At 39.3% G+C, this 72,089-nt stretch overlaps 1 protein-coding gene across 1 annotated transcript; it reads left to right on the forward strand.

Annotated features, from left to right (window-relative positions):
- The first annotated feature begins 21,250 nt into the window (after nt 1-21,250).
- Nucleotides 21,251-32,547, forward strand: NEFL (neurofilament light chain). Its single transcript, XM_044083156.1, has 5 exons — nt 21,251-22,360; nt 23,086-23,210; nt 27,735-28,012; nt 28,046-28,090; nt 31,895-32,547. Exons 1-5 carry the CDS (start codon nt 21,320-21,322, stop codon nt 32,179-32,181), a joined length of 1,776 nt encoding a protein of 591 aa, XP_043939091.1. The 5' UTR covers nt 21,251-21,319; the 3' UTR covers nt 32,182-32,547.
- The last annotated feature ends 39,542 nt before the right edge of the window (nt 32,548-72,089 follow it).

Consider the following 72,089-nt stretch of genomic DNA (forward strand, 5'->3'; position numbering starts at 1 on the left):
CAACCCGTCACTGGTTAGATCAGACCATAAACTAATCACCCTGGATGTCCACACCCCACCACCACCCCCAACCAAAGAAACCACAGTGAAAAACTTTTCTAAAGCAAACTTCACCTTACTTAAGTCAGAGGTGGTAAGTTTCACAGCCCCCACGCTAAAGAATAACACTGCCCAAGATGAAGAATCCTTTACAATTGCACACTATGAGCACCTACAAGGATGCATGGATCATGCCATCCCTAGCAAAACCAAGACTCACTCTCTTAAGAGAAGGAAACCAGTCTGGTGGACCCCTGCCATAAACAGGTTATACAACAAAAGGAGGAAACTAGTTCAGAAAAAAAGCAAATCCCAAGAAGGAAAGACATCCCTGATCAGTATCAGTAATAAACTAAGGTCCCTCATAAAATCATCCAAGGCTAACTTCAAAAGAAAAATAGCCAAGGACTCGAAAGATAACCACAAAGCCTTCTTTAGCTATGTCAAAAATCTAAGTGGCAACTCACTGATATGCTCTGAGATAGCGCAAAATAGCACAAAATATACTGAACCTACTGATATTGCCAACAAACTGGCAGATAGATTCAGTGCAAACTTCACCTCCCTCTCACCTTCAAAAGGGCCCACAACAATACCGGAAAAGTGTAGTGTCCCGGAAATCACAGAAGCACAGATGAAAACAGCCCTTTCAAAAGCCAAAAACACAGCATCAATGGGGCCAGATGGTGTCCCAGGCTGAGTCTTGCACGAACTACAGAACAAATTAACCCCCCACCTAAACACGCCGTTCAACCTCAGCCTCTCCACAGGCTACGTGCCCATAGAATGGTGCACAGCAATGGTTATTCTGCTCCACAAAGGAGGAGCCACAACTGACCCTGGTAACTATTGCCCCATAAGCCTGACTAGTCTGGTCTGCAAGGCTATGGAACGCATCATTATGGAACTCATTAACAAAGACATTGGGAACCTCCAAACTTGACCGGACCCAGTTCATTTTTTTTTAAGGGCAGATCATGCCTACTAAACCTGGTTGACTTCTTTGAGACAGTTACCAAGGCCATAGATGAGGGAAAGGTGGTTCACACAGCCTACCTTGATCTCGCCAAGGCGTTTGACACCATTCCTCACTCGGATATTATAGAAAAACTCACCAGCCTGAACATAAACCCCTACGTCACAAGATGGGTTGCCAACTGGCTTACAGACAGAACTTGCATGGTAAGAATAGTGGGCTCCAGGTCTGACTCTAAAACAGTCACAAGTGGTGTCTCACAAGGCTCATTTCTGGGACCCCTACTGTTCGGCATATATTTCTCAGAAGTACAGGCAAACACAGGAGGACTATGGCTAACCAAGTTCACCGATGACTGCAAACTGGGAGCCATAACTGACTCTCCGGTTGACACGGACATCCTCCAAAAAGGCCTTACTGAGACAGACACCTGGTGTCAAAGTCATGGCCTCAAGCTAAATGCCAAAAAATGCATAGTCATCCCGTTTGGGAAAAACAAAACACCCATGAATTACCATATAAGCGGCAGCCCCCTTAATACAGAAGAGGTAATAAGAGATCTGGGGACCCAGGTAGATAGTAATCTCTCCTTTGACAATCATATTGCCAAAGTAGTTAGGAAATATTTCTATGTGGCCCATCTAATTACCAAGGGGTTCGCATCTAGAAATAAATAGGTTATAGTGCCCCTCTACTCGTCACTCATCAGACCCATCATAGAGTACAATGCCCCATTTGGGATGTACCTCACAAGACACTTCCAACAGCTTGAAAGACCACAAAAGCACCTTACCAAGAGGATTACTGGCCTCAAACATATGTCCTATACAGCCTGACTGAAAAAACTCCAGCTGTACTCAGTGGCATATCGCTTACTCAGAGGTGATCTCTGCCTGACTTACAAAGCCATGTCCAACTCAGAATTGATGGACATGCTCCACCTAAAGAAATCCAAGTCACTGCGAGCCACGCGCTCTAGTGAGCTAAACCTCGCCACAACAATAAATAGAACATGCTGGAGGGATAGATTCCTGTCACAGAGACTCCCCATGCTTTGGAACAAAATTCCTAACTACATTAGGCAGAGCCCCTCACTAACACTCTTCAAGAGAAGCCTTTATGAGTGGATGGGTAACAGAAAATACACCCCTGGGATCACTTCATTGGCTCTGCTTGACAGAGGCTCAGTTAATTAATCAATGGGGTGGCAAAAGCCGACACATTCTGGCTAGGCTTATAAATGCCCTCGGGCAGATAGCCTAGTACCTACCTATGAACCCATGAACCTAATTACAGAGCTCTTATTATTATGGGAGTTGGTTTTCCTGATTTTAGCCATGCTATTTTTTCCTTTTGTTATATAACCTATTAAGGTTAGGATTCAAAGTTTCAGGCTATGCATGCTTCCAAGTCTATAAAGTGGTATTGGATAGGTTATTTAGTTTTATGATGAGTGGTTCTAGTAAGCCTAGGTATGAGTTATGGGATTCTTGGGACATAGAAGCTAACCTATAGCTTGCTAGGATATGTTATGAGGCTTTGCCTATAGTAATTTGCATGTGAATAAACTTCAGTGTACTGACCTGTTTTGCCAACCTAGAGGTATACTTATTGCTATTGTAGATCAAGACCCCTCCACCTTTTGTCCCTGTCTGTGGAGCTGATTGTCTAAATGTGTAGAAAGCCCTGAAGCCTTGCACTGCTAAAATGATTTCTAAGAATTTAAACTATGTCTCAATAATGGCATAGATGTCTATATTCTCCAGAGTAAGGAGAGCTTGTAGGGTGTGGAGTTTCTTGTTTAGGTACTTAGCATTGAGCAGTAGCAGCTTTAGGTTTCTTTGAGTTTTATTTGCATTTTCAGTAGGTTTGTCAATTTGGCATTGCCTAAAAAGTCTCTAAATGGGTGCATATAGTTTTAGCCAATATTTAAAACCCTAAGGGGATGGGTGTAGACCATCCTTTGCAAAACAACCTGGTTTGTTAACCATAAACTAAGCCAATTATTGAAGTTAATCATCTTTTGCTCGTGCTGTGGTACTATTCTTGTTGAAGGTAGAATGATATTCAGTGCAAGTCACATACATGTCTGAGACACTTATTCAGAGAGATCAATAATGTGCCTCTTCATATTGTCCAGCGAAGTAAGTCTCAGGTCATTAACATCCACACAGACTGTGGTAGAGTCATAGTGGTACCTGTGGTGTTGTGACGTGAGTGCATGCATAATTTGGTGGATCCTGGCTCCAGATAAGCAACTAACCATTATCTTCTCTGTCTTCAGTCTGGTGAGTGGAGCATCTATGTGTTGTACAATGGATCAGTCTATGACAAGGGTCCTGGGTAACGTGTTTGCTTGCCTTATGGGCTTTGCTCTTGGATCTCCATTGCTGAGGATAAGTGTCGCCATTCAAAGTCATAGGAGTTCTTTGAGGTTTGGGAAGATTGCTCTTTAGTGCCTCAGCATAAGTTGGTCTATGTGTGTGTGGTGGATGTAGTGTGTACATTCTTGACAACCTTGTTTGTATGCAAGATTTTTGCCTCCAGTGAAATTGTGTATGTGCATCTTTTGCATACTATGTTTGTTTCTTCAAAGATTAAAGGTTATCTGTGAACATGAGGCAATTGCTACATTATCTTGGGATGCCCATATCAACTAAGCTGACTATGGAGACATTTAAAAATTGCATACCCATTTGTCTGGACCTGTATTTGGGTGGGCTACTGTAAGTTATGGACCGGGTTATTCACAGGTTTCCTTTGTTGGTTTCTGGGGTTTGGCACTAGGCCAGGTTAGATTGTGCTAAAATTTAATAGTAGTGCTGTTTAACACACAGAGTAGCTGCTTTAAGCTCGTCTCTGCACAATGGCTTTGTTTTAGCCACATTAAGTTACAGTTTTCAGTTCTAAGAGTAGTTTTAAAGATAAAAATTACTTTCTCGGTGTTTGTGACGCTACAGGGCACTACTAACCTCCTAATGTAAAAACAAAATATTGCTTGAGAGTGTAATGTCACAATAAAACAACTTAAACAAACTATCCATACAAGGCAATTTCAAGTAATAAGGACCTTTAAAATGATTTAGAGGCAAAATCAAAAATTAAGCAAAAATAAAGCAGTAGCACAATAAAATAAAGTGCAAAGCAATGAGATAAATCTCTTATATGCCAAGGAAGGAGCAAGATGACTGAAATGCAAAACAATAAAATAAATATCTTATCTACCAAAGATGGAGCAGGATTAACTCAGGTCCCTCTCAGAGTGTGAGGAGCAGATGGGAACAGTAACAAAATGAGCAGGAGACCATTTTTAGTAAAGGAACAATACTGGTTTGCTGGATAGATACTTAGTATTATGAATATGTGGAAAACAATGGGTGGGAAAAGTGCTCAATTAGTTTACACAACAGACAACAGCAAGCAAACTTTAGCAGCAAAACTGGAATATAAACAGATATAAACGTACCGAAGCACAAGTCCTAGGGTGGAATTCACAATACTGCCACTACGGCAATCCTACCACAGACTGAGGCACCAGCCTATGCAGAAATTTAACAGTAATACTGTGTATGGAAAATTATATAATAATTTATTAAATGATGCTCAAATCTTGCAGTTATTCACAGTTCTGCCACAACTATGAATGAAACTACAAAACAACAGCTAACCTTTCCAAGTAGTTCTACTTATGGATGTAGACATGCAGTATAATGTATAAAAGATGCTAAAATCTTGCAGTAATACAGACTATTCCTACAACTGGAAATGAGGCTACATAACTAAGTTCCCAGAACAAACTAAAAAAAGGCAAACTGATTACTATTTTGATAAAACATGGAAAAAGCAGAAAAGTACAAAGAAGTATCACCACACAGATAACTATAAGTGCAACTTAAAATATTTAAGTAGAATTTAAATACAAGTGTTTTCTTCCCTTTTGATGAAAAGCTTGTTTCTTACTCTTTGGGGCTTTCCATACCTTTCAGAGTCTTGAATAAAAGATTGCACAATAATTACTTCCAAATTATGAGCAAATTGAAGATAAAAACATATTGAGTTTATAACAGTACAATTCAGTATACAATAGAGGCCAATGTGACACCCATCATCACATAGCATCATTTCTTTCAGTTACATTGCATCTTATTGCATACTCTGATCAACACAAATGCAGAAAACCAACGTTGATCCAGTCATGAGCTCTTTTCAAGTTAATTTACGTAGAATACATGACTTACAAAGGGTGCAAATAATGCCTGATCTTATACATGTTAATTCCCTGTGGGAAAAAAAATATGGTCCTGCATAGTTTTATGTAACAACTAAGATCTAGGGATGTAGCCATGGTGCAGTGAAATTATGTAAAAGAATGAAGGAATGTTGCTTTGCCAGGGAAGCATGGAGTGGTTGGTAGAATCAATATTCTTCTAGAATTACTCTAAATATTTGGAAATCCACATACTAATGAACAATTTTGGACTGCTTTGAATAAGCAGTTTCCAACACTTGGGAGTAGGAGTAATCTATATGACTCACTGGTGATCAAAAGACCTTTTTACGCAGAAAGTTGTAAATGCACAAGCCTGTCTAACAGAAATGAGGGTGGATTAAAATCTGAGGAATTCAAGTTGACATGGATGAGACATAAGACTGATGAAAAGATAAGAAATGGAAAATATAATAACATTTAACTTGCAATGGAAGTTTGTGCAATGAGTGAGTCCAAACTCTAGTTCTTTCTCAACTAAATTAAAGAGGCATCCACTTGGAAATGTCTTTGTGCTGTACACTGAAACAATGTTTCTCAAACTTCTACTAATACTACTATAATTAGGTATTCATATATTAAGTAAGATATTACACTCCTCTGACTAACCTCTTACAAGCTCTCACATCACCTCACAATTCATAATCTACTACTAAACAAGCCTGACCTTACTAACTCACTTCCTTAGCCCAGTGCAGTTCCCTAAACTATATTACATCTAGCTGTCTTGTTTAATATGTGTAGACATGCTCCTGTTTAGCTTATATCCACACTGAGTACAATATGTGCATATTTTTCCTATATTTTATTAAATTAAGTTGCATTTTCATCTTATATACATTTCCTAAATTTCCTTTTACTTCATTGACATGTATTATACTTCTTATGTTTATAGTTATGGAAGCTAAAAATGTTTCTGCAAATAATTGTTGAGCTCCCCACTCTCCCTGGTTCTCTGCTGAAAAGGAGTTCCCTGAACTTAGTTGGGCTACCATAGTCAGTAAATGGAAATAATTAATAAATAAGTAAAAAGTACATTATATGTGACAGAAACCACGTATTTGGGATATCTTATAGGAAGAGATGTGGTGAGACCATAAGTCAGAAAAAAAGGTAAGAAAAAAATTGCAGAGACAGATAAAGGGTTTTCTTTAGACTAACCTGGTATTACAAAAAAAATTTCTCCTAATTTTGCAACTATTGCCTTTCCTTTGCCAGATCTTGCAAGAGGGAAAAACTCCCTTTAAAGTACAATGACAGATCAAAGTAGATAGAGCATTTAATGAACTAAAAAGGATTCCATGTTCTGAACCTGTGTTGGTGACCCCTGTTTTACTAATGTCCAGGTATGCCTCAAAGGTAGGTTTGGGGCAGTGCTGTTCCAAGACATTCAAGATAAGGATCATCCTGGGTGCTATATTTGAGCAGAAAGCTGACAACGCAGAAAGGAGATTATTCAGCTGTTGAAAGAGAGTGTATGTAAACAAAGTGGGTCTTCTATGCTCTGAAATGCAGGTACTTCAGTCTGGTAATAGTAAGAGATCATGGTCCTTAGCAATGATTAAGTAGGCTAGCTGATAGTGGTGCAAATGCTGTGGGCACTATCCCATTAACATTTACAGTATATGGTAACACACAGGCCTGATCTAGCCAATCAAAACTCTAATGGGTTGTCAAGGGACTACAATCATTCTTATACCCCAAAGCCAATGGGTTTGTGCTGGGAGGGAGAGGAGTTTGCACATTGGAAAAAGTGTGCTATGTCTTTCAAAGTGCATGTTGAATTTGGAATGCATGCCTTTAGGTGTACTGTAGTATGGAACATGGAAATATCCTCTGAGTAACTGTGCAGACTAATGAGCCATAGGTCTCTCACTGTTATTAGGAATGAATTAGCTGGCTGTTACCCCAAGAGGAATACATAAGAAATTTAGGGTCTGAGGATGATCAATGGTGGTGGTGTAAACAATGCAACTAATATAATATTTAAAAGATACAAAAATTGGTAGTCTCTCCCATTCACTACAATGAAAAAAATCAGTAAATTAATAAAGGATACAATAACCTAAAGATACACTAGTAACAAACAAACATAACATCGACCACATAAATTAAATGTAAAAAAAAACAGTCATAAATATGTCAATAAATAACATAAAGCAATCAAAAATAAGAAATATAAATATTAAAAAATAAACAAATCAGAACACAGGAAAAACAAGTGTAAAAAAGCATGATAAAATGAATAAATATATTGACATTACAAAATATAAACAGAATACACCATTATAACAAGAAAAATACCAATACAATTAGCTTTGTGATAAGGCTGGAAGTCTACAGGCCAATCCACTCTCCAGAAGGTGGGAGTCAAGAATTCGGAATGAACCCACGTTCATTTTAGGTTATCTCAGAGTACCCCAAGCCTCATAACCATAATGCTGCTTTTTGGAAGTGTGCATGCACCATACTGCTCATGCCTACTGCTACTGGCTTTGGTGCAATACAGAATAGCTTCAATCCTCATGCTACTGATCACCTCTATCTTCTTGTGCAGGTGATAGCAGCATGTCAGGCTACCTCCCTCCTCCCAGGATAGACAGTTCATCATGGCTACTCCTTCCCAATCCCTCAGTCTACATGTTTCAGCTACCTGTACAGCTGCTCAAACAAAGATGTTCTGGGTTATAATTAGGGCAGTAGTCCCCTACACCATAGAGTCATGCAGTATGCATTTTTGTTTTGTGGTTAGAGTTTGACTTTTGGGTTGTTGTATGATAATTTTTTTTTATGAGGTTGTTATAGATTACATCTCAAATGTCTAGATTTTCTCAAAATGTCCAGATTTTTGCCTCATATTTTTGGTCTGTTCGTCATAAATGTTTGTTTTTCTGGCAAATTATTGACAAATCACTGAGGATAGAAGTCAGAAAATAATGACGGGTATATGAGGTTTAGACTTCATGCTAATGTAAAACATTTTCTAAGTTTATAAGAGCGATATTTAAACATTTTTCTTATTGTTGGGCCTTTGTGCCTCATTGTTTATAGGTTTGTCCAGTGTTTTTGCTCTAAGAGGTTGCAAGGTATGAGCTTGATGGTTTTTATTGTGTTTTTCCTCCAATAAAATCTATGGTGAAGTAAATCTGGTTTGGTCTGTTTATTTTTTTAGGCTGATGCAATCAACCCAATGAAAATTTTTGGATAGTGTAATCAACCTATGTAGCACTAGGGATATTATTCTAGTTACTCCCTTTGGAGGGTACAATGTGTGAATAAATATGGACTATATGTGGACAAGGGACTATATCTGGTACCTTGTAGTTTGGGAATTAGTTTTTATGACTAGTAGTAGCCTAGACACTTACCATGGATTGAGTTGCCATACACTACAGTACCAGATGTTTCATTTATTGCATCCCAGACCTCATTATATCATTATCCATTGTTTTTAGTTTTGTTTCATAATCATCTTTCCATTTTATTTCAGTGGTTAAATTTTTGAATTTTTCAGTGAAGATAAACAGTTGCAGATGTAGTCTTTTTTTATCTGAAAGGATGAGGATGAGTGATATTAGGTTACCTTACCTCCCATTATTTTTATTTCCGTCTGTTTCAGGATAGTTGCATGGGGGTCCAAATGGAGAGATGATAAAATCAGCAAGCAAAGGAGTGTAGTATTGTTGGAAATGAATTCATCCTCAAGTCTTGGTGAGTACCTTCACAAGGTGGACCCTGTTTTTCACAAAATCTCATCAAGATGACACTGATATATATACTGTATTTTATGTAGGATATATCATGGACAGAAGTAGGTTAAAAAAAGACAGCTGGGTGCACAAGTCCCAGGATAAAAAAGTGCCCAGTCCTGGTAGGTGCACTGGATTGGAAAAAATGGCAGTGTATAATCCTCAAGCTATGGAAACATTCCTACAATGGGGTTAGCCCAGGGTTAGGGGGAGGATGGCCCCCCTGTTGTAGAAGGAGATAGTCCACGAAAATCACAAAACTGACAGTCCAAAAAAGAGCCATAGAGATGTCAGAGTGGACTACTGAGGATAAGAAAGAAATATTACATTGTTACTTTTATGCAAGAAGCACAGAATTTCCAGACAGAAAATATAAAAAAAGATCAAGACAGAAATTGGAGGAAAGAAAAATACTTGCATAAGAAAAACAGTTGAAAGCTTCAAATGCAAATTTGTGTTCATTAATACAACAGATTCATGAAAAACATTATATAGACAAAGAAACCTTGGGGTGTTTGGAAAAAGAAGTGACTGAGGAAGTGTGAAAATATAAAGAATAAAATCTAGAGATTTTTGAAAGTTATAAAAAAGAAATATAGACATGGGAAAGAAAGAGACATCTGATGTGAAATATTTATGGAAAGGAGAAAGCCAAATTAAATAATACAAAAAAGCAGCTTCAAAGATATTCAAAGAGAAATACAAGTAATGGCAGCCAGATATGAAAAATTTCACAATACAAAAAATAAGGTCACAAAGGGGGAGCACAGAACAGAAAATTAGTAAAGCTGAAGTTAAACAAATAGAAGCTAAAGTTATGGAATACCTGCGAAGTGAAGGATTTAGTATAGAAAGTCTAACACAGGTCATGTCACAGCATGATAGAACTATGAGTCCTCCAAGTAAGGAGAAACAGAAGGAACAAGAGACATCTGAAGATGAAATACAGATATGGGAAAGAAAAACAGCTTTAATACATATGGTGCAATACTTATGCAAAGGAGAAACCAAAACTAATCAATATGAAAAAAAACTCAGCACCAAAGATATTTGTAGAGAAATGCAGGAAAAGGTATCCAGATATGGAAAATTTATAATACAAAAAATAAGAAAACAAAGGGAGAAAGTAGAAAAGAAGATTAGTAATTGAGAAGTTAAGGAAACAGAAATTGTGAAGTAAAGGATTTAGTGTAAAAAAATCTGACTCTGATAACATCACAGCATGACAAAATAATGGCTCCCCAAATTAAGGAGAACCCAGCTGAGTAGGAAGCATTTGATCAGTTGCCATATGAAGATACTTTGGTGCCTTCAGTAGAAAACCAGTACAAAAGTTCAATTAGACTTGCTCAGCAAAGGAAGGAACACGAAACAGTGGTAACTCTGACACAGTCAATGTTGTGGAGTGATAGGCCAGTGGGTTCCCATATGAAACAGCAAAGGATGACATAAGTTTTATCTGATGAGAACATTTTCTGGAACTTTCTATAGAATGCATATAGGAAACACAGAACAAAGGATGTGCCTTTACTTTAGAAGAAAATAATTTAAGAGAAGAACTGTTTGATTTAATACAGATTGATAGACATATTAAGATCAATTAAATGAATAGACTACAGAAAGCCAATAAGGCCCAAAATGTTAGAAGTTTGATAAAACAAATAAACACAGTAATAAAGACTGTTCATAGAAATTCATGCAATATAACAGATGTAAACAGGATATATTACTGTACAGCTATATTAAAAACAGATAAAGTCTTACCACAAAAACACAGGGCAATAAGGGAAAGGAAGGGCCGAAATCAAATGCCATCATGGAAGTATCAAAAAGAGAAAACTATAATGCAATTAAGACAAGAAGTGTCACTGTTAGAAGAGTATAGAAAAGGGAACAGATCAACAGAAATGCTCAGAAAGACAGATGTGATAAAAGGAACACACAGTATCAGAAAAGACCAGGCTCTATTGTACACTAATGCAAATAATGAACTATAGATATCAGCATAGGCAGAAAAATGTAGAAGATATGCAGATAAATATAAAAGAAAAGTACAAAATAAACAATTTATTCATGACCTGAAAAAAGTTTTATAGAGAACTGGTAAACAAGGCAAAAGGAATAGAAACACCACCAAAAAAAAAAGAAGAAATAGATGCATTTTAGAGAGATATCTATGGAGTTCCTGTGGAACATAAAAAAGATGTTGAATGGATAGAAGAAGTAAAAGAAAGAATAAAAAGTTCAAATGTACAGGATAGGAAACTGAATGAAGTAATAGCCAGAGAAACTGAAACAAAATTAAGAAAAGCTCCTAGCTGGAAAACCCCAGGCCCAGATGCAGTACCTAATTTCTGGCTAAAAGTATTAACATCTTCACATGAAGATTTAGCTGTGAGTAAGAACTATTTATATGCGCACCCCAAACAGATAACAATCTGGTTAACAACAGGAAAAATGATACTCCTCCTCCTTAATAACTTGCCTTCCAACGATGTATAAACTATACACTGGAATTGATGCCAGCAGAGTTTATAGTCATTTAAAAGAAAATTCAATCAAGACAATAGAAGAAAAGGGTAACAAAATAAAGTCATATGGAAGAAAGGATAATTTGTTGCTAAATAAAGTCATAATGGAGAATTGTAGAAAGGGGAAGAATCTAAGTATGGCATGAACAGACTACAAAAAAAGCATTTGACAGCATTACACATTCATGGATGGAAGAGTGCTTTCAAATGTATAAGGTACATCCTACTTTGGTTAATTACATTACACTGTAATGATTACAGTGACCATGAAACAGTGGCAAACCACTTTGCAGCTAAGCCATGACAAAGGACAAGTTATTATCCCATGGATAAAAATTCAGTGGGGGATATTCCAGGGTGACTCTTTGTCACCACTGCTCTTTTGTCTTGCCCTTAACCCATTAAACTGTCTACTTAATAGATTAGGTCATTTCTACAATTTGTCTCCCAGAAAACAGCAAAGTGTAAAGACTTCTCATTTTCTTTTTGTAGATGGTTTAAAGCTATACAGTTTATCAGATGAGGAATTGAAAGCAAAATTGCAAGTGGTCATATCTTTCTCTGATGGTATAAGAATGTCATTTGGTCTTGATAAATGTGCAGAAGCAACCTTTAATGCAGGAAACATGCAGCACCAAGAAACTATCAGTCTGGGACAGGAATGTGATATTAAAGAACCTGAGCAAGAGAGAGAGTGTATAAATATTTGGGGATTGATGAAGGATCAGCAATAAAAAATGGACAAATGTGAATAAAATTTTGTAAGAAATATTTCAGAAGATTAAAATTAATACTGAAAACAGCTCTGACATCTAGGAACAAATTCCAAGCTACAAACCAATTTGCTTTTCCTGTTCTAACTTACAGTTTTTGGGATGATTGACTGGCCTCAAAGGGTATTGGATCAGTTGGAACGGAAAACAAGAAAAATGTTTCATGCTTATCAAATGATTTATAAAAATCAGTGTTTAACAAGATTATATATCCCCTGTTCTGAAGGAGGTATGGGCCTCCTTGAAATTAATTACATGTATAGATCAGAAATTGTAGGACTGCATATATACCTGATGACGTCACAAGATCCAGAGAATGTTTTACAACATGAAGAAAATAAATCTAAGATAACATCCCTGCCTAATTTAACAAAAGCACATCAGTGTCAAGTGAGAATGGAAATAAAACCAGAAGTAGATAAAAATCAGGCAGCAAATGAATGTATCAAAAAACAAAAGAAGGAATATAAGGTGAAGGATCAGAAGAGAAGGCAAGAAATGTGGAAAATCCATAAATATAGTTGCAAGGACAGAAAACTCCTGGAACAACCTTATGTTGATCAGAATCTAATGCAGGAATGGTTAACGAGAGGTGAATTTAAATCAAAAGAAAAAGGTTATTAGTGGCCCAGGATAGTGGACTATGTACACATTGGTTTACAAAGTCCATTAAACATGTCAGAGAAACAGATAACTGCAGGTTTTGTAAAACAGAATTGGAAACAGTTGCACATCTTGTTGCTGGATGTAATAGACTAATGACACAAGGCCTATGTATTGAAAGGCATAATAATATGGCAACACTGTTACACTGGAGATTGTGCAAACGTTATAATAGTGAAGTAGCTGAGAAGCATTGGAAGCATGTGCGTTATACTAATATATTTCCACTCATTGTATTAGGCAACTTTCAATACCTTTTCCCTGCAGCTCTAAGGCCTGTCATCCTTTCCCATTGTTTTTTGCACAATTGTCAGACCTGTTCAATTCTCCTTGAATTAGACCAAACCTTAACTCATACATAACATACCTCTGAGCTTGTCAGAACCTTGAGTGCTTAAGAGTGCCTATATCACTGATTGTTTTTGTTGGTCTCTTCTGCTCCTTTCTCCTTCTCAGCATTGTCTCCTTTTGGATATTTGCCCCGCCTCCACTCATTTCATTCAGTCCCCTCCCCCTCTCCTCAGCACTGTCTCCCTTTGGATATTTTCCCCGCCTCCACTCATTTCACTCAGTCCCCTACCCTCTCCTTCCCCTTCCTCTCCTGAAGTCTATATCTAGTGGTGTTACCTGGAGTGCCTTCTCAGCTCAATGTACCCATCCTCTGGAAGAAAGTATTCATCATTCCCCTCCACAAAGGAGGCAACAATACTGAAATCTCCAACTTCTGTCCTATAGCCATCCTGTCCCCTATCTCAAAAAGTCCTTGAAAAATGCATACATTTGCAACTCCTTCCCTACCTCCTAGACAATCAACTTCTTTCTTCAACTCAACATGGATTTAGACCTGGACATAGTACTACCACTGCCCTTCTCTCCTTCCTTGACATCATTAACCATGCCTGAGACTCTGGCAGCATTGTATCTACCCTTCACCTAGACTTATCAAAGGCCTTCGATACTGTTTCCCACAGACTTCTCTTGTCCAAACTCTTTTCTTCTCAATCTCTCCCCCTCCTCTATTAAATGGTTTTCCAGTTACCTTTCAAATAGACAACAAGCTGTCAAGTGGAACGATAGTACCTCTTCCTTCCTTCACACTCCAACAGGAGTTCCACAAGGTTCTGTATTGGGTCCCTTACTTTTTAACATCTTCATTAATAATTTTGATCAGTCCATTCCTAATACCAAACTTGTCCAATACACGGACAATTCCACCATAATTTGATATGCTCAATCCTTCCCCAAACTCAAGCAAGTAACACAAGATGCCTTCTCTTCTACTGAGTCTTAGATGCTGAATAATCACCTTACTCTCAATGCATCCAAAACCAAAATCATGATCTTTACCCCATCTAAAAACACCTCTATCAATAAAAATTCCTTCTTCATAGTCAGTCAGAATAAGATTCCCATTGACATTGTCTCCCATACAAAACGTCTGGGTGTTATCATTGATGAACATTTAAAATTTGACATTCATATACAAACTAGTATTAAGAAAACACACCAAAAGCTCACAATTCTGTATCGTCACAGCCGTTATCTCACTTCATCATCCAAACATATACTTTCTATGTCCTACCTCATCTCCTCTCTCTTGTATGGAGCCCCTCTTCTCACCAACCTTCAGTCCTCCATAAAGTCAAAACTGCCATCCTGCTACCATAAAATTAAGTTCGCTACTGGGACCAAATCCTCCTCCCACCACTGTGATGCACTCCAATCCTTGAACTGGCTGGAACTCCCCCACTACCTCTCTTACATTCAACTGCTAACTGCTCACAAACTCATTTTCAAACCTTCTAACAGCCCTTCCCTCTCCTCCATACTCACCTTGCATCATCCTGACAGACTACTCAGGTCCAGTAACCAGAACCTCCTCGAAGTGTACAAACCCTTACGCTCACCTGGACAATTTTTCCTGTCTTTCTCCCTTGCTCGTCTACGGAATTCACTTCCCCCCACATTTGAATCACCCAAAACCACTCTGCCTTCAAGACCATGTTCCATTCCCATCTCACTTCTCACTGGGAATGCTCATGCTCTTACCCCATCTGCCCCCTCTATATCATTTTTGCTCCCCTTCCTTTTTTTTCTCCTTTCTTAAAACTCACCCTAGTGACTCCCTTCATTTCATTTCCACTCCCTCTCCCTTTTTCCTTTTCATAACTCAACCTATTGCACCTTTCACTGTTCTACTCTCCTCATGAAACTTTGAGTGCATAAATGCCTGCACTCCAAATTATACTTATGTACTTCAAAATACTTATGTTTTAATGTCATTCAATACTATGTCACAACACCTTGCTCAAATATTATTATTCTGTCTTATATATTACTGTGTTGCTCAAATGTTATTATTCTGTCTTCTATATTACTGTGTTGCTCAAATGTTATTATTCTGTCTTCTGTAGTACTGTGTTGCTCAAATGTTATCATTCTGTATTCTATATTACTGTGTTTTAGTAGTTTTTGAAAATTATATTGCACATGTTAACTTTGTTGATATTAGCTTTGTAATAATTGTATATGGAGCTTTTCACCCCGGCCCTCCATTGAAAATGGTCTCATTCTGGCCCAGTGGACTTTCCTGGTTAACAAACTGCAAATAAATAAAACGACGAAGTTTATATCACATGGGATCACCCTTTACAAACAGTTCAAAAAATAGATGCAAGAAAACCAGATATAGTAGTCCAGGAAAAGAAGACAGAAGTAGCATTGATCGTTGAAATTTCTACACCCAGTGATTACAGTGTCTTACACAGAGAGAGACACACAAAGTCATAAAATGCCAGGATTTGCAGGCAGAAACAAAGACAATGTGAAAGAAGGATACCCAGACCATTCTAATAGTAGTAGAAGCCAATGGTCTCATAAAAACGAATTTACAGTCATATTTAGATATGTTACCATTTCATGTAACTCCATATAAATTGCAGAAGGAATCAGTTCTGGGCACATTGCGGGTGCTGCGAAGAGCACTTTTGGCTAACATCAAAGAATGAAACAATGCTAATTTCATGAACTTTAATCATACTTTAACTTTGGAATAGGGTCTATTCCCATCATGGTATTAGAAACCCAAAAGTCTTAGAGAAATTAAAAAGAGAGAAAGATTCTGTGAAGTAAGTTTTCTGTATGTCTAGTGTCATTTTTATATTTATTGGTACTTTGTTTTGATTGGTTGATTTTTTTCATAAAGTTTTAGATTTTTATCAGCATACTTATGGGTTTTGAGTTTGATTTAGGTGTGGATGCTACCTTAGATGGTTGGTTGTCTGTGTGGGTCTATATTAGAACACCGAACTTTCAAAATTTCGAGTGTTCTAATATCGACCCATTTTCAGCGAACGCTGAAAATATCGAAGAAACAGAAAAACTAATTTTTTCTAGGGAAAGAATTTGGTTGTCCGTTTCTGTTGCTTCAGTATTTTCTGCACTGTGGTGGAATGTTACGGGTCGGGTTCAGGTAACTGTGCGATTTTGTGGACGTGAGGGTTAGGATGGGGTAGGTGAGTTAGGGTTAGGGCGCGGGTCAGGTAAGTGTGCGATTGTGTGGGCGTGAGAGTTAGGGCGGCGTAGGTGAATTAGGGTTAGAGCGCGGGTGAGGTGACTGTGCAATAGTGACGGACCTTAGGGATAGGGTTTGGGTTAAGGTAAGTGGATAGTTAGTGGTGTATGTATAGTTTAGTGTAGGGTTAGGTGTAAGAGTTTAGGTGTATGTGTGTGGATTGCTGTTTGTTTGGTGTGCTTGTGTTGTGTGTATGTGTTTTGGAACACGTTTGCTGTTTTAAATTTTCGATTAATAGGGTTCGATATTAGAACACTCGAAATTTTGAAAGTTCGGTGTTCTAATATAGATCAGTCTGTGTGTATTTTGGGAGGGATTGACTTTTTTATTTGTATTATTATATTAGTTTGTATATTTGTTTAGTTGCTTGATTCCATGTTTTATGCTGCTATGTGAGTTACTTATATTTTTGTAGGGAAAGGGGCAGAATGTGTTTAGTATGATATTGTGTAATATATTTCCCATTGTAGATTACCTTCAAATAGATACCTAGAAATAGATCTGGCAGCTGGTTAGGTTTGTTTACTTTTGGTTGCTGTTAGAATTATGACATTTTTTTAATATTTACATTTTCTACTAGTAGATAAGTTTTTCATAAGGTGAGTGTGTACACACACACACACACACACACACACACACACACACACACACACGTATGCGTGTGTGCGTGCACACGTCACACACACACACACACACACACACACACACACACACACACACACACATGGCTTCCCTACAGGTTGCCCAGTTTCTATTCAACAAGTGTCATCTGACTGAAGTACAAGATAACTGAAAAACAGAATGCTGATGACAGTTTTCCATATGAAATCCCCATCTGTGTGGTTTCGTACTGTGTTCCTGGGATATTGGGATATTTCTCCTTTTTCCTGTTTATGTGACCTCAGAGTTGGTGTGTGCATGTGTGTGTGTGTGTGTGTGTGTGTGTGTGTGTGTGTGTGTGTATATATATATATATATAAAATGGGTCTATATTATGTGATCAAAAGGTGTGTTCATCGAACACGTCTTCATTGACACATAAACAGCGAACACACTAATCTCCAAATGGCCACTTCAGTGAATTTTTTTCCCAGGGGAAAAAACTGCTTGTCTTTCATCTGGGATTTGCCCTTTTACCCACTGTAGTGTGATCTCGGAGTTGGTATATTTAGTTAGGGGGTGAATCTCCCCTCTTTTAGGGTTTGAAAGTTTGTTTTGTTTTTCTTTGGCTAAGCAATTTTTTCCTCTGGGAAAAAATTTGATGAAGTGGCCATTTGGAGATTAGTGTGTTCGCTGTTTATGTGTCAGTGAAGACGTTTGATGAACTCATCTTTCGATCACATAATACAGACCCTATATATAAAATATATAATAGACGGGTGTCCAGGGCTTGCCCATCCCCCTATGGGTAGGGGCAGGGTGTTGAAGCACATACACAAAAAACACAGGTTGTGGCCTTTAAATTAGTAATGTAGTATTACTACCTCATAAGAGGTACGATGGGTTGAAGTTTGCATAGATATTCACAGACTCCTGCTGTTTATTTCGAGCCTGTATTCTTTTTATGAAACTGGTGGATTATAGATGGGATTTTTGGAACTGTAAGCCATTTTCCAGAATGCGGTGCCCCTTCCCCAATAAATATAGACCCTGAAAACAATGCATGTTTCTAGGTAGTATAACTTTGTAATACTGAAAGAAAATCCTGAAATTACTGGCTTATGGAAAAACTCACATAGCCAAATAAGCATTCTGAGAAGAACAGACCACACCTGTGCCACTTTTAAAAACAAACACACCTAAATACACAAAATAAACAAATTACAGTCAAAGCATACAACCTAACATAAATGGTGTGCTTCACACCACCTGGACAACTCATACTTCTCAACTGTCCATATTTTCACAGACTGTCCAGATTTTTGCCTCAGAATTTTGTTCGGTTCCTTAGAAAATTTGTGGTTTTCTGGAAAATCATTGGAATGATCTCAGGAATTCATGCATTTCAGTTTTTCACATCCTTTAGAAAATGCATTTCAACACAAACCCTGTTATTCTAGCTAGTTTTTAAGTTTGTAAGAGCAATATTTATTTCTGTCCATATTTTGGGGGCTTTGCCCCACCCCCATTATGTCGGGCTTTGTTCAGATTTCTTGGGCTAAGAAGTTGAGAGGTATGAGACTACTATTCCTCCAGTTAACTCGATAACGGGCAGGAATACCTGCATTTTGCATTAATGCATAAAGATATAAACTATGCCAGTTCTAGTTAAAAAATATTGACGCATTCGACTGAAATTATTTTGAAATCAGCAGGTGAACTAACACGTGCATTTCTTCATTATACCTGACTCAGATGTATACCAAATCTGTAACAACTGTTTTTAATTTTATTTTTTGTAACCTGTAATTGAAATCTTAAAATTTGTAATGTGTGTGTAATTAGCTTGTGTACATACGGAGCCTTTCTCTCAGGGCCTCCGCTGAAAATGAGCCACTTAGTCCAGTCGGACTTCCCCGGTAAACAAAAGTAAAATAAATTAAAATAAAAAAAACTCGCAGTTTTGCGCGCCCTGTTCCACTGGTACAGATTAATTCAGTGTTCCCTTTAGAACCCAACTACCATCTATTCTCCCAAAATAAATATCTAGTTATAGTCAATAAAGCAGTAAAATTACTCCGTATTGTTTTGATGTGCAGAGACCTACGAATAATGTTTTACAGATATAGCCGGTATTACCGGCCCGGTAACTAATTTGGAATTTTAGGTGCGAGGCGATGAGCAAATTCAATAGTCAAGGAAGGAGTTAAAAGTTAAAGAGGACCATTCTTCTGTAACACTAAAAATGCCCCATCTGTCGGTCCTTGTGTGTGTGTGTGTGTGTGTGTGTGTGTGTGTGTGTGTGTGTGTGAGGCGGGGATATATATACACATATAGATTAGATAGAGATAAGCACATGCTCACTCGTGCGCGTTATTTTACATGGAAAGATACACATACATATCAATACACACACTGACACACACACACACCTCTCAGATATGTATGTATATCTTTCTGTCTATCTTTGTTAATACAGCTAGGGCATATTTCTCAAACTGTAAGAGCAAGAAATCTGGACAAAAAACAAAGTGTGTATGTGTGTGTGTGTGTGGGGGGGGGGGGGGGTTGCGCAAAGGCTCATAATCAGGGACAGGTTTTAAATACTGATCTTACAGACTTAGAAACATGTTAGAATAACTGATTTTTTTTGGATAGCAAACTTTTTATGAACATATGAAGTCTGAAACTCGAATGTATGTCATTATTTAATGACTTTAATCATTAACGATATGCTAGAAAACTACAGAATTTATGAGAAACGCACCAAAAATATGAGGCAAAGTATGTGAAAATCTGGAAAGTTGAGAAATATGCTGGAGGGGTGTATTTCGGATTAAGCTGACCGATCCTTTTGCGTGACCTGCGCAATGTAACAAATTCAGATGCAGTCATACATTGCAAAGATTTCTGGTGTACATTTTATTTTCCTTTTTTTTATTTTTTTTTTTAATTCAGCGAAAAACATAACTTACGGTTTTTCAAGTAAATCTGACAGACACTAAGGCCTACTATTTACAGGGACCTGAAGTACATGCTAAGTGCAAAAATGGCAGCACATACAGCTAGTAACTTGTGGAATTCAATCAACCTTAACACTTCTCTGCTGCCTGATTCATGTCAACATTATCAAGATTTTCGCACATCGTTTTCCACCTCTCTTGATTCTGTCTTTTGCAAGATGAAAATGACAATACTTTAATAACTACACAGTTCTGTATCTGGTTTGTGGTTATACATAGGCCATCACATATGCCTTTAAAGCAACCAGATGCATTTCCTCTCTCCAGCTAAATATAAGAGGGCATTGCTAGTTTTATTTTTCATTTTCGCAGTCCTTTTTACGTGTAAAATGAAGTTTAGTTTAAACATTATGAAGGAAATTAAACCATCTCCAATTTTCAGAACATTTTCCGGCTTGAAGCAGAGAAGTAGAGCAAATAGGGAAGATATGATATTAGCTCGAAATCAGCTTTAATTGTCGAATGTAGAAACTACTTTCCAGTTATTTGTCCTGTCTTTCTTTCAGTTGTATGGGTTTACAACTAAATTTTCCAGCGTTTACAGTTCACCCTGTTAAATTAAAATGTCAAAATTATGAGCATGGTGCTTATATTAAATACAGAGCCATCAAGATGTCCGTCTATCCGTTTCCCTCTCACCCCTAAAATATGATTAATTTTACTTGAAACATTGTTCCAATATAAGCAAATGTCCTTCACATTTCCCCTCCTAATTGTTACTAAGTAGAATAACAGAATGAGATAAGGGCTGGAAAGGACATTATCAACAAACATATATGAGAAAAGCATTTATTAAATGCTGCAAATTTATTTTAACTAAAGGTGTGCATATATACAGAGAGAGAGAGAGATTTAGCTTCACCATATAGCACAGTATCTATCTATGTATCTGTCTGTCTATCTATCTATCCATGTAAACTTCCCTACAGAGCCTAGTAACTGAGTAGAGCAGCAGATGGGACAAAGGGGACTGAGTTCATTGCGGGCGGGGGACATCGATTGCGGCTGTCAGCAAAGCGCTGCGTCAGGACTGCCTCCATCCTCTTATAAATAGGCGAACTGGGACAGAAGACACCGAGCAGCCCTCCGATCAGCATTTGCCAGCCAGTCGGCAGCCAGTCAGCATGAGTTCCCTTGGCTTTGAGCCTTACTATGCATCCTCCTACAAACGGAGGTATGTAGAAAGCAGCCCCAGAGTACACATCTCTCACAGGACAAGTTATGGAGCAGCCCGGCCAGCATACTCCAGCTATTCAGCCCCGGTGTCTTCCGTTTCGGCCAGGCGAACTTATGCAGCCGGGTCCCCCGCTTACATATCTGCAGCCGAGTCCCTCGACCTTAGCCAGGTAGCTGCACTGAGCAGTGACCTGAAAACAGTGCGCACCCAGGAAAAGATGCAACTTCAGGAACTGAATGACCGGTTTGCTAACTTCATTGACAGGGTCCATGAGCTAGAGCAGCAGAACAAAGTCCTAGAGGCTGAGCTGCTGGTGCTCAGGCAGAAGAACACGGAGCCTTCTAGGCTGCGGAACATCTATGAGCAGGAAATCAGAGACCTCCGGTTGGCCGTGGATGATGCTCGTAATGAGAAGCAAGCTATGCAGGGTGAGCGGGACAACCTAGAAGATACCCTGAGAAACCTGCAAAGTCGCTATGAAGAGGAAGTCTTAAACCGGGAGGAGACGGAGACAAGGCTAATGGAAACCCGCAAAAGTGCGGACGATGCTGCCCTGGCTCGGGCTGAGTTGGAAAAACGCATTGACAATCTGATGGACGAAATCGCCTTTCTGAAGAAAATCCACCAAGAGGAGATCGCAGAGCTGCAAGCGCAGATCCAATATGCCCAAATCTCTATTGAGATGGACGTGGCCAAGCCCGACCTGTCCGCTGCCCTGCGGGACATCCGTGCACAATATGAAAAGTTGGCTGCCAAAAACATGCAGGCAGCTGAGGACTGGTTCAAAAGCCGCTTCAACGTGCTCACCGAGAGCGCAGCTAAAAACACAGATGCTGTACGGGCTGCCCGGGAAGAAGTGTCGGAGTCCCGAAGACAGCTCAAAGCCAGGAACTTGGAGATCGAAGCCTGTCGAGGAATGAATGAAGCTCTGGAGAGGCAACTGCAAGAGCTGGAGGAAAAGCAAAGCGAGGAGATTGCAGTTTTACAGGTACAACTTTTTATGTTGTCAAATATAGCTTAACCATCACCCCACCCACGAATGAAGAAACATGCATTTAAGTTTATAGAAAAGTGTGTGTGTATGTGTGAAAACAGCTTGACATTCCTAGTTCAGTAAATGTAGCAACCTCTAAAATAATTACATTGCGTGCTTATGTGTGTGTGGCTGAGAATAAAGCGCAGTGTTATGGGTACTGCAAAGTGCGTTCTTAGAGATTTGTGTGTTTGTGCATGTGTCTGTGTGTATGTATATAGACACATAACTTGATCAGGGAATCTGAATTTAGCAATAATCTGTGAAATTATTACAACGTGTGTGCGTATATGTATAGGGGAACAAAGATAATATGTTATACTCAGCATCACCCAAACTGTACTGTTGTGGTATACAACATACAATGTTAATACTATGTCAGCCCACTCTAATGCAATAAAATGTTGGTGTAAAGTTGGGGGGCACTCTTTTTGAAAAATAAAAATGGATGAAAATAGTAGAAAACAATGGAGTTTCTCCGCAATATATACTCATGTCGAAGCAAAATGTGTGGTCGAATTACTTTTCTAGCAAAATCAAATGTACCGCAGCTGTGGTTGCGTTAAGTAGTGTTTATGAAAATGTCCTATAAATGCAATGGAAACGGGATGCCAGCTACGAATTCATATTACATTTCTATGCAAAACAATTTTATATAGGCTTCTCGTTCTTCTTAATAGGACACCGTCAACAAATTGGAAAACGAATTAAGGGCTACGAAGAATGAAATGGCTCGGTATTTGAAAGAATATCAAGACCTACTAAACGTCAAAATGGCTCTAGATATCGAAATTGCCGCATACAGGTAAGGCGTCTGTGTCACCTCTTATCCTTGAAAATACAGCTTCAACCCCCTTTTTAAAAATCATATCACATTTAGTAACGTGGCTTCCGTATAGTACAGAGAACCTCCAAGGGTGTATACTTCGTGGTGAGATTTCACCTCTGCCCAAAAATGTCTTAATATTCTTGAAGTTTTCAGTGATCCTATTGTATTTTCTTTCTTCTTTGTATAAACTTGATCCAAATTGTTTGTTGGAAAGAGTCTTCTTCCTAATGGACGAAACTTTGAGACAGGAGAGACGTTACTTACTACTCTGAATAACGTTAAATATTATTCTACAGAGAAACACATAATTTCATTGGCTGAATTGCAGTTGTGACAAGGGATTAAACCACACCCAAAGATGCAGACAGGTAACCCTCCCTAAAACAGGAAAACAGAAACACGTGAAAAAGTTGGGGATCCTGTTAAAAGCCACCACACCAGGCGATGTGTTTTAGTATATTTGAGAAGTGGTTGGTGTGTGCCTGTTTGAGAGCCAACTTCACTGGGACTACTTGTCATTGTAGGTACACATTATAACAGACAGGTGTGTCATATGTGTGCTTAATTTTCACAACACACTCCTCAGTTTTAAAGCAGAAATCCAAGTTTCCTTTTTCTATGTATACCATTTTATTATGTTACTTGGGTAGGAACACCATCAAGACTTATCATTTTTAAATATATAGAAAATAATATAATGCACACTGTAAATGTATTTTTAAAGCTAAGACCAAGCAGTTTGCAAACATCTATTACACTGTCTGTGTATATTTTGTTGAAAAGTCACATATAGAAGAATGTCTCCACTAACAGACTAAGGAACTATGACTGAAATAGACTGTGACATTTGAAAGTGGAAGAAACTATTTGAAAATTAAGGAAGAACACCAGTATGCATAGTGCAATGGGTTTATCACATACTGGAAAGAATATCAAAAGTTGATTTGTTAGCTGTATTCTTTTGCTGTCTTACAACAGAGCAGTCCAAGCAAGACCCTTACCTTCTTTACCAATACCATGGCATTAGTGCAAAATCACATCACAGTACACACCAAGGTATACTTTATTAGATGACACTGGAAATTCTTAGATGGTTCTAGCATTTTTCAATGCGATCCATCTCACAGTGCAACTGAAATATGCTGATTTCCCAACATCAAACAGAAATACATAGACATCTGCTACTAAGTTTTTGTACAGCTGAAAACTCTCTCACAGTCAGTGGCTACATATACATTCTGTGTACTCAGAAAGCTGAAACAGACATAGGTAACATGATTGAATTACTCTAAGAGCTCTTGCCTTAACACAATCTTACATGTGTGCATTGTATATCTTTAATACTTACTGAAAAGTGTATCCATTTCTCAATTAACAGTAAGACTACTGCAAGTGATTCTGAGCTCCTAACTGTAAGCAGCAAATGCCATAGCGCAGATGTTATTATTTCCTTCTATGTCAGATGTACTAGGTAGTACAGAACAAAATGCTACTCATTTGGGTGTTTTTGTCTAAAAAACACAAAGTGCCATCTTATAGCACATTCCACAGTTAATACAAATCTCAGTCTGAAGTCTAAAATGTGTTTTGCATACCAAGTGCTGATGAAGCTCACAAAATTATAAACTAGTGTAAGGATAATGATTTTTTCTCCTTCTTGGATATATACTTCTGTTACAAAGGTTTAGGTTTTAAGCACTAAGCAAAATACAGAAAATGGGTTTACATATATGTAGAATTAATTACTGTTAACCATTATGATTTAATGACAGTTTGCTCTTTAAAACTACAAAAATGGCAAATGTATGCTGAATATATTTCAGTTCTCCGATTACATTTATAGACTAACAACATTTTTACTGTATGTTTTTTTCTTGGTAGTGTCATCAAAGTAAGCAATTCTACTTAAGTACAAAACTCTGAAAGCCACTACACCACATTTTGGTGTTAGCACATATTATTTAACGTATATTGATTAGCATCAGCTAAAAGAACTACAACTGCAGTTATCAGCCACTCTGCTGACTAGTGGAATTTTTTTCCTTTGCTCAACTGATTTTCCCTTTGACAGTATGGAGATTGATAAGGGTGAACCTGTTCTGCTGATGAAACCAAACCTGGCTGATTTGTCTTGTATTCTGACTGTCCATTAATATTCAACTTATGGTATGTTTTCGGGAATCACAGTTACTTGAAACAGAAATGTAAATAAATAATTGAAATTCTTCCCTGAAAGGAGAATAGTAAAAAAAAATTCTGCCATTATAAAATAACACTAAGGTATTTATTTGACATAAAAAGCTAAGAAAGATATCAAACTTTAAAAGAAGCATTTGCAAGGTGGTAAGACCACTGCATTTTCCATGTGAAGGACTACACCTCCACACTTAAATATTTTCACACTGATATAGCTATAGCTTGGAGAAAGAGTTACACAAACACACACACACACACACACACACACACACACACACACACACACACACACACACACACACACACAACATGCAATTTGTAGTGTCTCTAAAATGAGTGACATTAAGTTTGGGGGCACAGGAGTGAATCCCAATCTATACACCCCTTGAAAAAGTGCAGCTATAATTCAGCAATTTGAGGTAACTACTTTATAACAAAAGGTGCTTCATCAAACTGCTTAAATGAATGCACTCACATCTCCAAATTAATATGTTTTACTCTATAATTAATCAAACGAATATACGATCAAGCAGTTTAGTGAACAGATATGCTTCAGGAAGGTACATTTGAAAGTCTGAGGACCTCAGTTGTGATCTTCAGAATAGTGACGGGTAAAGTGCAAATACTGTGTATATATACTGTCTACAGTTGTGGTATTGCAGAGTACTGCACTTATTTCAAGGTAGAAGAAACACAGAGTAAAAAATACACACACACACACACACACACACACACACACACACACACACACACACACACACACACACACACATACTCACACATGCACACTTTTATATATACTCATATATACATATAAATATATTTTATATATATATATATATATATATATATATATATATATATATAGAGAGAGAGAGAGAGAGAGGGGGGTATTGGGGTACATTCTCATACACTAATGCAGGTGTTGAAGCCCTCTTGCAAAAGGGTTTTATTGACACTAGAACAAGTTTTGAAATTTGCTGTATGTAGTTGACAATCACAGTTTATTGTGGGACTAAGGGTCTTACAATTCTAATAATGAGCCTCTTTGGGGCTATTGGGATTTCTGCAGAAATAATGTTACTAGGTGGGTGGGACAAATACCCACTGAGTACTGCCAAAGTGTGGCATAATAAGAAGCACAATCCCTTGCATTTTATTCTGCACAATTGGTGTTCCACCACAGCTTCACCTGTTGACTAGTTGTTGTTGTTTGTCTTTCGGCTTTTCCCGGTAAGGGGTCGCCACAGCGGAACTCCAGTCCGCTAATGATTATCAGTAGATTTTTACGAAACGCCGAGGTGCCAGCTCAACGCCCAACCTTCAACGAAGGCACGGCCAGTTACGCACGCATGTCTTTTGAACACTACCCAACCGTGGGGAGGACATGCAGACTCCACACAGAAGGCACTCCCAAGCCTGTTGACTAGTGATAGTTGTAAATACAGACTGATGCTTGCCAGTCACACAAAGTCAGCTTGAGTGAATTATGCTTCATATGAAGAAAACTGAAAGAACATTAAAACACTTAAAAATAGAAATTCATTTGGTGAGGAAACATTTCCCACTTCTTATTGGTGGTCTGTGTCTCATGCTTCTTTCCTACTTATTATAAACAACTATGAGGTTACTGCATCTTGGGTGAGAAGGACACCCCCTCCTCCAGCTGAGGCCTCCATCAACAACTGTGGCTTGGACACTTGACCATTGAATTATCACACATTAAGGCATAAGGCATTTGTCATACTCCCATCAGATAACTCATTAGCAACATGTATAGTAATGTTATGAAGGCCACTTTTAGAAATAAAAAAATGTTTAAAATTGCATTTGACAACTAAAAGAAAAAAAATAGTATTGCTTACAGAACTCACTTCCAACAAAGAGGACTGTGTCCCGTGTTTCCCTCTGCTTATTATAAGCAACTCTGAGGTCACTGTGCCATGGTCAAAGACAGAGAAAGAGAGAGTGAGAGATAGACAGAGAGACTGTCCCATTCAGTAACCTTAGTGATGCAGCCTTCATATACTTGTGCAGTATGACACACAATCTAATCTAATTTAATTTAATATAATTTGACATAATCCTTTTTACTTAACTATGTGGATGGTTTGATAAGAAACAGTTTACATTGAATAGGAAGAGGAAACAACAGATGAGGCAGACCTGTGGTTAATATGACCCTACAATAAAAACTTGTAGTGAATTTGCAAGCTTGTTCAAATTGTTAAAACTCACATTATGAAATATTATACTTGGCTGTGATACAAGTAAAACTTAGTCTCTTTATTTTTTTATTTCCAGGAAACTACTGGAAGGTGAAGAGACCCGCCTTAGCTACACTGGTGTTGGAGCAATGCTTGGTGGCTATACACAGGCTGCCCCAATCCTTTCTAGACCTTCATATTCACTCCACAGTGCCCCCTATCTCATGTCCAGTCGAGTTACCTCAACCTACACAACCTATACTCAGGAAGAACCACTCGATCTGGAAGAAGCCATAGAAGCAACCAAAGTTGAACAAGCAAAGGAAGAGCCTCCCAGAGAAGAAGAGGAGGAAGAAGCAGCAGAAGCTGAGGAAGGTGCTGAAGGGGAAACAGAAGAGGGAGCTGAAGGAGAAGAAGCTGCAGAAGAAGAAGGAGGCGAAGAAGAAGGAGAAGGTATTGTTTAAAACCAAATAATTATTTAGATGTAAGCACAAAGCTATGTGTTTTTGCTTTTCCTTGTGCTAAACTAGCTGTCAAAAGGTAACTTATAGTTAATTAGTAGATATAAACTCTCTACTACAGAGATACGCACATGCATGTTTTAACCATTTAACCAATATGCCTAATAACATGGCTTGCAAATTAAGGTTAAAAATATCAGACTGGTTGTAATTAGAAGATTTAGCATTGATTTCCATAGCCTTTAAATGAACAACTGGTATTGTGAGTTAGGGATTTTAATGATACACATCAAATTGAGTGAACAACAATGGTTTGCAAAAAAATGTTCTTGCACAACTGTTCTTGCTATTTGCTTTACTGGTGCCAAGTAAGTGTGTCACTGTACTATATCCATGTAACTCAGCCCACTATGTGCCATACAGTTTGGAGCATCATTGTCCCAAGATGGCACCATCATGATGCCATCAGACTTGACCATGACATATACATACATGCATATACAACCCATTTGACTACTATTAAGCAAGAGAAATGTTTACTGGTCTTCCATCACATACTGAGAGGCTCTGCTCATTTTCCCACTTACCCCCTTTTTTCTGTGATCTTAACATTATCTTAACATGATCTTAACATGGCCAGACCTGGTAGCCCACCATTCTCCACTCTCTGTTGCTGATGTAACCAGTGTCTAGTTAGTGGCAGACAACAGTAAACAGTGGTGGCCTGGTGGACTCCTCCCCACCTTTAAACTGCACCAATGCCACAGGCCTGCCTCCACCATGATAATCAACCTCATGGAGTACCCTCCTCACATTTGCATAGCTTGGTGATAAGCAATATCTAAATTAAGGTGTGAACAAATTATGAATAAAGTCATTCTGATGCCAGCTTGAGGCCAACAATGATGGCATAATGTGCATTGTGCCAGCCATTGTTACGTTGTTCTAGCACAATCAAGTTGGAAGGAAGTGGTAGTGGTGTGATATAGTGGTACATCTGAAGGAAAGAGAAGGACTAACTGAATACACAGGAACTGGGGACAGATGGAGAATAAGGGAGGGGTTTAGACCTTTATTTATGGAGTGATGCACATTATATTTACTGAAAGATCACTGATACTTTAAGGTGGGTATGGCAATGCTAGTTTGTCTTCAATTATTTGGTGAGTAAAATGGTAAGGGAGAGGGAAGGATGCTTCAGTAGTAATTAGACAATGCCCACCTACACAGCCAGCCTGAGGTGATCAGGAGTAGGTAGGGCTACTAAACAACTGCAAATGAACTTTTAGTACCTGGTACATTGGAGAGCAGCAGGCAGTGGTGAGGCTATGAATGGCATAAGATTTGGAGCTGATGTAAGGTATGTGGAAAGAAGTGTAGTCCATAGGCAATATATTTGGTGCAGTTTGCAACCTATGTTCCTCAGAAGCCTATTAATATATGTCTTTTGATGCCAGCCTACAGACAAGTCCAGCTTAACTTTATCTGCTGTATTGAAGTTCTGTATATTGGGCTTCATGGAGGCACGTAGTGACACTGTATGCTTTGCAAAGTACATCTTTTTTTTTTGTTTTCTCTAGCCTGTTGCAGGCTTTTTGTGCATACTGATCCTGATAGGGAGTATTGTGAAAGTTTTGTTTAATTACAGAAAAAGTGCTCACTTTTGAAAATCTGATTCATACTGAACTTACCAGATTGAAATTTCTGGGATAACCATGAAAACAAGCACCTGTGATAAAAAAAGTCTTGTTGTATAACTAGGAAGTATGACTGACTAAACAAATGAATAACTGACACAAAGAATACACAAATAAATAAACACATATGCTGAAAACCAATGTTGTCCTACATAAAGTATCTTTCATTCATTATTCATTCACATATTAATCTGAAGATGTAAAAGAATCATTTCCAGTAATACAGTAAAGCATTTAATTGTGTTTTGTTTTACATTAATATGGTTAGCAAGAGCGGGAGATATGTTACCCATTTAGGATAAAGATCTACAAATATTACCAACTATCATTTCAACTACACTGCTGATAACTCGGATAAAACACAGAGATAAATAATAGTTTATTTATTTATTTATTTATATTTGTTGACCAGGAGTGTCCGACTGGACGTAGGTCCATTTTCAGCGGAGGCCCGGGGAGAAAAGCTCCACAGTTAAAATAAACAGACAGTAGTTACATTGGATTACATAACGATTAACAATTTACATAGCAATTACTTCCAACATATTTACAGATGAAATGATGATGAAATAGTTGAGCAATAGTTTTCAATTCTGCTGTGTGTTGTGACTTGGAAGTATTAAAATGGGTTGCATTATAAGGAATTCAGTCTTGATAATGAGTCTGTGTGTACAGTACACAATGGCTTAAGACTGATGATGTTTATGAAAGTGGGTTTAAAGTAACTGAAGGAGAACACATTGAATTCAAATTCACTCAACAGCTCTAGAAAGTGTAGTTAATTAATTAATTTTTGTGGGGAAAATACCTTCAGAGCCCTGATACAGTGGCAGTCATTGTACCTCTTGTTCTGTTATAACCAGTTCTGGGGATGCTCCAACATAAAGGGAAGGAACAATGCCGTTGTTATCAACCTTTTTGGAGGAACATGCATTTTCAGTGAAGTGGCACAACATGCCAGTTCATACAATAGACTGCTGAAGAATAACTGATTTCCCCTTAAAGCTAGACAGATTAGCTTAAAAGAGGAGGTAGTATTGCTTTCTGCATGAAATGTCATCAATAGTAAAAACTAAGAAAGGCCTCTTAATTTCTATATCCCTGTCCCTATTTCTATTTTTATTATAAACTGTAGAGTGAAAGCAGACCATCACATTACACAAGATGAGCAGAAAATAAAGTAATATACACCCCACCAGACATTTTCAGATAGCTCTGATCCTCGTTTTTCACCCTATGACCACCAGAATCCCCTCCACCTTACAGCCCAATTCAGTCTCCCTTCATACCTGCCATCCATAAGATACTAGTTGGCAAGGGAAGTTGACGGCTTCATAGCCATTATTTGGTGGGATTATATCCTTTTTTATGCAATTGTCTTCTATCTCTCCCTTGTTGCTGCTGGCAGTCACAGTGCTGAGGCTTATATGGATGCATTCTTCCAAACATCTATATTTCCCAGGAAAAGTGCATTAGCACTCCTTTGCAAGCATGTACCCCAACTGCTCCCCATGCTTTCTGGAGCTGGAAAACACCCATCTATCCATCAGGTGGCACTTGTCACAGGACAGCACCAACTCACTTTCCTTGAGGTGGGTGAGAAGGTATTGTGTGTTTTACTGCTACCACTCTGGACCCAGCTTCCTTCAGCACCCAGGACCATCTGGGCAAAGTCAGGTGAAAAAGCCTCTACACTCTGGAACTAGCTTGCTTCTTATATTATTGGTATAAGTGCCATAAGGCAAAAATGCATTAGAAAAAACGGGGTGGAGGGAGACCTTAGAAGAATACATATTTTTAGTTAACAATAACAGATGCAAATACTGCAATAAAAATTTGGAAAGCACATACCACTTGAAGACTGCAGCTTCTTAATATTATTTTGGCATAACCACCTGTTATATTGTCTGTGCTGAGTAACTGATAATAAACAGGTATCACACTAATGTAAGGAAAATGCTATTTAAGCAAGTTATATTTTTCTAGACCATTTAATAAACATATTATAAAATATTTGTATCTTACTTTAGGTACCAAAGAGGAAGGTGAAGAAGCAGAGGAAGCTGAGGAGGGTGAAAAGGAAGAGGAAGAAGCAACAGAAGAAGCAGAAAAGGAAGAAGAAACAGAGAAAGGAGAAGAAGGTGAAGGTGAAGAAGAAACAGCAGAGAAAGGAGAAGGTGAAGAAGAAGAAGCAGCAGATAAGGAAGAAGAAGGAGAAGCTGCAGAAGAAGAAGGAGGAGAAACTGAGAAAGGAGAAGAAGGAGAAGCGGAGGGAAAAGAAGTCGAAGGCAAGGAGGAGGAGGGAGAAAGTGAAGAACAGCCTGAAGCTACCAAAGAAGAATCTTCCGAAAAGGAGAAACCAGCTGAAAAGAAAAAGGGAAAGTAAAAGTTCTTAGAACAACTAGCTTGATTAACAAACCACAAGAATGTCAGTGATAAGACTGCAGCTGCTAGGAAAAAAGACACATTGCAAACGTACACAATGTTTTGTGTTTATAAAAATAATCCGGTATTACTGTCTGCCACTGCACAACATATTGACATGCTTAGGGACATTCTGTTGGCTTGCTACAAGAATTAGCATGGTGCCTTTTGTGGGCTCAAGTTATGTGTAAGTCTGGATAATGCAAAGTTTAAACCCCCCTAAAGTTCAGAATGAAGAATAATGATGCATATGGAAATTAAGTTCTAACAAATACTAAGGCTACTGTGAGGTCGTACAATAAGCATTCAATAAAGCTTGAGAAATGAGCATGTTGTGTTTCTTGTCATTTTCTCCTATCTTAAAGCAGCAATATTAAATATCCCTGGAGCACATTTCATGGATTTTTGCTCAGCACAATCGTTCAGAATCTTAGATTCAGCATTTAGTGTTAACTGCTGCACTCTGGCAAATGGGCTCCTTGGTATTTTAGTCATTTTAGTTTTATATAATGCTACAGAAAATATGGTAGACCCAACATGTTTTCATCTTCACACACTTCTTTATCATTTTGTCCTATAAATACACATTAAGCAAAAGAGGAACTCTGTACTTTAGTTAGTTCAGGCAGGAGAACAAGTGTCAGAATCATTGAATTCCTTGCCTTGGGCCTAGTAGGGTAAGCCTCTGTGTTAAACTAGCAGAAAAAGCAACAATTATAGAAGTAAATTAAAATCAAGCAAATAATGTTTTGTCACTTACGGTACTCATTTAGCATGTCTATTATAAAATGGAACCCCTTTATTATATACTACTGCTGCTATGACAAAATGGAACCCCCTTATTATATACTACTGCTGGTATTATAAAATGGAAACCCCTTATTATATATTACTGCAGCTTTGGGGAATAGTTTGGTTAATATTTTTAATGCAGCACAGTAGACACACTTAATGGGTTAGGGACAAATCCTTCAAAATGTTTTACTAACTCATATAAATCATAAATTCTTTGATGCTAGTTTCCTAGAATCACAGGACATTCCTTAGAAATGAGTACAGTCATATTTTTTGTCATTAATATTGATACATAAATAGTGCACTGTAAGCAACACTGTTAAAAACACAGCTAGATGGCTTTGCTGTGGCCTTTTAAAATAAAGCTTATTTAGTCATAGAAAGAAAACCAAACAGGCCATTCACTGATATTTTTTGTGCTGCTCTACTCCCCACCCTTTCACTGGAGCTACATCTATAAGCCCTTATGTAATATACAACTAATTCTGAGGGTACCAACCTTGAGGGTTAGTTATTTCGGCTGGAGGTGATTTGCCAGTTAATCCCCCAGTCTTGCCTGAATGGACTTCATGCAGAAGGGAGAAGGGCTGTGGTGATGCAACCAGACATACTAAAACAAAAGGTGACTTGGAGTTCCTGAGATAAGTAACCGTTGTAATGTAGTTTGTCTATTGCATATCATTTACCATAGCAAAAAGCAAGAGACATTGAAGTCTTCCAGCTCCCAGTGTGACATCAATAAAACATTTTGATCATTCGGTAACTGACAACAGTTGAGAACTGTATGTAACAAAAACCATTAATGATTTGTACAAGATGTAAACATTCAACCATCACATCATAAATACTGCAATAAAAGGAAATGCCGCATACTGTGGTTAAAAAAACTACAGTGTAATTTTGACAAACCAGCAATATTTTGAAAAAATCATGGAAGGCCCTTATTTAGCACAGAGGTTTGTGTAATTTTAAATACATTAAAATTAGAAAATGTAGTGGCTAAGACTGTGGCCTCCCAGGTTAAGGACTAGGGTTTGGTTCCATTTCAGCCTCACTTACGTGTACAAATGTGAGCAAGTCACAAACTTATTTATGCTCCTACAGCCCTTCCAAAACTGGGACCTATTCTTTTCTACTTGACAAAGATGGAAAAATGCCCTAACAAGGCTTTTAACAAAGAAACCACTGTCTCACTTGTAGTAAGTAAAACATTTATAGCCATTATCTGAATAAGAACCCTATTTTCAATGTTGTTTAAAAAATGCAGTGTGTTTTGCATTAATATACATACATAAAACTGCTAAAATTTTAAATAAAGTTGCCATTCTGCATGCAGCTAAAGCAGTTAGTTGCAAAAGACTGCAGCATGACATCACAGCTTTTGAAAACAAGTAACAGAATTATGAAAACAAACTAAGTTAATTTCAGAAATGCTATTGACTACAGGATCAGAAAAAATGTGCTGTTCATATAGTACTGCTCTATTAGAATGCAGAAATGCCAGGACAGTGTAGTTAACTGGTAACTGAGCTCTGTGCTCAATGCAGTCTGTTTTGATGCATCATTTACTGAGAGCTGCTATATGCATCATGGTGGTTAATGCAACTGTAACTTCACTTATCTATAAATAATAGCACATGTAGAGACATGTGTTCAACAGATATTAACACACACCAAAACAGTTATGAGGCACAGGTCTAAATGGTAAATGGAGTGAAATAGCCAAGTAATGGATCATTGGAATGGCTGCAGGGGGAGGCTCCATTCGACCATGATTTTGTGAGGGGGAAGGGTGGCTGAACTATGCCTCCCAACTGTCCAGATTTTCAAAGAATTAATAGAGTTTTGCTTCTTAATTTTGGTTTGTTCCTCATAAAATTTGTGGTTTTCTGGCAAATCATTTAGGAATTAAGTCACTAAATAATGACACACTGAGTTTCAGACTTCATAACCTTCAGAAAAATGCATGCTAAAGTAAGACCTGTTCTATCAACTGTCTCAGTTTATACAAGAGCAATTTTTAGTACTGTTTATATATCCCCCCAATATATTTGGCCTTGTCCAGATTTATTGCATTAACAGGTTGAGAGGTACATGCAAATAAATTGCTTTATAGAATTAGGCATAGCCAAACCTCTCAACTGTCCCTGATTTTGGCTCAAAATGTTGCTCTTCCCCTAATAATCCCTCCGCAAAATAGCAATTTTGGAAGAAAACATGGAGGGTTTACAATTAAGAAATAACTGTAATAATCAGAGTTATAGATTACTTTTATTTCAGAAATACATGTAGATTCTTTTATTTTGCCAGCTGCTCAAGTTAGCAGTACTAATATTAAAGTGTCCCTTCTTTGACAGGTTCCCAGCTGTATTGTGTGGCTATTTTATATTTTTTACATCACATTTTTGGTCCATTTTTCGCAAAATTGTGGTTTTTTTGGCAAATTAGTGACAAATCATTAAAGGGCAGCCACAGTGGTGCAGCGGTTAGTGTTGCTGCTTCACAGCAAGAGGTTCTCTGGCTCGATCCTTGGCTGGGGTGCCTTCTGTGCGGAGTCTGCATGTTCGCCCTGTGGTTGCGTGGGTTTCCTCCGGGTGCTCCGGTTTCCTCCCACATCCCAAAGACATGCTGTAGGTGGATTGGACACTCTAAATTGGCCCTAGGTGTGAGTGTGTGCATGTGTGTGCCTTCTGTGGAAGGTTGGGCACCGGGCTGGCAACTTGACACTGTAAAACTCCACTGCCAATCATGAGCAGACAGGTGATCCGCTGTGGCGAGCCCTAACCGGGAAAAGCCAAAAGAAGAAGAAGAAGTGACAAATCATTAAAGACTGAAGTTGGAAAATAATGACAGACATTTGAGTTTCAGATTTCATACCATTCAGAAAATTCATACTAATGCAAGACCTATTCTATTATTTTTCTAAGTTTATAAGAGCAATATTTAAAAATTGTCCTTATTTTTGGGCCTTTGTCCCACTTCTTTGTATGGCTTTGTCCAGATTTCTTGCTCTGAGGTTGAGAGGTATGACAAATGTGTCAGGGCCATCACAGTTAGCCAGAGACATTTAAAATTGTGACATACTTCTTGCATCCCACTCTCCAATGTAGTGACTCTGGATGTGTCGAAGCAGGCAAGGAGTAGTTATGCAGTGTAAATGTGCAGAGTATCCCCCCCATCCAAGGTAGACACAAGTACTAGAGTGGCTTTTCATCTGTCTTTGATTTTTGCAGAATGGTCTGGTTTCTGTCATATTTTTATACTGTTGATTTATGCTTATTACTCAAAGTGCCTGTTGCTCTATGTTTAAGTAGCAATACTTTAATGACCATCAGGTAAGCTTGGCTGAGATCGTAAGATGCAAGTAAGCTTTAATAAGCATACTGTTAAAGAATTGCCAACATTGAAAGCCTTTCTGTTGTTGCCATGTAGAGAATACTTAACTAGATAATGTATAAGCCTTGGGTATTGAAATGCATATGACAGTATTTGTAATAAAGGACAGATTACATTATTTTAAGAAGCTTATTACACTTGGAGACTTCCAGTCATCTCTGCAGGCTTTACCCGTAAACTAAACAGAATGCCAATCGTGTGGTCCATAACCTGTACAGTAATCCTTTTAAGCAATGTATCTTGAGCTTATTTCTTGTTTGCTTTTCATTTTTTACTTTGATCATGTTTTCCCATGAAACAAGTAGATAGTTGTCAGGCAGCAGGTCTTTTTGGATAAGAAACATTTTTACAAGTGGGGGCATCAGACATTTCTACTTTCAGCATGTTACTTGGTACTTTAATAAAGCTGAATATAAATTATAATTAGAACTGCAGTGCAAGAAGTGGTTTGAGTTGAGTGCTACTTGATTTTGACTGGCATTCCATTAATGTATTTAAAAACAAATTTATTTTTTCATGCCTCACAACCTTTTTGTTTCCATCTAGATATTAAGTAAGCTGTCATGCAGCCAATGCATTGAAACATTTTTATTCTTTTACACTTCATTGTGTCTTGATTGGACTCTCATAATGATGGTTTGGCACCCAGGGCAGTGTATTTAGTTAGTTGTTGTGGTTTTGAGCATAGCTCCTCCCCTATCTAGTTGGCCACACCCCTTCCCATTGACCCCACCCATTCAGCTGTCTCCTGCAGCCCCCCTTTGATTTGAAGTCACCAGCCGCCACTGAGTCTAATGGGTGAGGACCTTACACATCTATATGTATGGCTATCATAGTTCTCAACCTCTTAGTGCAAGAAATCTGGACAAGGACTGACAAAATGGGGGGGGGGGTCCAAAAATAGGGACAGATTTTAAATATTGCTCTTATAAAATTAGGAAGTTGGTACAATAACAAGGATTGTGTTAACATACATTTTCTGAGCGATTTGAAGTCTAAAACTCAAATGTATAACATTATTTAGTGACTTCATTCCTCAGATCATCCCACTGATTTGCCAGAAAACCACAAATTTTATGAGGAATAGAGCAAAAATATGAGGCAAAAATCTGGACATTCTGCAAAAATCTGGACAGTTGAGAGGTATGAGGCTATATCTACTCAGTGTATTTATTGACGACTAACTATGTGTTATTGCACTGATGAAATGGAATGATATTTTCTTATGTTAACTACACTGCTCTGGCATTTCTGCATTGAGGAACCTTCTTTTCAGGTCTACATTGAAAATATGTTATGCACCCCCAAATGGAAAAGCAAAAATCTACTGCACCCTTCACAATGGAAGACTTAAGTTTTTAGGTGTAGGACCAAATAAATCTCCTATTTATGGACAAGCATGGTTTATGACACAGACATTTCCACATATTTTAAGATACCAGTGGTGTGTGTGTGTATGTGTGTGTGTGTGTGTGTGTGTGTGTGTGTGTGTGTATCTGCACGTTTACACAGAATGCTAATAATGAAGCACTGTCCTGTTTGAAACACTCTCCAAGCTCCATCCACAAAAGGTGACAGAACAGCTATGTATTACTGGCATAATGAAGAGAAATGTGACATGATCTTGTTCATCCTAAAAAGTTTATGTCATGATTTGTTTCATGTCAGTAGTACCATTAACTACTGATAATTTATGGGAAGCAATTGTGTTTCCATGGAGATCATTGTCAAAGATAATTGGAATTATTTCCTATCAATGAAAAACATATCTGATGTGCTGTGTATAAGACATCACTGGTTAGATTCAATGCCATTCTGAGATGTAAGTGAATCAGACATGAAAGCATGAAGACTGATTTATGAAGCTTTTGCCACAAAGTTATACAGACCTGCTGCAAATCATAGAAATTGCTGCAGTTATGGCACAGAGTGTAACATAGGGTGCAGTCATGGAGAAAAATAAAAGCTCAGAGCACCTTCAAGATGTATGCATAGTTTCTACAAGTCCTGGGATATGTGTTTTATAGCATGAAATAAGTACTGACTGTGTAAATGTTCTTCATCTTGTGGAATTTAGTGGTGAAGTAAAGAAATGAAATTTCTAGGCTATGATCACAAGGCATTCTATATAGGAAGTAGCTTTCTAGAGGAAATGACACACACACACACACGCGCGCGCGTGCACGCACACGCGCACACACACACACACACTACATATGCAGATACATGCACAACTTACCTCTAAATATACATTTTATTAAGAGCTGGCAGATGATGGAATAGACTGATAGTTAAGACACTGGGCAGTTATGTATTGCACACAAGACTAACAGGGATCCCTCCAATAGGTGTTGAACCAATGACATTCGCTACCTTTGGGGACCATAGACAAACTGGGACTGGAATTACTTATATTTCTGGGAGTAAACTGTGCCAAAGACTTGCTTGCATTAAATTAACATAGATACAAAAAGAGAGAGAATGATAGACAGGCAGACAGACCAAGACAGATAGGGAATGAGATAGGTGCATGCGTGGGCGAGCTCACACACACACACACACACACACACACACACACACACACACACACACACACACACACACACACACACACACACACACACACTACATTAGAAGGTGAAATAACAGATGTTGAGAGCTGGAATCTTTTTCTTCTGAACTACTAGCATGGCGGACATCAGACAAAACTCTTATGCAGAGCTGTAAATAGATAGCCAATCCCTCCAGGGATCACTCAGCAAGTTTCAAGTGTCACTTTTATTTAAATTACTTGGTAATTATTAGGCAAAATCAATCCTGTTTTCATAACAACGTGATTATATAACATAACATAAAAACACATTTTTAAAAGTATTACAACAATCATTTTACAGACATATATGTATTTCAGATAAGTTAAAAAAATGAAAGACCAGGTGGAATGCTTTCACACTGGTGCACTTTGCACTGGTTTGCCTGTGCACTTAAAACTGAATGCTACATTTGTCTACTAGAAAAAGCTAACTATGCACAAGTTCACTTGAAGCTGCTCCTTTAACTGCTTGTCAGGTTGATATGTTTTCTACTTTCCTGCCATCTCCTGGGAAAACTATATATGTTTTTCACAAGATCATTTTTCCTTATCAACTTTTGTACACAGGAACAGAAAATTATATTTATATATTCTGTTCACTTTCCTTCTGAATGATGACTGTCCCATAACTGGTCAAGAATGTTGACAATTAATTACATAAGAATTAAGATTAAGTCAGTCTTTCTTTTTACTTAAATCACCTTCTCACTAGCTGATATATCAGTTCCTTGTGCCTGACTCTGCTGAGAGCTGCTGTCCCACCCAATATATTGTATACCTTTTAACAGTGCCTGATTATAGGGCCACTCCTCACAACACTAACTTATATCCTCCCCCTCCCTTTAACACTAAGGTTTGCTGGCCATGTCTCACCTTATACTGACTTTTATAGCTATTAGTGTGATTTTAAGCTTGTTTTACTGTTATAGGCCATCACTACCTTGATAGGGTACCCTTGTTTTTGTCACAAATTTTTTTAGGTAAGTCTCCACAGGAGATATTAGTTTGTCCATTACACGTTTTTAGATGAACAAACCTGGATATTGCCTGTTTATTAAATACCTATATCAATGGTTACATAACTTCATGACTTGTCCAAGTCTTTTGTTGACTTAGGTAGGCCCAGTTAGTACAAATCTGTTCCAAGGTTTCTTTTAAATATGCCTTGTTCTGTTGAGTCAAGTTCCATCTCTTATTGCCTGTATCTGTGTACACACCTTAACATATCTACTTTATATTGCAGCCTAAACAGCTATATTACTGTTGAGGTGCCTTCAGCATCACAGAGGAATGTAGTGAACAATGATAATAACAATGTTCACCCCTGCTGGACACCACTGGCTTCTCTGGGTCCTGACTTTCAAGTATATTCTTTGTAGTGTGCATTTTGCCACTCATCACTAGTTTGCCTATTCCAAGTTACTAAATTCCACTGACATAGTAAATAGAACAACAATAATAAATGCTACAGTCACAGAAACTTTATCTACTAAGAGATGCTGTTGACTCATTTTGGAACTTAAACCACAGTAGAAGAACACAGATATGCAAAAGTTAAAGGGATCGTTTATGCAAGGGTGTCACCAAAAATGTGCGGTTTGTACACAGACCTCATGCTGTTGGTCTCAACACCCACATATTAGTTAAAAATATACTAAGCCCTCAAAATGCTATCCTCATATACTTCGGTAAGGTACATTCATATGTGTCAACCTCTTAGAGCAAGACATCTGTACAAAGCTATGAATAATGGGGGGGGGGGGGACAAAGGCCCAAAACATAGGGACAAATTTAAAACATTGCTCTTACAAACTTAGAAAGTTGATAAGCTAACAGGTTTTGCACTAGCATGAATTTTCTGAAGGATATGAAGTCTGAAACTCAAATGTCTACCATTATTTTCAGACTCCAGTCCTCAATGATTTGCCAGAAAACCACAATTTTATGAGAAACAGGTAAGAAATATGAGGCAAAAATCTGGACAGTCTACAAAAATCTGGACAGTTGAGAGGTATGGTTCACAGGTTCATAGGTGGTTACTGGTCTATTGACCAGAAGGTCTTTATAAGCATAGCCGTGTGTACCCAATATAATACAAGAGAAACCCAATATAAAGGATCTTGCCTAAACTCGAGATCTTAGTTAGCAATGACTGTCCGTATCTAGGAGGGTCATAGGTGAAATCCCCAGCAGGAATTTATGGTTTCCTATCTGGTCATCCAGGCTTTGTTTAAACCGAGTCATAGAGGGGCTTTCTTTGACATGAATTGGTAGCCTATTCCAGAGGAGTGGCAACCTCTGAGAGACGTATCTGTCTTTCCAGCAGGTCCTATTTATGTTGCAAGCCAGGTTAAGGTCCCTGGAGCGGGTGATTCTTGTCCCATTTGACTTGCGGATGTGCAGCATTTCCATTAGGTTTGGATCCGAGATCGCTCTGTAGACCAGGCACAAGTCTCCTCTAAGTAGTCTGTATGCTGTTGAGTACAGTGACTTCAGTCTGTCACTGTATGACATGTGCTGGAGACCCTGAATTTTCTTTGTTAGAAAACCCTGAGGTCTCTCAAGTTGCTGCAGTTGCCTGGTAAGGTACATAACAAAGGGAGCAACAATTATTGGCCTGATTGAGGTTCGAGTACAGGGCTCTTATGATCTCTTTTGCTCTTGAGGCAATGCTTTTGCTAATGAGGTGTGAGATGTATAATCCCTTCCTTACCACAGTAGTCACATCGTGGTCAAAGTTTTTTCTACAATCAACTTGCGTTCCCAAGTCTTTCACTACTGAGGTGTTAGGGTATTATATATATATATAGGATAGTCTGCAGGGATATCATTTTTACCAAAGGGGATGATAATGCCTTTTTTTTTGCACTGAGTTTGAGTCCTTGGTTCTGGCACCAATCATTGGTTTGTTTAAGTTCCACTTGACATATATTGACATTGTTTGGGGATTCGCTGACTGCACCTAACTTGCAGCCCTCAGCAAACTTGGTCAGCCACAGCCTCTCTGTTTTGTGTTGAACTTCTGACTGAGAATTATATTTCAAACAAGAAGAGGTGTATCTAATGTCAAACGTTGCCATTTATAAGCATAAAACATTTTTACAGGTGCATTCCAGTCAAATGAGAATGTTTTGCTGTATGGAGGAACGTATTAATTATTATTAGTAACGCGGTTTACATTAGACAATTTCTTTGCTGTCTGAGCTATCAAATTTCAGAGGGAGGTTGAGGTTCAGAGAAAATGTACTTAGTGAGCGCATTGTCTACCTATCCCCCTGCGTTCAAGCTGAATATTTTACAAAGTCCGAAGCGTGACACGGTTCACATGGCCAAGGGGTCTCGATCCACAAGAATCCTCGAAAGCATTATTTTTATTCTTAATAGTCTCAAGTGAAACGCAAACACATAATAACGAAATTGTAAAAGAAACGGAACTAGGTTTCTTGGACATCTTGAATACCTAATTTTCACAAAGGGATCTTATTTTGTTTAGTAAGTTAAGTGCCTCATAAGTATAGTGCAGTGTGCTGATGTTATGACCGCATTGTTAATTTAATTCATTTCTGAATAGTAATGGGCAGTAACGACTTCGGACATTGTTTGAAACATCCTATATTGCTTCAAGTACGAATGCGCACTATCTGTAACTTTTACGACCTCTGAAATGCGGAGGTATGGCTAAGGATGTATTAATCAAGAGTAGGGAGCAAATAAAAAGTCTTGCTTTTTCTTCCCGATACTTTTATCGGTATGCCAGTCTTGCTGTTTTAAAAATCAGATACTTTACATTTTTGAACTGCCTTGGGAGACAAAAGGGTATACTCCTACTGCAAAACGAATTGTGGCTCAGCGGCTTGTAAGGTTCCCGTACTGAAGCACTGCAGATTTCATGCAGCACGTTGACGTCGCACTCTGCTGAGGCAATAGCGTCAAAGTTACTGCAGTGTTCTGCTGCATCTCTGCATTCTTTAAATCTTAATGACATTTCTCCCAACAGAATCATAAAAACTGCTCCATTAACTCAGAACAGTCTGCACACTGGCTTTTCTGCACAACTTCTTCACGATCTCAAAAAGCTTATAACTTTTAACAAGTTATTTACCATTTGGGTTTTAGCCATCAACTTTTTTGTGTATACGTACACATGTAACCAGAGACGTTTTCTTTTTCCTACTTTCTTTTTTTAAATAAGGTTGCCAAATACATAACATAATTATTGTCATGGAGCTGAAAGGTGCTAAATGCTTTGGGTGGGTCTGAATTTAAATTAATTATCCTATAAGTTATGGAAACAACATTCTGAACACCTTATAGAGAATCTCCATGTTTATGGAATCATATTCCTAACTACTGTGCGGACACCTCTGATCGGCTTAATTATAGGGGAAACGATCACCACATTACATCTATAAGGAAATGGACATTTTATTAACCGCTATGTTTCACGCAATGAAGTGTTATGATGCCTTTAGGGGCAGTATAGATCGATGGCGGGTCTGTTCAGGTAAAAGGTGTCTCAGACTGGCTATAATTAAATGATACCATCCTGTTTTATTTGCAATTTGCATATTCCATTTTGTCAGGGCTAAACATACTTGTATGTACAAAAAGCAGAAAAGCCAGCACACTAACTACAACAGTTGTATATTAGTTTAGAATAAAAACTGTATAATACAGAAAACGGCATCGTACAACCAAGTGTTAATTTTTTTTTCTTGAAGACCGTTAACTAACACGCTCATTTGCTCCCTAATATAAACTACAGGCATCTGGGACAGAAGGCATACAATTACTATAAGACGCCAGTTTTGTTAAAATAATAGTTCTCCTTTCTGTTATAGATATCTATCTCATTTGTTTTTTGGATCATTAGTATGGCTGTTGTTTGGCAGCATACCTTTAAACTGTCTAGAGTTTCACAGAATGTCACAATTATTGCCTCATATTTCTGATGTATTCCTTATAAAATTTGTGTTTTTCAGGCAAATCACTGAGGATTGAAGCCCCTTAATAATGACATACATTTAAGTTTCAAAGTTGATATACTTCAGAAAATGCATGTTAACATGAATCCTATTATTCTAGCAACTTTCTAAGTTTGTAAGGGCAATATTTAAAATGTATCCCTATTTTTGGGCCTTTGTCCACCCATTATTTTTAGGCTTTGTCCAGATTTCTTGCACTAAGTGGTTGAGAGGTATGTTTGGAAGGATGAAATATGGATAGGGGGTGGGGGTGGCAATATACATCCAGTCCAAGAAATGGGAGCTAACTGGCAAGGATACTTTTAGCTAGGCACAGAACAGGGTTGTTGCTAGATCAGTTCATTTATTAGCCTGCAGTTTATGTTGCAGCTTAACATTTTACTGCTTACTTCAAGATTTTTAGGATTTTCAAAATTTCAGGGGTATGTTTATATTTTCTAAATTATTTTACAAGATGCATGGAAGCTAAGATTATACATGCAGTATGTTTGTAAAGACTTTTTCAGGTTGTCTGGATAAAAGGCCCAAGGTAAAGCGCTCAAAACTACAATGTGACCTCTCTTTTTGTTAGCTTAGGCCCTTCCCCAGAATTTTGTGGTCAGGAAGAGGGCAGAGAATTCTCAACATCTATACCTTTATCAGTAACCAAGTAATCTAAATTTAAATTTACTGTATACAAAAAATGCAAAATTAAAATTTGGACCCATTTGATATTAAGCTGATAAATGTTGATTGTGCTGATTGATTATAATGTTGTTACTTTGATGACAATCATGTATATGAGTACCTCCCCCAGTGCCCAGTAGCAAGTTCCGCCTAATCCATGAATATTGACGTTGATGTCTTCCCCGACCATATTCGTTGTGTATTGGCACTAAGCTGGAGGAGGCAGTATAATTATATAATGTATTTTGTTTTTTATGCTTTTGCAGGGGGACACAGCCCGCACACCCCCTGCAAATTAAACATACCAACTCAGAGATCGCACTACATTGAGGAAAAGAGAAAATGGTATGCATGATGTCACTGTCAAATCTGCACAAGCATAATTTGAATACACCCATGCCCTGGCCCAGCAATCAAGGAGCCTCAATCCTCACCACTAACACAAGTGAGGGGCATCTCATATAGGAGGAATGGATAACAAATACACACAGTAAAATGCAATTTCCTTTAAGAGCACACAGAGATCACAGTCAGTCCGGGGCTTTTCGCTCCCTTGCTCTCCAGATCCCCAATAAGACTCCCCACTGGCACAGCTGTAGGGTCCAGATCTCAGCCTAGTGGGCAAGCTAAAACCTCTAGCACCCTCTCTGTCCAACCAGTGCTTCATGTCCCTGCCCAAGTAGCTGACACACACACACACACACACACACACACACACACACACACACACACACACACACACACACACACACACACACACACACAAATATACACTTTGAGAAGAATTTATACAACCACACAGACACTCCTGGGGAAGGCTGGCACAGGTTCTCCAGCTGTGCCCCTTTTTCCCAGACTATACAGTAGTACCAGCTGCCACCACCCACTAATATTTATCAGCTACTCAAAGGCCCTTAAAAGGGTGTCCAGTTATTACTGTGCAATATTATTATCCAATTGGTAGTGTAGCCCAGGGTTAAAGCTATTGAAGTGGCTTTGTACAATTTTACCAAAGGCATGCAAGTATTCTAAAGAGCTTAAATTATCTCTACAAAAACAGCCACATTTGAAAGGGTTTAAAAATATTTAATAACATATAGTCAAAACACAAGACAATACTTTTTACTACACAGTGCTAGTCAAGCATTCAGAGATCACAGAGAAATACTTAAAATAATTCAGTAGTACAGTTCTGACATCACAGAAAAACACTTAGTCTAATCTTTCTAGTTTCTAGTTATTTGTAAGAGAAAACACAAGTCTAAGACCTGGTATGACCCTGACCTTGAGTAGCATACTACCTTCACCTAGAATGATACCACAATACAAAGACAAAATGATCAATTTCAACAATTGGCTAAGCTTCTGGTGTCATTCTAAGGGGATCCAGTGTCTGTCTGCCTGGGATGATATGATAGACAAGCCTCGCTGTTTTGCCAGAGATGGGTTGCACCTGTCACACCTAGGTTTTCGAATACTGGCCAAGGCTCTTGCCGTCCCCATAGTGCCTTTTTTATGCAAAGCTCAAAGGACAAACCAACCACCGTAACCAGCACAGGTAACCAAAAACTAAGGGTAATGCTACTCAACGTCAGAAGTCTCAACCTCAAAATGCACACACTCGAGGCTCTCCACAGCATGGAGAAAATCAATGTTTGTGCAGTGACAGAAACCTGGTTCAAGGCTCAAGAGAGCACCCCAGCACTGCGAGGTTACAATTCATATCATACCTTCCGGCCTCAGTTACCGGATCGCAGTACAAAGGGTGGAGGTGTATCCATATTCATCAAGGATACCCATATCTCCAGGTTAGTAGCACAGCATGATGCCCCAGAGATCATCCATGCGCAACTATCAGCAGGCAAAACCACATTTCAAGTTGTAGCTGGTTATAGATCGCCCACCATGTCCCAAGATGCTCACTATGCATTCCTTGAGACATTGGAAAACATAAAGGTCCTACCCAACACTATAATCTTGGGTGATTTTAACTACCCTGGTATAGACTGGGCGAACTACCAGTGTTCCAACTCCTATGCTCAGCGATTCATAGAATTTATAAATTCAAATGCCCTTGAACAACTAGAATGTTCCCCCACTAGAGGGGACAACATATTGGATTTAATCATCACAAATATGGGCGCCCACTGTACCACACCCGTTATCACTCTCTCCTTGGCCAGATCCGACCACAAACTGATAACCCTGGACATCCTCACCCCTCTACCTCCCCCAGTCAAAAAAAAAATAGTCAAAAACCTTTCCAAAGCAAACTTCAAACTACTTGCATCCGAAGTGGAAAGCTTCACTATTCCCTTGCAGAAGGATAATGATATCCAGGATGCAGAATCCTACACCAGAGCACTCTATATGCATCTTCAGGATTGCATGGACTGTGCTATCCCAAATAAAACCAAGACTCCTTCCTCAAGCAAGAAGAAACCAGTCTGGTGGACCCCGGCCATAAGCAAACTTTACAATAAAAGGAGGAGACTTATACAAAAAAAGGCAAAATCTCAAGTAGAAAAATTATCCCTGATCAGCATTAGTAAGAAATTGAGGGCCCTCATCAAGCCAACTAAAGCTAATTTTGAAAAGAAAGTTGCCAAGGATGCCAAGGATAACCATAAGGCCTTCTATGGCTATGTCAAAAACCTAAATGGCAACGCTCAGGTCTGTTCTGAGCTAGTACAAAATGGAACAAAATACACTGACCCTTCTGACATTGCCAACATCTTGGCTGACAGGTTCAGTGCAAATTTCTCCCCCCCTCACCACCTACAGGGCCTATTACCATTCCAAGGGATTGTGTAAGTCCAATTATTACTGATACGTTGGTTAACAAGGCTCTATCTAAAGCTAAAAACACTGCCTCCGTGGGACCAGATGGTGTCTCAGGCTGTGTCATATGCGAGCTCCAAAAGGAATTAACCCCGCATCTTAATACCCTGTTCAGTCTCAGCCTTTCCACAGGATATGTGCCCAGAGAATGGCGCACGGCAACGGTGGTCCCGCTACACAAGGGTGGGGCCACAACTGACCCTGGGAACTACTGACCAATAAGCCTGACCAGTCTGTTCTGTAAGGCTATGGAGTGAATCATTATGGAACTCATAAACAGAGAGATTGGGAACCTCCAGTCGCTGGACCCCACACAGTTCGGCTTCATCAAGGGCAGATCATGCCTCCTGAACCTGGTGGATTTCTTTGAGACAGTTACTCAGGCTATAGATAAGGGAAATGAGGTACACACGGCTTACCTTGACCTTGCTAAAGCATTTGACACCATTCCCCATTTGGGTATTATTGATAAGCTCACCAGCCTGGGCATAAACCCTTACGTCACAAGATGGATCGCAAACTGGCTCTCAGACAGATCCCATAAAGTAAGAGTAGTGGGATCTATGTCCGAATCCAGACCAGTAACGAGTGGTGTGCCTCAGGGCTCTGTCCTGGGGCCCCTCCTGTTTGGCATATACTTCTCAGAAGTACAGGCAAGCACGGAAGGGCTGTGGCTGACTAAGTTTGCGGATGACTGCAAACTGTGTGCTATAATAGAGTCTCCAGCCGACATGGAGATCCTTCAGAAGGGCCTAAATGAGACTGATGCATGGTGTCAAAGCCATGGTCTGAAGCTAAATGCAAAAAAAATGCGTAGTAATCCCCTTTGGAAAAAACAGAGTACCCACAAACTACAACATAGGCGGTAATCCCCTAAAATCTGAAGAAGAAATAAGGGATCTAGGGACCCAAGTAGATAGCCAGCTTTCCTTTGATAACCATGTTGCCAAAGTGGTTAGAAAATCCTTCTATGTGACCCATCTGATCATGAAAGGGTTCGCATCAAGATCTAAGGATGTAATGGTGCCCTTCTGCTCTTCCCTCATCAGACCCATTATTGAGTACAATGCACCAATTGGAATGTACCTGGCTAGACATCTCCAGCAGCTGGAGGGACCACAGAGGTACCTAACCAAGAGAATTACTGGCCTCAAACAGTTGCCCTATGCAGCACGATTGAAAAAGCTAAGACTGTTCTCTGTTGCATACTGCTTTCTCAGAGGCGATCTCTGTCTAACGTACAGAGCCATGTCCAACCCAGAATTGTTGAACATGCCCCATCTTAGCAAAACCAAATCTACTCGAGCTACATGCTCTAGGGATATAAACCTCAACACAACAATGAATAGAACATGCTGGAGGGATAGATTCCCTTCACAGAGACTTCCCTTACTATGGAACAGGGTCCCGATCTACATAAGACAGAGCCCCTCACTATAACTCTTCAAGAGGAACCTTGATGAGTGGATGGGTAACAGAAAGTTCACACCAGGGATCACACCAACAGCACTACTAGATAGGGGCCAAGGGTACTAGCTGCTAGTACAAGGGTCTAGGAAACTACTAAAGGGGTGGTGAATACCACACAATGTGGCTGGGCTAACAAATGCCTTCAGGCAGATAGCTCAGTACCAACCTATGAACCTATAAGATAAACATACATATAGAGCAAGACAGTGCTGATGCATTGGATGGTCAAGACAAAAATGCTTAATGCTCTCTGATTCTCTCTGTTTTTAAAATTACATTCCTGGTTCACATTACATAATTTTTCACACTTCCCTGGGTTCCCATTACATCATTCTTCACACTTCCCTGGGTGCCCAGGCTAACAGAAACTACATTTACATTCTTCACCTCTGGGCAGAAACCAGAGCAATAAAGGACATTTATGCATGCAAATTCTTTAAAGTGCACTGTTACATTTTTTCCAGTTCCACGTGTAACTATTTTTACCATTTAAGACAACAAGCTTGTGGTTTACATTAATATTTACAGATGACAGAATTATCTCCAAAATTCTATCTGGCTAGGCTAGCAGCCTTCATCTGTCTTCACCCAATCTTCATAAATACTATATCACAGCTATTTGGCATGTCAGTCATGCAAGTGATGCCCAGCATACAACCACATCTAAAAAATCCACCCGGGGAGGTACGCATGCACATGATCGCCACTTTGACGCCATTTAATTCTAGACTTGTTTTACTTACATAAGGATATATTTTATGGTATCAAAATATTCACATTTCACAATGAAAACAGACTGGAAGGCAATGTGACAGCATTTTTTATTTAGTGAGCAGTAAGTACTTGGAAAAATCATTCTACTTATTGCAGCAATCTAGAGTCAGAAATCACTGGATATCAAAAACAGAATGAGAGACTGAAATAAAACCTGTTTAAATACACCAATTGATAAGTTTTTCACTTGAACATAAAGGCATTCTTTAATAGGAGGGGTGGCTTTAGTGAGCTGTATTACATCACACTAATACAAATTTATCTCCTTTTTTGTAGAAGCTGGAACCCTCACTGGTGTACATGTGACTTGGGGTTGAGAAGTATTATATGATAACTTATGTGCTAACTAAGTGAGACAGAATTGCATAGTAAGAAGTCAGTTCTACTCTCTTGGAGAGGAAGAAATGTTTATTGCTGCAGGAGTGTCCTCTGAAGGTGTGGGGAAGGCTAACCAGAAGACATGTGAAATGTGTGGCTGGGGCTGTTTAGGATGGCATGCCTAAATGGCAGAATTAGTAATGTGGAGGTGCCATGATGTGGGTGGTGTTTTGAGTCAGTTATATATGGCAGTGTGAGGCAGAATAGGGAGGAGACAAGGTTAGTCAGATAGGTTTACAGTATGGTGAGAAGTGCTGGATAACCAAGACTGGTAAGGAGCATAGACAAAGAAAGAAAGAGAGAAAGAGAGAAAGAAAGAAAGAAAGAAAGAAAGAAAGAAAGAAAGAAAGAAAGAAACATATGAATGACTGAATGAAGTTAGGATGTTTCCATTAACATAATTTTCACAAAACTGGGGATGCAGAGTACAGAGTCAGTGGAAGTATATAAGCAAACCTGCTATTTACCATTGCATATTTAGGTTCATAGGTTTATACTAGGCTATCTGCCTTAAGGCATTTATAAGCCTAGCCCAAAGTTTTGTGGCTTACGCCACCCCTTATATGAAAAAATACTGTGCCCATTAGTTTGTTGTGCCTCTGTCCAGCAGTGACACAGAGATGATTCCCAGGGTAAACCTACGATCTCCCATCCACAGGTCAAGATTTCTCTTGAACAGAGCCAGCGAGGTGCCCTGCCTCACATGGATCGGGATTTTATTCCACAGCATAGGGAGTCTCTGAGTGATAAATCTATCCCTCCAGCACGTCCTATTTATATCCGTGCTAAGGTTTAAGTCGCTTGCTCTAGTGGTTTTGGTGGATTTGGATGTTTTGAGGTGGAGCATGTCCATTAATTCCGGGTTGGACATGGCCTTGTATGTCAGGCACATGTCACCTCTGAGCAGACGGTATGCGACTGAATAGAGCTGGAGTTTCTTCAATCTGGCAGCATATGACAGATTTTGGAGTCCCTTTATCCTTTTGGTGAGGAACTTTTGGGGTCTCTCCAATTGCTGCAGATGTCGGGTGAGATACATCCCGAATGGGGCATTGTACTCGATCATTGGTCTGATAAGTGAAGAGTACAGGGGAACAATGACCTCACTAGATCTGGATGTGAATCCCTTTATGATCAGGTGGGCAGTGTAGAAGGTCTTTCTAACCACTTTAGCAACGCGAGTGTCAAAAGAAAGGCCACTGTCAACCTGGGTCCCCAGGTCCCTGATAACCTCTTCTGTGCTTAGTGGATTGCCACCTATATGGTAGCTTGGGGTTACCTTGTTTTTCCCGAAGGGTATGACTATACATTTTTTGGCATTTAACTTCAGGCCATGGCTCTGGCACCAGCTATCTGTTTCCGTGAGTCCCTTCTGAAGGATATCCGTGTCCGATGCACTTTCCACTATGGCGCCCAGTTTGCAGTCGTCTGCAAACTTTGTCAGCCAAAGTCCTCCCATGTTGGCCTGTACTTCTGAGAAGTAGATGCCGAACAATAGGGGCCAAGGACTGAGCCCTGTGGGACACCACTTGTGACTGGCTTGGAGTCTGACATAGCGCCAGCAACTCTAACCCTGTGGGTTCTGTCCTTAAGCCAGTTTGCAACCCATCTTGTGACATATGGGTTTACATTTAAGCTGGTAAGTTTTTCTACAATACCCGAGTGGGGTATTGTGTCGAAAGCCTTTGCAAGGTCAAGGTAGGCTGTATGGACTGCCTTTCCCTCATCAATGGCCTTGGTGACTGTTTCGAAGAAGTCGACCAAGTTCAAAAGGCATGATCTGCCCTTGACGAAGCCAAACTGGGTTGGGTCCAATGTCTGCAAGTCCCCTATATCTTTGTTTATGAGCTCCATTATGATCCTCTCCATAGCTTTGCAGACTAGACTTGTTAAGCTTATGGGGCGGTAATTACCAGGGTCCGTAGAGGCACCGCCTTTGTGGAGTGGGACCACAGTTGCCGTACGCCACTCCTTGGGCACGTATCCTGTAGTAAGGCTGAGATTAAACAGCTGCCTTATGTGTGGGTTTAATTCCTCATTTAGCTCGTGTAGCACACAGCTGGGGACACCATCCGGTCCCATTGATGCTGTGTTTTTAGCTTTAGAGAGAGCAGCTTTCACCTGCGCATTAGCAAACCTTTGCTTCAGGAGGTGCCCAAGCCATCATAGTGGCTGTAGAAAAAGCATAGTCATTTCCATTTATCTCTGACTTATTCCCATATGACATTGTGCAGTTTCTGCTTAAGATGATCAAGAGTTTACCTATTTACATTTGAACATGTTCAGTGATTGTTCTTATGCTGTTTATATATTTGTTATTGTTCATTCTCATCTAAAGGACATATGAATGAAAGGATTTAGAGATTGCAAGTTGTAGATATATCTCCAGGCTGAATGGCTTTACATGGAAGTTTGTGCCAGACAAATGCTGAAGAATAATTTCACTGGTTAACTAAAGTAATGCATCACAGAGGGGAGGTGGCCATAACCTACAAAGAATATATAAATACATTTAATATATTATCACTGAATGTTTTTGGAAAGGAAAATAAGAAACCTTGGAGTATATATTTCACTTTAGCAGCCTGGATTAATATTAGGCAGACCTCTAGCCACAAAGGGTATTATTAAATAGAGCCTACTCTGAATATATAAGGGCTAATACTGGGGTAATATATGTGTGGTAATGAGTGCAATCATTTACAATGCCTTTATAAGCAGTACCAAGGCTTTGCAAGGAAAGTATACATTTTTTTCCATATTACTGAACAATGACATTGAGTTGACTTAAAGGATGTGGTAGAGATAAAAAGATAAGATAGGAATTGATGAGGCTGAAGGAATGGTCAGAAATATGGTTGCATGAGTTTAATATAAAGGCATGCAGAAGCTTCAGGACTTTAAAAACATGGGAGAAGAGTATGCAGCTAGAAAGATACCACCACCAACAGACTGGGTAGGAGATGTGAAAGGTAATCTGCTAGATAACAGACTGCATAAAAAAGGAAAGAAGTAGAAAACAAACATGACATTTGATTACTTTGCAGAGAGGGATGAAGAGACCACATCTATAGTAGTGTATGTGCAGTTTATAGAACCAAATTTCTTCATGGATGTAAATTTGAGAGACAGAAAGTGAAAGAGAAGTACATCTCTGCTGAGGAAGGCATGCAAAAAGTATTTCAGGTAACTTAAATAAATCCCTGAAGCAAAGAAGGAGTGTAGTGTAGTGTGATGTACAGTTAATATTCCACTGAATTGTCACCAAATAAAGTGACATCCCTCTCCTATTATGGGTCAGTAACTAAGGAACGTCAGTCCTCACTACTGACTCCAGTGTGAGACTATCACTTAAACAGGAGTAATATTTTACAATTTTCCACTAAGACCACAACAGGAACACTCTCTATAACCTGGGACTGGACTGTATGCTTCTGTCCATCCCAGTGTAACTCCTTATAATACACTCCAGAGCAATGTGTCCCAGTTTAAGACCTCTGATACACTCACACTAAAATTAAGTCTTACATGTCTAAACACTTCTGGGAAAGCCTGACACAGATTTCCAGCTGTGTCCTTTCCCCAGAATAATAAGGTCACATGCTGCCACAAATCAGAGAGTCTTCAAGCCCTTTTTAAAGGGGTATCCAATTATGAATATTAGATATTAAAACAATGACAAATGACCTAAGCACCCAGGCTTTTGGAGTGGCCCTGAGAATTATCAAAGCAAGTATAAACAGTCTCAAATCACAGATTTAAACTATTAGGGCTACCTAAAGTCCATTCTTCAAATTTTCCCTTAAAACTACCTTCCTCGAACTATACTACTGATCTTATCAGCATATCCTATAACTAAAAAGATCATCTCTACCTAACTCCGAGTAGCCTATTCTGTATCTGTCAAACCTAGCACTTGCTCCTACAGTACTTATCACCGAGATACAGCACTCTTGTTATAGATAGTACCCCAAAAAGGCGAAACCCCATTTCTCGGACACCCACATCCCCCGAAATCTCTTTTTAAAGTTTTTTTGTCTATTCCTTCTAGCATGTCGAGGGATCAGTTGCTAGTATCCTCTCCTGCTCAGCTGGTGAACCTGGGAATATTGAGGCAATGTTACAATTGCCTCATGTACACAGACAACCCTCTCCTCCTCCCACAAAACACAAATACATGCGAGAGATGCAACTATACGGCCAAACTGGAGGCTGAGCTCTCTCAACTTAGGACTGGCAAGACCAGACAGGAGGAGAAGGTTACCACACACACTATAGACCCAGTCTCACATAGTACCATCACAACCTCAAATCATACACATAAACACACAAAGACATACTCGGAGGCCCTGATCAGAAATCTACCAAAACAGCAGAGGCCACCAAAGCAGACACCCAAACAACCACCACCTCAGAACACAACACCTGCAACACATAGACCTCACAGTCAGAGTGTCAAACAGTCACAGCCCTTAAGGCCAAACACAATGCCAGACACACTAGTCATTGGTGACTCCATAGTCAGACACACTGACGTCCCGCTCACCAGACTGAGTAAGGAGAGAGTTACAGTAAGCTGCCTGTCGGGCACTAGAATCCGCCACATAACGCAAGCACTCAGGTCTCTCAACAGCAGGTACAAATACGACTCAGTCATTGTCCACGCTGGTGTAAATGACCTGAGACGTACCTCCTTGGACTACATGAAAAGAGACATTGAGGAGCTCTCTGATTATGTAGCCCAGGCAGGTATGACCCTGACCTTGAGCAGTATCCTACCTTCACCAAGAATGATGCCACAATACAGAGATAAGATGATCAGCTTTAACAATTGGCTTAAACTCTGGTGTCATTCAAAGGGGATCCAATGTCTGTCTGCCTGGGATGACATGCTGGACAAGCCACGCTGCTTCGCAAGGGATGGCTTGCACCTGTCAACCCTGGGATTCCGGATATTGACAAAGGCTCTTGCCACCCCCATAGTGCCTTTTTTAGGCAAGGCTCAAATTCTAAACCTACCACCCTAGAACACAAAAAAGGAAAAAAACTAAGGGTAATGCTGCTCAATGCCAGAAGTCTAAATCTCAAAATGCACGCACTCGAGGCCCTTCTCAGTATGGAGAACATCGATGTCTGTGCTGTGACAGAAACCTGGTTCAAGGCTCCTGAGAGCACCCCAGCACTAACAGGTTTTACCTCATACCATGCGTTCCGGCCCCAAAATCCGGACAATACCAAGAAAGGAGGGGGGGTATCCATATTCATCAAGGACACCCACACCTCAAGACTGGTGACAATGCACGATGCATCGGAGACCATCCAGGTGCAATTAACCATAGGCAAGACTGCTCTGCAAATTGTAGCATGTTACAGGCCACCCTCACATACTCAGGAACCTCACATGGCTTTCCTGAAAACACTGGAGGGGATAAATGTATCTCCAAACACCATCATACTAGGTGACTTCAATTACCCTAATATAGACTGGGAACACTACTCAAACCCAAACACCCTAGCCCAAAAGTTCCTGGAATTCATAAACTCAAATGCCATGGAACAACTAGTCACCATCCCCACAAGAGGAGAAAACATACTTGATCTCATCATCACGAACATGGGAGCACAATGTTCAACACCGAAGTATACCCCTCACTGGTGAGATCAGATCACAAACTAATCTTGCTGGAGGTCCTCATCCCATCCCCACCTGAAATAAAAAAGACCACAGTAAAAAACTTCTCGAAAGCCGACTTCACACTTCTAAAGACTAGTGTGGTCTCCTTTAAGGCCCCCGAGCCGGCGGAAAACAGTACTCAAGCCGCTGAATCACTTACAAATGCCTTCTACCAGCACCTGCAGCACTGCATGGATAAGGCAATCCCAAGCAAAACAAAGACTCTTTGTACCAAGGGCAAGCGTCCAGTCTGGTGGACCCCAGCCATAAACAAACTCTACAACAAAAGGAGGAAGCTACTACAAGATAGAGCAAAATCCTTAAAAGGTAAGACACCCTTGATCACTATAAGTAAAAAACTAAGAGCTCTCATAAAATTATCCAAAGCAAATTTTGAGAGAAAAATAGCTAAAGACTCAAAGGACAATCATAAGGCCTTCTTTAGCTATGTTAGAAACCTGGGAGGAAACTCCCAGATATGCTCAGAACTAGTTCAAAATGATGTGAAGATTACTGATCCTACAGACATTGCCAACATACTGGCTGACAGGTTCAGTGCAAACTTCTCCCCAAAAGGAGAGATATCTATACCAAATGGTTGCAGCCCCCAAACATCTCAAACGCCCAAGTGAAAACTGCTCTCTCCAAAGCAAAAACACAGCATCCATGGGACCTGATGGTGTCCCAGGCTGTGTGCTCCACGAACTCAATGAGGAATTAAACCCACAGCTAGGACAGCTGTTTAATCATAGTCTCACCTCTGGATACGCACTCCAGGAGTGGCGCACTGCGACTGTGGTCCCACTTCACAAAGGCGGTGCCTCCACAGACCCTGGAAATTACCGGCCCATTAGCTTGACAAGCCTTATCTGCAAAGCTATGGAGAGGATCATAATGGACCTCATAAATAAAGACATAGGGAATTTGCAGACTTTGGATCCAACCCAGTTTGGCTTTGTCAAAGGCAGATCATGCCTTTTAAACTTGGTTGACTTTTTCGAAACAGTCACCAAAGCCATTGATGAGGGAAAGGCAGTCCATACAGCCTACCTCGATCTGGCGAAGGCCTTCGATACAATACCCCACTCGGGTATCATTGAAAAACTCATCAGCTTAAATGTTAACCCATACATCACAAGATGGGTTGCAAACTGGCTGAGTGACAGAACCCACAGGGTCAGAGTTGCTGGCGCCATGTCAGACTCAAAGCCTGTCACAAGTGGTGTCCCACAGGGCTCAGTCCTGGGCCCACTCTTGTTTGGCATCTACTTTTCCGAAATACAAGCAAACACAGGAGGGTTATGGCTGACAAAGTTTGCAGATGACTGCAAACTGGGCGCCGTAGTCGAAAACACATCTGACACAGATATCCTTCAGAAGGGTCTCACAGAAATGGATGACTGGTGCCAGAGCCATGGCCTAAAGTTAAATGCCAAAAAATGCATAGTCATACCCTTCGGGAAAAACAAGGTTACCCCTAGCTACCATATAGGTGGTAATCCTCTGAGCACAGAAGATGTTATCAGGGACCTGGGGACCCAGGTTGACAGTAGCCTGTCATTCGACACCCATGTAGCTAAAGTAGTTAGGAAGACCTTCTACATTGCCCACCTCATCATGAAGGGATTCACATCTAGATCAAGGGAGGTCATAGTCTCCTATACTCATCACTCATCAGACCAATGATTGAGTACAATGCCCCATTCAGAATGTATCTGACCCGACACTTGCAGCAGCTAGAGAGGCCACAAAAGTTCCTCACCAAAAGGATAAAGGGTCTCAAAAATCTGTCCTATGCTGCCCGACTGAAAGAACTCCAGCTCTATTCAGTCGCACCGCTTGCTCAGAGGTGACCTTTGCCTGACATACAAGGCCATGTCAAACCCAGAGTTGATGAATATGCTTCACCTCAAAAAATCTAGATCCATCAGAGCCACAAGGGCGGGAGACTTAAACCTCGACACGGCTATTAATAGGACGTGCTGGAGGGATAGATTCATCACCCAAAGACTCCCTATGCTGTGGAACAAAATCCCGGTATATGTGAGGCAGAGCACCTCGCTGGCCTTGTTCAAGAGAAATCTTGACCAATGGATGGGAGATCGCAGATATACTCCAGGGATTACCTCAGTGTCACTGCTAGACAGAGGCACAGCAAAATAATGGGTATAGTTCCCCATACAAAAGGGGTGGCTTAAGCCACAAAACTATGGGCTAGGCTTATAAATGCCCTCGGGCAGATAGCCTAGTATGAACCTATGAACCTATAAAGACAACACTAACTGACCAGCCACAATGTAAGTTAATAAAGATATTTCATAATAAACAAAATGACTAAAAATATAAAGCAGTAGTTCCCACTAAACAAACAGAACTCAAGCACCAGGAAAATTAAATCAATACTATAGGACAGAAATCCAACGATCAGAAAAACTCTTAACTTATCTAACTGATTAGTTATAATTTTCCTATCTGACTGAAGAACACTGTCCCTGATCTAAACTAAATTATTTCAACAGAGCTAAGGCAGGCTTACAGTTCTTGGTGAGCCTTTTTTTTGGTATTCACTGCACAGTGCAACTGTGAACTGCAACAGGCTGTTATAACTGGCAACTGACTACTGACAACTGTAACTGACTACTGTAACTGACTTCAACTGTCTTCAGCAGGCTCTTTTATAGAGTACCCTAACTATCACAACTGTTCCAGTTCTAATTTTCATTTCATATTTTGAAAATCAACCAACAGTTGTTTACTAAAGTTCCTTCCTGTCTTTCAGTTTCTGACAGCAACACATAGCAACTGTCAACATTCTGATGACACCATCTGCAGATCAGCTGAATCTGAGACAGTTTGCCTTTAGAATCTTTATTTGCAAACATGCGCAGTTAGAAATGTAAAATGACATTATTCTAGTCTTTAAAACATTCCGTATAAACAGATTATAAATCAGCATAAAATAATTTATTTACAATATTACAGTTAGTCATGCTGGCATATAATACAAAGGTTAATCTGAAATTGTATACAAAACTTCAGCCAGACATGCTAGTACAAATGACAGTGTCTAATTTTTTCACATGTAGAACATTTTATGATGTTACTTTGGAGAATTAACAAAATTCCTAAGAATACATGCCTTTTTTTAGAAAGCAGATATTCCAAAAGGAAATAACTTGAAGGCTAAGAGTGATTGGAACAGGGGAATATGACAGTATTCTTTCACAAAAGGGTTAGTGAGGGAGCTGTAGTTAAACATGGCACAGAAGTTAAACATGGCAATGAATGTTAAGAATGAGAGTCAGGACATAAAACAATTCGTGTGGATAGTGATAATTAAGATGTAGACTTGAACCTGCAGATTATCTAATAATTATGAAAAGTGTCATGTTGTGTACTCCAGCCATTTCTTATCTGCATTCAAAGGCTGATTCCATGTTCAGTCACTAGCGTAAAAATAAATAGTTTTATGTAAAGGTTAGCACAAACACTATCTTAATTAAGGAATGATTGAGCTAACTGAGGTAATGGAATGAATATACTGGCATAGCTTAATGATGGTGCTTTGTGAGTAACCTTATTATTTATTACACTGATAAAATAAACTGCAATGTCTGATCCTTTTCTACCTAAGAAACGCACTGATGTATAATTTGTTGCAGGTCAGGGAAGATGCTTATCCATTGAGTGATTCTGCTGATATATCACATTTATTCTTGATCCTCTAGCTTTTAAATCAGATGAAAATGATGACATCACAAAGCAGTTCATAATTACTTAGAAGGTAATGAGGAGAGGGTTGGATTATGGAATATGGATCACAGCTGATATATTTTTATCTACTTATACTTTCCTCATTGGAAACAACAGAAGTGGCTAGTTATAATGAATATTATTACCAGCAGAATAATATCACAATACACTATCAGGCTGAAGGCACACATGCACCAAGGGTCATCTTCATTTCTGGTAGCTGGATAATTATTGCATCTCATTGAGCAAATCTTTCATTATTTCATGATGGAAATAGTGTAGACAAACTATCAGGATAACATAACTATAAGAACATTGTGTTGCATAATAAGGCATCAAATGCTTATGCACAGAGACAAAAAACTTTGTTCGGAATTGATGGATAATAGCCTTTATTTTAACATAATTTATTTTAATTAACTATTTAAACATAATCAAATCCTTTTTCTAAGACAAAAGTTTATATAATGTTATTTGCATATGCAATGCACTTACTACATGGAGCATACAAGGGACAAAATATTTTGGAGATTTAAAATATTAGATTTCCCTCACAGTCATGGAACCAGGGAGTTATGGCATTCACAGAAATAACCAGGAAGTGCCTTTTGTCTGACTTGCCAGTTTTCTAATGTGCAGACCTCCTGTGATCATTATTTAAAAGCTCCTGAAGCTAGACACCTTCCCACTCCTGGTAAGAAGGCTTAGTTTAAGAGCCAGTAGCTACAGTCTTCCGTCCTAGCTTAGCAACACCCAGACACTTACAAACTCAGAAAATAAACTGCATTGTACTGACCGCAGATTCTTGGTCTTAGGTCCCATGCAGCAGGAATCTACCTCTATGGCACTCAAAAACTTAACCAGCTACTGACTGTTGAATCCAGTTGAAGCAAACACTTATAGAAAAAAGATCACATAAGCGCTTTAACCAGCAGGAGTTGCATAGATTGCACTAAATGGTAATATTCTCAGTAATCTTCACCCCCATGGAAAACTAACTACCAAGTAGCAGTACCTACCTAACTTCCTGTTACCTGTTGTCTAGGAATCATAATGTGTATTCAATGAGGTTAGTGTTTGCACAAACGATTCTTTTGTGCTTATCTCTGCCTATACTTTTTTTGTGGAACCTAAGTAGGCCATATTTAGAAATATACAGTCTAAGAGATAATTGTACAATGTAAACCATATATTTTGTAAATAATATTGAATGACTGAATCTATATTTCACTATTCATAAGTATTTTGATACAAATCTTTTCTGCTACATAAACATTATAATGTATAATGTCCTATAAGATGTATTTAAATGTCTTATGTTCTGCATCCAAACCAGAGGAGTAGCTAGGCCGTATGGAGCAAAAAGCGAGACCCTCAATTGTTGCTCCCACCTACAGACCAAAAAATAAATAAATAAAATAACAGGGGTGGGAAAAATTCCTCAACAGCTTTTCAAAAAAAAGAAAAACATAGACAAGCAGGCTCAAAGTCATATCTGCACATGAAGTTTTATTGAAAGTTTAGTGCATTTTCAGAGTTAATCATTTAACTGTCACATGAAGCATAACCAACACAACTAAACTCATACTCTTCATCGACAAAAATATCACTCTATATGTTTTACCTTCATCGTCTACTCTACTAACAACACTAAAATTGAACCTGATGAACACACCAAACTCCTTGGTGTTACTATTGATAATAATCTCAGATTTGGTAAACACATAGCTACTATAAAGATATAGATACTACTATACTAGACACATTGTAGATAGTTTATTCCCCCTTTCCTCTCTCTTCCAATGATCTCTTTACTGCTTTCTTTATTATTTAAATGCTATATATCCATATAACAATTTATTTTATTTAACATGAAATGTAACTGTTTTACTTTACTCTGATTGTAATTGCAACTTAATCAATGTAAGGTGAAGCTTTTCTCCCTGGGCCTCCACTGAAAATAGGCTCTTTGAGCTCAGTGGACCACCCTAGTCATCAAATTGGAAATAAATAAATAAATAAATACTGCCATCAAAAAGGTACACATCAAACTAGGGTCATTCTATATGGTCAAACCTTTCCTCACTAATGCACCAAAAAATCCATAGCCAATATACACTTACTCTCCACCCTGCTGTATGCCTCAACTATACTCACTAATCTTTGGAAAACAGAGCACAATAAGATGGAATCTTGCTATAATAAAATAACAAAATTAGCCATTGCCCCCCCCCCTACAGATCACACCATTGTAACACACTACACCAACTAAAATGACTGGAACTTCCAAACCTACTAATGTTCAACCAATAAATTTCACACATAATGTCTTTCTCCACCCTAGCAAATGCACAGCCTTAAAAGACCTAACTCACCCCTGTAGCACCAAGAGATCACTAAGAACAACCAACAAACTACTTCTAGAATTAAATAAATCTAACAATTACCATGGTGACTCCCTCATATAAAATAAGATATACAAAATCTGGAATTCCATACCCCAGTCATCAACACCAATGATGCATTAAAGTTTAAAACACTTCTGAAAGAACACCTTACAAATAAATGGTTATCCTCTTGCTCCAACGCTGGATGATTAATCCCTTCTTTACTACCTTCCTTTTTCCATCTGCTTTCTCGACCATTCTGTCTAATTCCTTCTCCAAAATGTATCCCTTTTGCTTTCTCCTTTTATCCCCTCACTGAAACCTACCTGATTCTCCTCTCTCACCCTCTCCACTTTCTAACTACTCCCTCAGTTGTTACTGCATTTGTTCTTCAGTATTTCTGTCAGTCTATTACCAAACTGCTCTGACAATTACTCTAGGATCTCTGTTTCCCAATAATGCTTTCACAGTATTACTTTCACCTACTTTTTTCAGTTTGCTACCCCCGGCCTATTAATTTCACTCATCTTCTGTACCTCTGCAAGCTCACATGTCATCCACTTTGTCTCAATCTTACAATGTTTCTTTTCCATCAGCACGATTTCCACATCACATTTACTATCAGCACTACTATCGCTTACTAAATTATGCCTTATTCACCACTTTCTATACCAAAATTGGTTGGCTTATGTCTTTTTCCCTCCTAATCTAGTTCTGAACTGTTTTACCTATCTGAAAACCTTATATATACTTATTGAAGATATTAACTTTTGCAGTTAATTGCTGTTTTTGATATGTTTCAAATGTAAGTATACACTGGTTGTATTTTTCACTGCTACCTTTTGTTTTATTTTGTGTGAGCATTATGAAGATTGGGTGAAGATAGATGAAGGCTGCCAGCCTAGCCAGATAGAATTTTATAGATAATTCTGTCATTTGTAAATATTAATGTAAGCCACAGGCGTGTTGTCTTAAATGGAAAAAAAGGCTGTTACATGTGGAACTGCAAAAATGTAACAACAGTGCACTCTGCTGACCAAGTAAAGCATGTTGTGACCCTTTGATATGAACACGGCTCCAGACGTTCTAGATGAAGGAATTATTGCTATTGTTTTAAGGCCATAGTTAATGGCCAGAATTTGCATGCCTAAATGTCCTTAATGGCTTTGCTTCCTGACCTGGTGTGAGCTTACTAAAGAATGTAGCCTGTTAGCCTGGGAACCCCAGGAAAGTGTGAAGAATGATGTAATGTAAACCAGGAATGTGATTTTAAAAACAGAGAGAATCAGAGAGCATTAAGCATTTTTGTCTTGACCATCCAACTCATCAGCAATCTGCCTTTGCTCTTTATTTAAGTTTATCTTAGACTTGAGTTTTCTCTTAGAAATAGCTAGAAACTAGAAAGATTAGACTGTTTTTCTGTGATGTCAGAACTGTACTACTGAATTATTTTAAGTATTTCCCTGTGATCTCTGAACTCTTGACTAGCACTGTGTAGTAAAAAAGTATTGTCTTGTGTTTTGACTATTTGTTATTAAATATTTTAAACCCTTTCAACTGTGGCTGTTTTTGTATAGATAATTTAAGGTCTTTAGAGTACTTGCATGCCTTTGGTTAAATTGTACAAAGCCACTCTAATAGCTTTAGCCCTGGGTTATACTACCAATTGGATAATAATATTGCACAGTAATAATTGGACACCCTTTTAAGGGCCTTTGAGTAGCTGATAAATATTAGCTGGGTGGTGGCAGTTATTTCTACTGTATAGTCTGGGAAAAAGGGGTACAGCTGGAGAGCCTGTGCCAGCCTTCCCCAGGAGTGTCTCTGTGGTTGTATAAACTCTTCTGAAGGTGTGTGTGTGTGTGTGTGTGTGTGTGTGTGTGTGTGTGTGTGTCTGTGTGTGTGTGTGTGTGTGTGTGTGTGTGTGTGTGTCAGCTACTTGGGCAGGGACACAAAGCACTGGTTGGATAGAGAGCGTGCCGGAGGTTTTAGCTTGCCCACTAGGCTGAAATCTGGACCCTATAGCTTTGCCATTGGGGAGTCTTATTGGGGACCTGGAGAGCAAGGGAGCAACCAGCCCCGGACTGACTGTGATCTCTGTGTGCTCTTAAGGGAAATTGCACTTTACTGTGTGTATTTGTTATCCTTTCCTCCTATATGAGATGCCCCTCACTGATGTTAGTGGTGAGGACTGAGGCTCCTTGATTGCTGGGCCAGGGCATGGGCATCACATATTAATTGTTTGGCAGTGGTGGGATATCCACACCACATATTAATTGGTTGGCAAATACTAATTGACTTGTAGTGGTGTGGGTAGAGTGAATTTCTGTAGCTTGTGTACAGTGAGCTCTGAAGGTGTTTTGTACTCTAAATCAGCCACACAGTGAATACTTAGAGTTCAGATCACAATTGTTTTATTTCTTTTGTTAGCTTAGTTAGTCAGGGTGAGCAGGCAGCATGTCAGCAAAGGAGTATTTAAAGCTGATAAGGAGCCAGCTGGCTGAGATGTGCAAGGCTAGGGGACTGGTACATGGAAACCTGACTAAGGCAGACCTGATTGCAGCCTTGGTTATAGCTGTATCAGAAAACAGCAACTAGGAGGACAATCAGATTGGCAGCAGAGATATAATACCCTCGGAGAATGGACAGCTCAACCTTTCTGCAGAGGACTTAAAAAAATCCATCTGGAGCTAAAGAGACTTGAGTTAGAGGCCAGGTGTTTGGGGATAGAAGCCAAGGAAAAGGACCGGCAGAGGAGGCATGAGAGGGAAATGCTGACTCTTCACCATAGTCATAGAGGTAATGGGAAAGGGAGTAACTGGACCCCAGAAGCGCAAAAGATCAGTAAATTTCTTCCGCAATTTAAAGAGTGGGATAATTTTGATAGTTTCATTCATATGTTTGAGAGGGTTGCAAATAGTATAGTGTTGACCAAAGGCTCTGGGTATGGTTCCTGACCCCCTTACTCCATGGTAAAGCTGTAACTGTTTCATCAAAAATGTCTGACGTTGCATGTTTTGATTATATTGCTGTTAAAAATCACTTGTTAGAATTGTTTAAGCTAACACCTGAAACTTATAGGAAAAAGTTTTGTGAGCATAGACGCAAGGCAGATGAAACTGTGTGTGAATATGTTGCTGAACTGAGCACTTATTTCCATAGGTGGGTGAGTGGATGTCAGGTCACCACTTCTGAAGGGCTGGCAGACCTTTTCGTGAGGGAAAAGCCCTTAGCACTTTGCCTGAGGACATGAGGATCTGGTCATCTGATAGACAATGTGCTACTTCAGATGAGTTGGGGAAGAAGGGAGACCTATACCTGGCAAACAAGGCAGCCCTGCACAGGAAGAGGACTCCCAGTACTGCTCATGGGTCTAAAAGAACCCATGGTGGGCAGCACAGACTGCCTTAACAGAATCTGCTAGTAGCAGGGGAAGCCATAAGTCCAGGTACACTTCCAAGTGCTAGGGTTAAATGTTTTGAATGCAACCAGTGGGGCCATGTGGCATACAGGTGTCCATGAAGGCAAGGTGGGGAACAAAAGGTGAGGGAGCCAGTAAGTGGGAAAGACAAAATGCCAATAGTAGGTTGTCTTGGGACAACAAAGGTACCAAACTACCGCCATAGGTTATATCCTATTGTAGTGAATGGCAAAGAGGCCATTGCCAAGACAGACACAGCCTCTGATATAACCATTATAAAACCTGCAATGGTTACAGAGTAGCACTACTTGCCTGGGTAGTCTACTCCAGTCAGGGCTTTAGGAAGGATCCCATTACAAATACCTTTGACTAGTGTCCCCCTTGACTAGCAGGGTGGAAAAGGAAGCCAGCAAGTAGGTGTGTTTGAGGATATACCTGCAGATGTCCTGATAGGGCATGATTTTGAAAGTGCAGTACCCTGCGGTTGTGCAGTTACACGCAGTCAGGCTTCGAGACAAGCAGGTAAGTCTGGTAGCCTGGGGGAGACCCAGACAGACTGCATACTTGCAGCCAGGACTGGTGAGGTGGTTACCTCAGGGAGGGAGCTACCCTGTAGCAGTGAGACCTGAGGGTGAGCCACAGCTGCTTGGGGGTACTGATGGTCCCTTGGACAGAATGACTGCAAAGGTAGAGGTGAGTAGTAGCATCCAGGCTGACAGTGAGGCACCACTGTCCGAGTATGCCAGATTTCCAGTGGAAGGGGAGCTGGAAAGGGTCACAAGGAGAGAGTTGAGACAGGCTCAGCTCTCAGACCCTGCATTGCAAGGCCTGAGGCAGGTAGCTAGGGAGGTACCTGATTCTTAAGAGAAGGGGGAATCTGTATACTGGGACAAAGGGTTACTGTACAAGAGTGTGGACCCCTGAGGGAGGGCTAGAAGGTGAGAGAGTACAGCAGTTTGTAGAGCCTAGAGCCTACCATCTGGCGGGTCTAGCCATAGCCCATGATATTCCCTTTGCAGGTGATATAGGCATAAAACATACAAAGAGGCATATTATGCAGAACTTCTATTGGCCTGGAATTTCCAGAGATGTAACAGGGTACTGCAGGACCTGTGAGGAGTGCCAAAAGATAGGCAAGGCAGGAGACAAGGTGAGAGCTCCTTTGATGCCTTTGCCTGTGACTGAGGAGCCATTTCAGAGGGTAGCTATGGATATTGTGGGTCCTTTGAGTACCCCAAGTTCCACAGGGAAAAAGTATATCCTAATGGTAGTGGACTATGGTACACGATACCTGAGACAGTGGCTTTGTCCTCCATTGAGGCAGAGAAGGTGGCAAATGTTTTTTTGGAGATTTCCAGCAGGGTAGGTTTCCCAAAAGAAATACTGACTGACAGAGGTGCCAATTTCATGTCAGACCTGCTGGCTTGTCTGTGGAAGTCCTATGGAGTCAAGCACATGGAGACCACCCACTACCATCCCCAGACTAATGGTCTTGTTGAGAGGTTAAATTCTACAATCAAGTCCTTGCTACTGGCATTGCAGATCAGTTTAAGAGGGAGTGGGGCAAATATTTGCCCCATCTGTTAGTTGCTTACAGAGATTTTCCCCAGGAATCCACAGGTTTTTCACCCTTTGAGTTGCTGTATGGGCATAGGGTGAGGGGACCTCTAGATTTAATTTGAGATGAGTGGGAAGGTGAGTGCAAGTCTCACAAGGAGTCTGTTGTGGTATACATCTTAAACCTCAGGACAAGGCTCAGGGAACTCATGGGCTTGGCCCAGGAGAACCTGACAGAAGCCCAACAACAGAAAAAGGTGTGGTATGACAGGAATGCTCGAGCTAGAGAGTATGCTGTGGGGAAGCAGGTAATGGTTCTCATTCCTGTCAGACACAACAAGCTGCAAACAGCTTGGGAGGGACCCTACAAGGTGGTAAGAAAGGTAATTGATGTTAGCTATTCGATTCCAAAGTTGAACAGCAAAACCACCAAGGCAAAGGACAACGTGCAAAAGAAATAATAACGTATAATGTCCCAGATCATGCACGTAGTCCAACTGGCTATAAAACGAGATGTAAAGTCACTTGTTGCACCAAATAAAGTGTAATATATAAATCCAAGATCAGCAAACCGTTGTAAGATAAGGAAATTTATTTATTTAAAACGTAGTAAGCGCCAACAGGCTTCTTCAGACTTTCATAAAAACACATAAAGGCAAGCTCTTTAAAAGGGCTGTTATAATTGCTGATTGGTCACAAAATTAGCAAAATTGCGCTTAATAAATTAAAATAAAACGCACAGAACTAGTCGTGCAGATCCCTATTAATGCTTCTTTAACAAGAAAGCCCACACTGGGGTCTATCTAAAGCAATATAAAATTATACATCCAATGCACTGTTCAAACTGAACTAACAGTCTCCAATTTTATACAACTTCACAAAATACTTTGAGACTGTTTGACTAAATAACATTGAATAGTAACTTCACGGAACTGACAAGTGCATGGCCTAAAATCAAAAATAAAAATATATATTGCTGTATATGCAACGCAGCACTTACATCAAAGTATAATATCTATACAGGGTTATTATACTCCAATAAATTCATATGAATAATAAAACCATGATAATACACAGGTAAAAAACATTCTTAAAAAATGGTTCAATACATTATCAGGACTAATTCTCTAGATTTGCAGATATATATGTGTCTTATTTAGCTTTTATTCAGCGATAACAGCGGCTGCTTAAAACATGATTGCATCGCTGAATCCATAACTTACTCAAAAAGAGTAAACAAATATCAAACTAAAACATTAGATCTGAAGCGTCCCCGCAAACCAATTATAAAACATTCAACATTACTTAACATCACTATCCAGTATAATTCCTATGTCCGCCCAATATACTGAGGAAATGCTTGTTCATGTATAAACAAATAAAAAGCCTATGGCACTGCTGCTAACATACCGTGCCTATTATTTAAAATAGCAAAAACCAATAATGCAGTTTTTTAACACCCTGTTGTAACAATCCACAACAAAGTAAAAGTCTGTTGCATCAGAAGCAATCATTTCAACAGAAAGATGCAAACTCGCTCAACTATTGTGAGCGACATCAACTCCAATGCTAATTAACCTTTAAGAATGGTCACTATAACTACCAGGGGCCTGCTCACAGAAGAATGTAAACTCGCTCAACTGATGTGAATAACATCAGCTCAAAGGCTATTTAACTTTTGAGAATGGTCGCTATAACTACCGTGAGCCTGCTCACAGGACTTGTCGTGAAGGGGAACACTTATATATGAAAAAGCGTCATCAAACAACAATTAAACCTATCATTAAGATATATATAAGCTGAATCTCTCAAACATATAACATTAAAGATGTACATTCAGCTCAACATCTACGATTCTTTGACATAAATAATAAATGCAAAGATCAGGGTCTATCAGATGGATGATTGACTATAATGGTGGAACGTGAACCACTCGCTCTATCCGTTCCAACCATATCATGCATAAAGCAGCGCAGGCATTTCGAATATGTCAATCCTAAAAGAGTCCCAATAATGTACATGGATATGGAGATAGGGGGTGGTACTCTTCTAAAAACCTCTCATACTGGTATGTTATAAATACCAGAAGTACATGATGCTCCAGTAAATCAGGACCACTCACATCACATAAGACAAAGGGTCTCAAATGTATATATAAATACATATCTCTGTTCATGTATGAATAAAGACATACATCTATGGATGTCAAATAACTACTGTATCTTAATAACAAGACCCTAAAGCATGTTTTAACTTATATAACATCTGGACAGGATTATTTAGCTCTACACCTCCTCCTGTTCTTTAGAAAGGGTTTAATTTGTACTTTGTCATTCAGGCCTGGAGGTGTATCTGACCTAAACCTAATAATCCACCTAGTCTCACATTCAAGGGTCCTATTTATAATGTCTCCACCTCTAACGCCTGATGTTATTCCCTGTATGACATAAAAACAAAATTGGTGGCTACTTCCTGCCTGCTTAATGTGTCTAGATAGTGCATTGGTATCTGAGCCTATTTTTATCTGATACACGTGTTCCCTGATGCGTTCTTTTAACATCCTGTTGGTCTTCCCTACATAGTAGCTGGAACAGGCCTTACACATAGCAAGGTAAACTACATTTCTGGACTCGCAGTTGGTATTTGTATAAAAATTGTATAGCCGTTCTGTGATGGGATGTACAAATTCAGTAGTATCACTAATGTATCTACACTGATTACATTTCCCACAGATTATTGTATTAACATGCATAACATTCATCTGATTGATACCTAGATTCATTTTGGGCTTACACAGCAATCTCTTCAGATTTGGGTGATTTCTATAAATTACCCTTGGTTTTGGGCCTACCAAGTCCTGTATCTGTTGATCCGACATAAGAATGCTCCAGTGTTTGTCTAGTGTGTTTACATAATCCTTGCTGTTCCTACTAAAAAAGGTAATAGCTTTCACTACATTATCATTCTGCCTATCCATTTGAGAACAAACCCCTTGCTCCATAAAGTAGGGTCTAGCTCTTTCCATTCTCATATCTCCAATTTCTTTCATAATGTCACTTATTCTCCCAGAGTCATAACCTCTCTCTATAAATTTATTCATTAAATCTATACACTCTAACTGATGTCGTTCGTCACTGGGATTCAAACGTGACGCTCTCATAAACTGGCCTTTTAAAATGTTGTTAAATACATATGCTGGATGCATACTTTGTCTGTGTAACAGATGGTTCCTATGACAGGCCTTTCTATGTATTGTGGTATTAAGGAGCCCATTTTCCATTCTAAAAATTTCAACGTCTAAATAGGAAATGTTTGACCTAGACGTATTAGCAGTAAACTTAAGGAAATCAGTGGAAGAATTTAACATTAATATAAAACTGTCCAATGTTTCTTCATCTCCCAGCCACAGAAAGAAAAGGTCATCGACAAAACGTCGATATATCCTCACATTCTTCTTATACAATTCATTGTTGCACATGAACCTATCTTCCCAAGCGGACATAACAAGGTTGGCGTAGCTATTGGCACAGGAAGTGCCCATAGCTACGCCATCCTTCTGAAGGTACAATATATCATCAAACACAAAAATATTATTTGTAAGAACCATTTCCAGAAATAGTGTTTGCTGATCTTGGATTTATATATTACACTTTATTTGGTGCAACAAGTGACTTTACATCTCGTTTTATAGCCAGTTGGACTACGTGCATGATCTGGGACATTATACGTTATTATTTCTTTTGCACGTTGTCCTTTGCCTTGGTGGTTTTGCTGTTCAACTTTGGAATCGAATACTTGTTTGTTTTATTTTTGGTTCAGCAACAACCGAGGATGGCGAACGTGAATGTTTCGAATATTGACAGCGTTGAACTGCCTTACGTTCCACCGGTAGTGATGAAACCATCTAGCTTGTATGACCGCTTTCAAGTTTGTTTGAGCGGTGGAGAGAATCAGTTATTGAGTTTTGTACCAGACGGTGAGGTGTCGGAAGATAATAGGGACACTACCAAAGACGCGAAAGCGTGGAAGGAACTTGAAGAGTTTGAAAAAGCCTTTACTAAGCTAAAAAGACTCCAGGTACAGAGACAGTATTTTGAGACTTGTCTAAGTAAAAAGATAGTACCTCGTGGACTTAGGATTCTGAAAATGCCTACGTCTGGCAATCAGATTCCAGACTTGCTCTATCGGTGGCAACAACTCAATTTAGAGTTGAGTTACAGCTATATGCGCCTACTTATTGACTTTCACACGCCTGAAGAAAATAGACTGAGAGAAATGGTGAAAGAGATGTATGACAGTTTTTTAACAAAATTCAATGAAAACGTATATGTATTGAGATTAGAAAAGGTTTTAGATAATGTATTACTTTTAGAAAAACGTCAATTGGATCAAAAAAGACACAAGATTACTAGAGATCTACGAGATTTCTCTAATAATCATGTTTTCATGTGGCCGAGGGAGAATCTTGGTGGCTCATCACATGATACACACCACGGAGATTCACACCAGCCACGAAGTAGGTCTAGTGGGATTAGTAGTTCCAATCACAATAGTAATATGCAACAAGTTAACAGCAGGCCGGTGAACAGGGCAATTGACAGAGCCATGGATTTCAATGGCTCTGTTTTGAATGAGGTTACATCGCCCCTAGCTGAAATTGAATCAGGAGAACCACAGCAGTCTAACACTTTAAGTATGATTTTGGATAGCCACAAAAGGGCCGTCACAGTAGACATTCACCCCAACCCAAGAAGTGATTCTAACACAAATATAGGAGACGGAGATAGTGAAAGAGATGCTGTAGAAAGAGAGGGAATTTCACCAGGGGGTGCGACTACCACTACATATTCACAAGTAGTCAGACCTAAAGAGACTATAAATAAATATTTCAGTAAAATCAATAATGAAAGTAAGACGAATGTACCTTTTCCCATTGCCCAAGACAATTTTTTGGGGAGAAAAAGGTCTGCAAGCAGGGGCAGACAAAAAAGAAAGTGGTCAATGGAGGAACAACAAGGACCCACGATCAAGAAAATGTGGGAACGAGCAACACATTAGTAGTTAATTTATCTAGTAGGACCTTAACGGTTCATGAAGAACAGGTTTTGAACAAAGGGTTGGGTTTTATCCCATCTAGAAAGACAGATATTGTTGACCTGGTTATAGATACTAAGCTTTTC

Source organism: Protopterus annectens, chromosome 9.part0 (assembly GCF_019279795.1).
Source record: "Protopterus annectens isolate FY-2018-M chromosome 9.part0, PAN1.0, whole genome shotgun sequence".
NCBI classification, from domain to species: domain Eukaryota; kingdom Metazoa; phylum Chordata; order Ceratodontiformes; family Protopteridae; genus Protopterus; species Protopterus annectens.

Coding starts and splice junctions, on each gene's coding strand:
- NEFL (XM_044083156.1), top strand. CDS start 21,320: ATGAGTTCCCTTGGCTTTGAGCCTTACTATGCATCCTCCTACAAACGG. Junction 22,361..23,085: donor AGGAGATTGCAGTTTTACAG/GTACAACTTTTT, acceptor TCTTCTTAATAG/GACACCGTCAACAAATTGGA. Junction 28,013..28,045: donor AGCAGCAGAAGCTGAGGAAG/GTGCTGAAGGGG, acceptor AGGGAGCTGAAG/GAGAAGAAGCTGCAGAAGAA.